Source organism: Ziziphus jujuba, chromosome 1, assembly GCF_031755915.1.
Source record: "Ziziphus jujuba cultivar Dongzao chromosome 1, ASM3175591v1".
Taxonomy (NCBI): domain Eukaryota; kingdom Viridiplantae; phylum Streptophyta; class Magnoliopsida; order Rosales; family Rhamnaceae; genus Ziziphus; species Ziziphus jujuba.
The window spans coordinates 31328528-31397896 of NC_083379.1; the positions used below are offsets into that span (position 1 = coordinate 31328528).

Sequence of the window (69369 nt, forward strand, 5' to 3'; positions counted from 1 at the left end):
TCGTGAGTTGCCATTGGATCGAGGGCAGGCAAGTTTGATATTGGCCATAAACCGCCCTCCTCCATGGCCGAATTGACGGTTTAAGCAGCGGCGCTGTCGGGATGCCAAAGTGGTCGTATGCAAGTTTCTCTCTTTAACTTCCCGTCAGATGGTGCTCGGGACGCTGGATTTCATAGGGCATCACGGGTATATAGTGTTGTGCGTCAAGTTATTTTCTCGATACGAATTTCAAACCAAGATGCTTTAAATTCGTATTTAAAATTAAACATATTTAAATTTATTTTATTGCTTATTTCAAACTAATATTTTCTAAAATATATTTATTCATGTTTTTACCAATTATTTTAAACTGCTGTTTTAGAATTTTATTTTACCATGTTGATATTATTTATTTAATTTTTAAGATTTTAACATGAATTTTATTTTATTCTTTTATTTATTTTAAATTAAGGTTTAAAATCTATTCCTTGATTATTTCATTGATTTAAACAATAAATTTTATAATTTATATACTGAGTTTATTTTTTGTTTTATGCCAAATTTCTTTAACACAAGTTTATTTACGATTTTATTTATTTTATCTAGTGATGTTTTATTCTAAATTTAATTATTGGATTTTTAAAATGTTTTCAATGTATATATTGAGTTCTAAATTAATATTTGTATTTATGTGCATTCTAAATTATTGCATTCCGTTTAATTTGATATTTCCTTGATTATTTTTTATGTAAATTTTATTGTGATTTTGCTTATTTTATTTATGACATTTTGTGTACAATTTAATAATTGTTATTAAAATTATTCTTATTTCTTATTATACATTCTAGATCTTTAATTTAATGTATTTTATTTATAATTTATTTAATTAATTATTCCTTATTTTTGGGGTACAATTATTGGGTTTTGTGAAAATGTTTTAAAAAGAAAACTTTTCCAACTGAGTGAACTGTAAAGGTTTTTGAGAGAAAACATTATTTCAAATATTTATTATAATTATTTATTTAATTGTTTGGGATTGATTAATTAAGTTTCTTTTATTGTTATATTATTAATATTATAATTGTGTAATAGATTGGGTCACTCACTGAAATGATTAGCATCTCATGTTTTTAAATTCCATTCCCCTAGGTCTAGGTTGGGAGACGTTGATCTTCCGGGGCGAGCTCGACGTCTCAGTTCATTGCCGAAAGTCCAAGAAGCATTTCTTTCCTTTTTCCTCTCCATCTTGTATTGCTTCATCTGTCATTGTATTAATTTCATATTTACTTGTATAATGCTCTGTATACGGATTGGACAAATATTTGTTTAATTGCTTACTGATTCCTTGTTATTATTTTGGAGTGCTGTAAATTTGTGGAAACAAATTGGAGTAAGGTGGGAGGAATAAGCGGATGTTTCTAAAAGTGTTTTTCGTGCAGGAAAATTTTATGGTAAGTCTAACCCTTAGGGGAGGTTCTGCCGGATTTTTCATTGGAGGGTCCAGTAGGATTTTCTTGGGATCAAGGCTTGTCTAGGGTTCCGGTAAGGAATTTTGGACGGATCCTGGCAACTTGCATATGAAAGCAAGTTAGAAGAATATAATTTTGCTCTTTCTATGAATATTGGTAACTCTCACTCAGCAAATATGATAAATTATGTTTCTAATACTGGTTTGAGTTCAACAAATATGGTTTAAAATCCTATTGATTTCTCTGTTACTTCATTGGGGCCAACAATTGCTTCTAATGTTCCTAGCTTTGATAATCAATATGTTCATTTAGTTCGTGAAAATATTGACACATCTGGGAGTAATTTTTAGTTTTATAGAAACAATGGCAATATTGGTCGTAATTACTATCCAGAGATAGGTTTGACAAAGGATATGTTGGCAACTATAATAATCCTAATGAGAGTTACAATGCTCGGGGAAAAGCTACCTTTGGTAGAGGCAAGGGAAATAACCCGTTTGTTAAGTGTGTAAAATGGTGGGATATGTTGGTGATGTTTGCTATTATAGGTATGCTCAACCATTTCAGCAAATCTTTCCGTAGCCGAGCTTTAATGCTGTAAGGACAAGTCCTAGGAATTTCTTTGCTAGTGTTTAGACGAATCTACAACCTGGTTTTCCTAATAACTTTTTGTGTAGTTATAATGTGAGACCAATTGTCACACTAGAACAATTTCCTGGGATTATTACTTCAAGTCTACTACCACATGTTCTACTTTTGGTTTGTCTAATCCTTTTAACTGTGGTGTCTCATCACAATCTAGTAATTTTAACAATCCCTCTGGTCAAGTGCAGTAGTAGCCTTCTGGGTTTTATGTTCAAAATGGTCAAAATCACTTTGGTGCTCACGTATCATCTTCAGTTGGACTAAATTCTATATGGTATCCTTTAATGCCTCAAATGTAAGCTAATATGAGCAATCTATCCATTTCTCCCAACTCTTTTGCTAATGTTGTGTCTGTAACAGTCGATAAAAATCCCTTCTGGTTCTTAGACAGTGGAGCTACTAACCATATAGCTGGAGATGGTGACAGTCTTCTTGGGCAAATTAAATATCAAGGAAATAACAAACTTGTTGTTGGCAATGAACAGAATGTGGATATTACCTGTATTGGTAACACATTTATACCTTCAATGTCTATGTTAATAAGACTCAACAATATTTTGATTGTGCTTTGTTTAGCTAAAAACTTGTTGAGTATTTCACAACTAACTAAAGATAATGGTTTAGTTGCTGAATTTACTGACAGCTATTGTTTTATCGAGGACAAAATGGGCAGACTTGAACTTAAAGGAGTTTTAGAAGATGGAGAACACAAGTAAATAAAGTTTTTACAAGTTTCTGTGTTGTTGGATCTAGTCAAGATTATAATAAGGATTATTGCTTGTCAAATGGTACTAGTAAACCTATTGTTGACACCTTTAATATTGTTGGTGGATCAATTTTCTCTCCTTTAGCATGTACCTCTTCATCTGATTGTTTTCTAGTTGTAAAAAGTGTTGTCTGCCACAACATTAATACTTCAGAGTTTGCATTGTTTCTTAACAGACTAGGACATCCAAATAACAAAATTACATTGGAAGTCCCCAAAAGTTGTAATAAGATATTTCTTAATAAAGATAAGTTCTTTTGAGATGCATGTCAACTTGGTAAAAATCATTAGTAAATTTTCTTATCTATACTTCTATAACATCGGCACCATTAGAAATCATATAAACAGATTCATGGGAGCCTGTCTCAGTTTTTTCCAAGGAAGTGTACAAGTATTATATACAGCTTTTGGATGATTTCTCAAGGTATGTCTAGATATATCCTTTAAGAACTAAGTCAGAAGCTTTGGCATTATTTTCCAAGTTTCATGTTATGGTTGGAAGGCAGTTTGATAGGAAAATCAAAGTTCTTCAGGCTGATTGGGGAGGAGAATTCAGATCTTTTCTCCTTTAGCTTTCAAAATTGGGTATTATCTTTAGCCACGCCATCCATATATTCATACACAAAATGGAAAAGTGGAAAGGAAGCACAGACATCTTGTTGAATTGGGATTCTGTCTCTTGGCTGAGGCTCATATGCCACTGATTTATTGGTGGGAAGCTTTTCACTGTGCTTCTTTCTTGATCAATCGACTGCCAACTCAGGTTCTTAATCAACTTTCTCCCTATGAAATATTATTTCACAAGAAACCCGATTATACTTTTCTTAAGGTCTTTGAATGTGCTTGTTTTCCAAATCTAAGATCTTATAACAAGTTTGAGTGTCATATAACCACGTGTTTGTTTATAGGACACTGATGCGAATCCACCCAAACCCGCACAACCGACAACCCGATGGCATGCCGACCCAATATGGATGAAGACTGGGCCGATCATTAGAGCTCAAGCCAAGAGGTTTAAGGACAACCTAGGAGCATTTATACAGGGAGTAGTTAATTCTCAAAAGAGCTGGTCCATACCCGAAGATAAAAAGCCTGTTCTAAGCATCTGAGTGGTGGAAGCCGATACGGACCCAAGTAGTTGTTTTCGTGCAAATTTGGATTCCAAGCCGCAAGGAATGGTTCCAAAACTTTATGAACTCAATGAATATCATTAAAAAGACATGGAATGTAGCCAAGGCAGAATCAAAAGCATCTAAAAAGGACTTGTTTGGACAGCATCTCAATTTGGCCAAAAATGTGTTGTTTAGCCGCTGGCTTTGACTTTTCTTCTTGTTTGATTTATTCCAATCAAGGAGCAACATGTGGGAATCATTATTAATCATATTTGGCATCCTAAATGGCATATGGAAGCTGATTTGGAGCCCAAAAAAGCTGGAGATTGGTCAAAGATGCTTTAGTAGTCAAACTAGTCAACTAGTTTTCTAATTTGATTTTGACTTTTTGTTTTACAAAATTAGTCTTTTATTTAATTTCTATTTATTTATATGCTGGAAAAATCAACTTATGAAATTTATTATTTTATTATTTTCATTTTAAATTAATTAATTCCTATTTGAAAATTAAGAAATTAATTAATCCAAATTAAATTAGGAAAGGAGGTGATTTTCGGCCATCATTAGGTTTCCTATTCTTTGGTGGCCGGTTTTACCTAGATAATTAGGATTTTATTTTGTAACTTTCTAGCCTATTTAAAGGCTTGTTTTATCAATAACATACAGTACATTATTCATGCAGAAAATTATTTGTGAGATTGAATTCTTTTTGTTCTCTTTGAACACCTAAAACACCATTAGTGAATGAGTGTTTTAGTTTGACCTATCAATAAGATATCCATCACCTATTGTGGCATCTTAATTATACTAACGTTTCTAATCACAGGTTGGTTAAGGATTAAGGTGACCATTAGAACTTGAACATAATTAGATTCAGGCTAATATAATACGGGTTTAGGAGCAGGTCATCGTAGGTTTGCATCATTTGGTATCAGAGCTAAATTTTGTTCAGGTTTGATCGATCTTTATTTTCTTTATTTTTTTTGTGTTAATATACAATTTTAGCATTAGGTTAAGGTTGCTTCTATCATCATACACATTCAGCATATAAAAAAAAAAATTCATTCCTAGTCAAATTAGGTTTTCTTTGTTCTATAGTATTTTTGTTTCCTAGTTTGTTGGTTGTCTTTCATTATTGTTCTTGGTAATTTAGTTTATTGTTGATTTTACTTTGCTGTTTTTGGTCTTAATTATTTGCATTCAGACATTCAAAAAAAAAAAAAGAGAGAGAGTGGTTTGCAGAATAAAAAAAAAAGTTACAAAATTTGGAAGTTGAACTTTGGTGGTCACCCATTTGTTGAGTTTTTGGTGTTGAAATTGCAATTTGATTGTTAATTCTTGCTACTGCAGTTGAGATTATATTTTTTGAGTAAAAAAATAAAAAGAAAAGAAAAAAATCTGAATTTAAAAAAAAAAAAAAGGCCAGTTTTGTTGAATTGGGTATTGAAATTTGTTTGCTGGAAATTTCTTTGGATTGCTGAATTGTTGACTATTTATTCAATATTTGTAGTTGTTGGAGATTTATTTTTGCTGCAGGATATTTGAAATTTTAGGCGCTAAAAATATTGGATTAAAATTAGTTAAAGGTTTTGATACAAAAACTTGCATTACAAGAAGAACAACAACACTATTCCTTAATTTTGTTCAAATTGATTCTTGTTCGTGTTTGAAATTCTTTTTATAAATTTTTATTCTTGAATCCTAAATTTCTTACCATCTGGTCCAGTTCTTATTGATTCTGAAATTTTCCTTGTTAATTTGCCTTATTTTGCCCAGCAAAGCCAAAAACTAGATTTGGTTAAATTCATCGGTATTGCTTGCTTTTTGCTACTGTTTTGTTGATAAGTTTAATTAAAACATACTTTAATTGCTGTTCAATGGGTGTTTTAATTAGAACTTTGAGTGAGAAAAGGCAAGATGAGCTTAAAAGAAGGTAAAAGCCGAAATTAGTGTGAAAACACGAGTGTCGAGACCTTGATTGAGTGAAACACGTAAGGGAGTGATTCTGGTGAGGTTCTATTTTATTTTTTGCTGTTCATACTAACATGGCAGATTCAAGGTTGAGAAGAGGAGATTACCCACTAAGGATTAATGAAGAAGAATCTGTAGGATTCCATGGTGATTCCCAAGCTACGGGGAGTGGTGAGCAAACGGACATAAGGGCTGTCTTGAAACAATTGCAGTGAATGAACACTCAATTTGACCATATAAATCAAAGGATGGACAGATTAGAAACATCCCACGGAATGCCAAATACAAGGTTTGATGCTCATGGAGGCCGAGGTCGAGGTTGAGGAGGCTGTGGACGACCTAGAGAGGAGTTCGAAAAGGGACATTTTGGAGATGATCTCAAGGAAGGAATGGATGAAACGTATGCTGTCCAAGACAGGAGGAAGATGATGATCTTGGACATATCAAGGTAAACATTCCACCTTTCATGGGAAAAAGTGACCCGGAAGCTTATTTGGAATGGGAGGAGCAAATGAAGATGATTTTTTATTGTCATAACTATTCGGAGGCCAAGAAAGTTAAATTGGCAGCAATGGAATTTGGACATTATGCACTCCAATGGTGGACAAATGAATAAAATACCCGAAGGAGAGTAGGTGATGAATTGATTACTACTTGGTGACAAATGAAAGGAGCCATGAGGAAGCGATTTTTACCGACTCACTACCATAGGTTGCTACATCAAAGGTTACAATCTTTGACACAAGAAAGTAGGTCCGTGGAAGATTATTACAAGGAGATGGAGATGCTTACGATGAGATTAAGCATGAATGAAGATAGAGAAGCAACCATGGCAAGGTTATTGGGTGGTTTGAATCATGATATAGCCAACCAAGTGGAGCTTCAACAATATGAAGAATTGGAGGAGATGCTTCATGTGGCCATCAAAATTGAAAATCAATTCACAAGGAAGGTAAGCTCATGGTTTGGAGGAGTTAGAAATAGTGGGAGGTTAAATCCAAGTGCTTGGAGAAGCAATCCCATCTATGATTCAAAGCTAATACCGAAGCAAGGTGAGGAGAGCTTCAATCGGCCAAAGAAGGAAGCCAAAACCAAATTTGTCCAAGCACACAAAAGTGAAGGTAAATCTTATCCTAAACCTTCAAGATCTTGAGAAATTGTTTATTTTAAATGCCAGGGATGAGGACACATTGTCAATCAATGCAAGAATAGAAGAATGAAAGGTAATGGTGAACTAGAATCCTAAAGTGAGGAAAGTGGGGGAGAGGCCGAATTGGATGATGAAGAACTTGGAGGGGACGAGCATGAGGAATCCAAAACACTCAAACCTTCAAGGGCTGACTTGAGCTTAGTTGCAAGGAGGGTCCTTACTGTATACAAAGATGAGGATCAAATTTAAAGAGAAAACATCTTCCATATCTTATGTGAAATTCAAGGTAACATATGTAGTATGATTATAGAATAGTGGGAGTTGTGCAGATGTAATTAGTAGCATGGTAGTTGATAAATTAGGCTTAATAACTATTAAACACCCAGAATCATATAGATTACAATGGCTTAATGATAGTGGAGAGATGAAAGTAAATAAATAAGTCAAAGTAAAATTCAGTATAGATAAATATATGGATGTTGTGTTGTATAATGTTATGCCTATGCATGCTAGTCATATATTATTGGGGAGGCCATAGAAATTTGATAAAGATGGAATACATTATGGGAGAGAAAACTCCATTGTTTTTAAGTTTAAAGGCAAGAAGGTTAAGCTGGAGTCATTGACCCCGAATGAGGTTTTTAGAGACTAATTACAAATGCAACAAAAGAGGGAAGCCCAGAGGCTCAAAGAGAAGGTTAATATGGCACCAACGGTTTCACCATCCATTCAAGAGGGAAAATGTGAGCTTGCTGTCCAAGGTAAGTCCTCTAAAACCCAGGTTGAGTGAGGAATTTGGTGCAAAAGCCGAGAGTGATGTAAAACCCATTGAATCCGTGAGTGAGAAAAGAAAAGAAAGAAAAGAGAGGAAAAATGAAAAATTTTATCTTAGTTTTGGGGATGTTAATAAAGCCATCTTCAGTAAAAAACCATCACTGGTCATGAATTATAAAAATGCTTATTTAAAAATGCTTTTGTTGTATAGAACTTTATCTACCTTGTTGAGAACTTTATTCTGTGGAAAGTTAAAAATTTGGAAGAGATTATTTGCTAACTTTAAAAAGTGTACTTTTTGTCATAATGAGCATGTATTTCTCTATTTTGCTGTGATAATGTTTGATCCATGAGATTTGGTTTGTTTGCACTTACGAAAGGAGAGGTTTCCAAAATAAAGAAAGTCAAAGCTTATGCCACGTGTGCATGGACCTTTTCAAGTTTTGGAGCGAATTAACAAGAATGCCTACAAACTTGATTTAACAGGTGAGTACAATGTTAGTGCCATTTAATATTGCTGATATCTCATTTTTCTGCAGGTGATGATCTTGATTTAAGGACAAATCATTTTCAAGAGGAGGGGAATGATGCGAATCCACCCGAACCAACACAACCGACAACCCACTGGGGTGCCGACACAATACGAATGAAGACCGGACCGATCACTAGAGCTCAATCCAAGAGGTTTAAGAAAAACCTGGGAGCATTTATATAGGAAGTAATTAATTCTCAAAAGAGCTTGTCCATACCCAAAGATACAAAGTCTGTTCTAAGCATCCGAGTGGTGGAAGCCGATACGAACCCGGGTAGTTGTTTTCGTGCAAATTTGGACTCCGAGTAGCAAGGAATGGTTCCAACACTTCATGAACTCAATGAATATCATTAAGAGGACATGTAATCTAGCCAAGGCAGAATCAAAAGCATCTAAAAAGGACTTGTTTGGACAGCATCTCAATTTGGCCAAAAATGTGTTGTTTAGCTGCTGGCTTTGACTTTTCTTCTTGTTTGACTTATTCCAATCAAGGGGCAACGTGTGAGAATCATTATTAATCATATTTGGCATCCTAAATGGCATATGGAAGCTAATTTGGAGCCCAAACAAGCTGGAGATTGGTCAAAGATGCTTTAGTAGTCAAACTAGTCAACTAGTTTTCTAATTTGATTTTGACTTTTTGTTTTACAAAATTAGTCTTTTATTTGATTTCTATTTATTTATTTGCTGGAAAAATCAACTTAGGAAATTTATTATTTTATTATTTTCATCGTAAATTAATTAATTCCTATTTGAAAATTAAGGAATTAATTAATCCAAATTAAATTAGGAAAGAGGTGATTTTCGACCATCATTAGGTTTCCTATTCTTAGGTGGTCGATTTTACCTAGATAATTAGGGTTTTATTTTGTAACTTTCCAGCCTATTTAAAGGCTTGTTTTATCAATAATATACAGTACATTTTTTATGCAGAAAATTATTTGTGAGATTGAATTCTCTTTGTTCTCTTTGAACACCTAAAATACCATTAGTGAATGAGTGTTTTAATTGACTTATCAATAGGATATCCATCACTTATTGTGGCATCTTTATTATACCAAGGTTTCTAATCACAGGTTGGTTATGGGTTAAGGTGACCATTAGAACTTGAACATAATTAGATGCAGACTAATATAATACGGGTTTAGTCGCAGGTTGTCCTAGATTCGTATCAGATACAGCCCTGATAATAAAGGTTATCGATGTTTACATCCATCTGGGAGGGTGTATATTACCAATAGTGTTATGTTCCATGAAATTGAGTTCCCCTTTCTTACTAGTTTTCCTTCAGTTTCTGATAACGAAATTGAAACCTTTTCTTCTTGTTTATCGTCTGATGCACCATTGTTTGTTATATATAAAAATGTTTCTTCTATTCCCTTGTCTGATCTTACTCAAATTACTACTTCTCTTCCAAATACATATTTACCAAATTTAGTTTCTCAAAATATTTCTTCTTTTGAACTAAATTCTTCTTCCAAAAATATTGTTTCTTCTTCTAAAATAAATCTTCATTTCATAACATTTCTTCCAAAATTTCTTCAGTTACTTGGTCTCCAAATAATTGCTCTCCACTATCTGATTGTTCTTCTTCTTCTTTTGATATTTCAAAATTAGCTTCTAGTATTGAACCCTCTATTAAACAAAATTCTTGATCTAATTCAGACCAACCAGTTTTATCTGGTTCACGCATAGATTTTCACTCTTTTAAATCCTTACCCAAAACTAAATTTTTCCATCCTATGATAACTACATCTAAGAATGGCATCCTTTACCTCCTACTTCTCTAAACACAATCATTGAACCAAAAATAGTCAAAGCTGCACTTCTTGATCCACAATGGAAATCTGCTATGGAGCTTGAGTATTCAACTTTAATGAAAAACAATACTTGGTAATTAGTTCCTTATACCTCTGAAATGAATGTTGTTAGAAATAAATGGGCATTCCGAGTGAAATATAATGCAGATGGTACTGTCCAAAGGTATAAAGCTAGATTAGTTGCTAATGGTTTTCTACAAGCACCAGGATTGGACTATTTTGAAACTTTCAGTCGGTGATTACGCCAACTACAATTAAATTGATTTTGACAATAGCTCTTTCAAAAAATTGTGTAATTCGTCAACTAGATTTTAATAATGCATTTTTTAATGGAGATCTCAATGAAACAATGTATATGTCACAGCCTGAGGGATTTGTTTCTTCATTAAATCTAGGATATGTTTACAAGTTACAAAAAGCTTTATATGATTTGAAATAAGCTCCACAAGCTTGGTTTGAAAAACTTAAAAGAGTGTTGCTTCAAAAAGGATACAAGAACTCACAAGCTAATACATCATTATTCTTGTTTAACACTGATACAACCTCTGCTATGATACTAGTGTATGTAAATGATATAATAGTCACAGGGAACAATTACGTTTTTATCAATCCGCTTATTAAAGATTTGAATGCAGAGTTTCCTCTCAAGGATCTTGGAGATTTACATTTCTTTCTTGGAGTTGAGGTTCATCGATTTGGAGGTATTATGCATTTAACTCAAATTAAATACATCAGAGATTTGTTACAGAAAACTAAAATGGATGGTGCAAAAGAAGTTTGTTCTCCTATATTAACTAGCAGGCAGTTGTCTTTATATGATGGTGAAATATTTGATAATCCTAAGTTATATTGAAGCACTATGGGAGCACTTCAGTACCTGACAATAATCAGGCCAGAAATTTCTTTTTCAGTGAACAAGTTAAGCCAGTTTCTCCATGCTTCTACAAGAGCACATTGGGAGGCTTGCAAGAGACTACTTAGATATCTAAAAAGTACTGTACATGTTGGTCTTCAGCTGCAAGCTTCAAATCAGTTAGTATTACATGCATTTGTATATTCAGATTAGGCTAGTATCCTGATGATAGAAAATCTACAAGTGGATACTGTATCTTTCTGGGAGCAAGTTTGATCTCATAGAGTTCTAAAAAGAAACACATAATTGCTAGATCAAGCACAGAAGCTAAATATAGAGTCTTGGCTCATGTTATAGCTTAATTATGTTGGCTAAAAAATCTTATTAAAGAATTGTAGTTTTTTTTTCAAAGGCCAATAATATGGAGTGATAATATTGATGCAGCATTATTAGCATCTAATCCAGTGCATCATGCTTGTGTTAAGCATATCGAGATTGATTTGCACTTTATTAGAGATAAGGTGTTAGACAAAGAAATTGAGATTCGTTATATGCCTTCAAAGGAGCAGGTTACTGATATTTTTACCAAACCATTGGGTACTTCATGTTTTCAGTTTCTAAGGAACAAATTAAAAGTGAGTGAAGTCCCCCCAGTCATGAAATCTGCAATGTTGTAGTTTTTTTTAGATAGCAGAGGTACCTTTAGCTTGAGGAGGCGTATTGTGGAGAAATGCCAGCTTAGCTCAGGTTCTGTTATCACATTGCCAGATCGTCACAATAGTTGAAGGAGGTCATGTGGCTTATCACGTGCTTGTAATTAGTTATTAGTTTGTTAGCTTTAGTCTTACATTGGGTAGTTTAACCTGGTTTAGCTTTGACTATAAATAGTGTAATATCAGACTTGTAAAATAAATAAATAAATAAATAGCTCCTGCAGAATTATCAAACAGAGAGTGCTCGAAACTCCTGGTCTTTCTCTCAAATTTTCTTATCTACTTTCTTGCTTTTTCTCTTCTTTTCTTGCATTCTCTTTCTTCATAGTTTTTCTCCAAGGGGAAGAGCTGCGGCGTCTAGCAAAGTTGGTTCATCATCAAGAAGTAGAGAATGTTAAAATAGTCAATTTCAAATCAGAAGACGAACAGAGAAAAATACATGAACGAAATCAAAGCTTGCTACACATCGGATTGGAGCTTTTGGACAGTGGTGAGCAAATAAAAAGGGATTATGAACAGGATGAAACTCGATCTCCCATTGCTCATAAGATCTTCTCCGGTGCGGAGTGGACTATCAACACTTCATTCCAATGCGTCTGCAACTGCATCCTGCAAAGAAACTGTCTCACCAAAGTCACTGAATATTCCAAAAGGCTCATCCATATACTGCACAACTTGGATCCTCAAGACACTTCAAGTGTTCTGAAACTATTCATTGATTGCCGATGCAAAGGAATACGAGAAAGCTATAGTAGAGTATGCCACCAAGCATTCAAATCCTGTTCTTTCCTATTTCTCCAACTGGATCGAGAACGAATACATCATCTTCAAGAGCTTACTTATAAGGTTGTTATATTAATTTTTTGTTTTTCAAATTAGGACTGATATATGTATTTATACAGGTTAATTACCTTATATATAAGTTGATACCAGTATGTTTTTTGTTAAAGCAGCTTTGATATACATACCACTTATCTCAGCATTGCTATGTTGAACCTATGCCCAACGACAAGGCTCTCGCTTATCAAATTGCTCATCAAAGGCAATTTAATTGAATACAAGTCTCTCAGGCACCCCAATCTCTCTCTACATCTGCTATATACTATATATCTATCCAATCTCTCTCTACATCTACTATACGAGATATATCTATATATATATGTTTATAAATGTATGGTATGGTGGTGGATACATGTATCCTATATATCAAATTTAAAATTAATGGTGTTAGAAAATAACTCAAAATCTTGGACCCGTTTCAGGCCCAGCTTTGTTTTCTCATATAAATACCCATTTATATCAATTGCTAGGGTATTCTAACGCATTGTGAGATTTGAATGACTGTATATATTAAGGTTTAAAGTTTTCTAAGAGTTTATTTTTCCACCAATCTTGTACCGTTCTTTTTTATAGTGGATTACAAATATTACCTTCTTCTGTGGGCACAGGCACATCACCAAACCACGTTTATCTTTCTGTCACTATTTTTCTTTCTCACTTTATTTCTTTGTTGTTTGATTATTCTTAAATAGATTTGTTCCGTAAATCCTAACAAACTGGTATCAGAGCCATACTAATCTATTTGGGAATTTCTATCATGGCGACAACAAATTCGACATCTAGAAGTTTGAGCATAAAACGAGTTTCTCCATGTGGCAAGTCAAGATGAAGGCGATTTTAACACAGAATGTGGATGTTGATGAGCGTGCCCTATCCACCATCCAGTTAAGCTTGTCCAATGAAGTTTTGAGAGAGGTCCTTGATCAGAAGACAGCAAAGGACTTGTAGGATAAGTTGGAATCTTTGTACATCACAAAGAATCTCATTATGAAACTGATTGAAAAGCATCATCTGTACACCCTTTCAATAGCTGAAGATACATCTATTAAGACGCACATAGATGAATTTTCTACTATTTTGTTAGATCTGGCAAACATGGACATTAAATATGATGATGAAGATCAAGCCGTAATATTACTGTGCTCCTTACCTCCATCGTATAAAAATTTTAGGAAAACTTTGATTTACAGTAATAAAATCTAAAATTTGAGGCTTTTTTATATTCTAAGGAGTTGTTTGATAAAGAGTTGACTAGCAGTTCTAACAATAATAATTTTGGGAGTTCCGAAGAGCATTTGGTTGTTAGAGGTAGAACATCATCTAAAGATCAAAATAATAATAATAACAATGGTGGTGGCCGGTCAAGATCGAAGTAAACCTTACTTATCACTACTATAAGAGAAAGGGGCATATCAAATTTAATAGACGATGAAAAACATCTACCAAATGCTTTATTCAATATGTGATCCTTTCTTCCACTGTATGATTTCAAAAATAGGTATTAGAGCACCTGTTGAATCAGTGTGTGATCGATTATTTATTAAATATATAACACCTAAAATTTTAATATTTATGTTATTTATAATTTTGGTATTATAAATGAATTGATTTTTTTTATTTTTTTTTTTTTTTTTTTTTTTGCAATTAATTCATGATAAATCCTTACCTGTATTTTTTCTTGCTTGATGTATTTATTTATTTATTCAATTTTAAAATTTTAATTATTTATTTCGTAATAAAATGGGATTTTTTAGAATATATGTAAATTTACCCTATAAAAACCATACACTTGTCACTGTTTGTCGTTTTTTGTACCTATCTAACCTACAATATGAGAGGAAACCACCATAGATGAATAATAGACGAAGACAACAAACACCAGAATGCCGTCATACTCATATGCGATTAATCAGACGCTCCCGAATGAGCCACTGGAAATTGCTGCAATTAACTCACTTTATTGTAAATGTCGTTTCACCCGCTCAATTTTATGAATTTCTATTTCACATAATTCATGAAAGAGATAATTTGTTAATGGGCCTTTTTATAATCCCTTTTGCACGCCACATCCAAGTTCCAAATGCATATTGTTAAATAGACAGCTAAGCATATAAAGCAATTTACTGAAGTTGATGCTTAAGTTGGTTGGAAACAAAGAAATCAAAATGTATCATTCTCTGGCCTTTTTCTCCAATTGAAAACGAATATATGGGGGACTAAAATGTTGATCCACCAATATCTCAATTTCTAAATTTTTCTACATAAATGCTACAAAACTGCATCATGAGAAAAGATTAGAAGATGCAGATTTCAGAAATTCAGATAGAAATGAATTTTTAAACATACATATTACAAAGAAAGAATAGGAAAAAATGAAAGAATAGGGAAAAATGATTACTATTTATATTAATATGCACAGTTTTGTCAAAACAAAAGGCATCTCAGAGTTGGATACAGAACACTCCAAGGAACCGTCATGAACATCTCCTCGACAAAGTGGACATACACTGAAAGAGCAGAGAGTGTAAAGAGTGAGAGGCATTGATCACATAATATTGCAAGGATTATTAGCATAAATCATAGGGTAAAGAAACACTAATGGATAAATGAATGTACCCATGTATCTCTTTAAGCCACTTATCCACACATGACATGTGATACTCGTGGTGGCAAGGAAGAACTCGAATTTTGTCCCCATCCTTGTACTCGGCAAGGCAAATATAACACCTATCAAAGCCAAACTTAGTGTGGTCATAAATAAAAGTAAAACAAATAATTTTTACTGTAACTAAAATCAATATAAAAAGACATCTAAAACCATATGCAACACATAAGAAAAACACACCACAATACTGACAAAAACAAAACAAAACCAAAAGAAAAAAAATAGGAATCGTCTAGCACCAACATACTTGGAGCCCACCTCCACAGACCAAGAACAAATGTACAGGAACATGTAAATTCAAATTTGCTAATGTGTTTGTGTTGTCTAGATATCAACATTTAGGCCCACTTCCTAACAACTTACTCTTTTAACTTGGACTCAAAGTCTGAATGTTCATCTTCCTATGTTAAAGTCTTGTAACTTTCTTATCTATTATTGCTTATTCTATGAATGTAATACTGCCATTCTTTTCCGTTTTCCAGTTATTGGAGAGGTATAAACATGAGGGACTGTCGGTGTGTGTTCGTCTCATCTTGTTCCATTTAATCTGGTCCACTTTCTAACAATTTATAGTTTTAGCGACTTAACAAATTTAATTGAATTCAACTAGTTCAACTTACTCTTTAACATCATCACTAGCCTCAGCTGCATCAACTTTCTTGTGACTCTTAGGTGGAAATGAGTCAACAATGTCAGTGCTATCAAATATAAACAGTTAAACATATCTTGTAGCGCTATAAACCCAAAATCTATACATATTCATAAAAAAACTGTTGGATATTTTATGTGAATTAGTCATAATCATGTAATTCATTTACAGGGCTTATTTATATCAGTAATGAAACTGGTTTATTATTGAATTTTTTAGTAAAGTCCTTGGCCACACACTTTCTGTAATATTTCAGTTAGCCTATTGGACTGAAAGATTTATTCTCTCTATAAGCTCAATTGACTTATTCCCTATTTTATTATTATTATTATTATATTATTATTCTTTTATTATTTTATTATTATTATTATTATTTTACTAATTATTTTGTATATATATATATATATATATAAATAAACAAGTTAGGAATAAGTCGTGTGTAATAATACAATTCATAACAATTGAGATTAGAGTTTTGAGGTATCTATGATATCTATTTGGTGAAAACCTGAGGAGAAAAAGTTAAAGAGTAGTGTATCCATTAGGCATTACTTTTATTACTACTGTGTTCTATTTTGTAAGTAGATTCTGATAAATCAATTGCTGCACTTAAAGGTTAGTAATTCAATTAAATACAGTTTTTATAATTATGTGTGTAAAGATCTTGGGATTACACTGATATGGTTGATGCAAAGTAAATTGTTCATATATGATAGCACTAACAAACAACAGATTTTGGGGCAGGACTTGAGACCATAGTCAGGGAAAGTGAGACAGACAGGTTGCCGATGAATTTCATCCAGAATATGCAGAACATAGATTATGCAATACTGAAAAATTCACACAAACATTCAAAATGAAATAAATAAATGACAATCAGTTAGATGGGCTTCAAATCTGAAACAAATCAATTTAATTGAGACCAATGAGGAACTGAAAACTGTTGTGTTGAAGGCCTTCATGAAAAAATTAAGAATTAAAAAGGATATAATTCATAGTGTTTTTTTAGTTATATTTTAATTTCCTTTAGGAAGTTATTTAAGGACGTATCTATGCAAAGAAGTAGGTCAGAGATGGGAGTTGTACACATTGTATATATTGCGTTTTAAGGTCAAAATACATGCAGGTCAATAGTGTCTTGTACCTTGAAAGACATGACTTCCTTCAAAAAAAAAATTTACAATATCAAATAAAAAACCTGAAACCGTTAGAGAGAGAGAGAGAGAGAGAGAGAGAGAGAAGTTCCAAAGTTGTGAATGGTCACATGAGATATGAATTATGGAACTCAAGAAATTTTGAGTTATAATTCAAGGAAAGAAAGAACTTTGTAATTTTTTTTCTTTCTAATATCTTCTCAGCATAATATTACCACAAGTAATATAAAAAGATATACATATAGCAACACCAGGAAAGTAAAGCATCCAAGAAGGGAAACAATTTACCACAAACAAAGCTTCAGCAAGCATGACAATTCTTGATATACTTGCACGAGTAGTGGACTCTTCAGTCATCAAGAACGACTCGCATGAGCATGAACCATCAGGGTGAAAACCTGATGGACAAAAAGCATTCCGTCGACTGCTCTCATCAAGGCCACCTCGAAGTCTTCCCAGACCTGCAAGGAATTATGCACATATGGTTCATAAAAACTATCCAGGGGCATAAAGTACAAATTACAACTTTTACTGATTAAACTTCCTATCAACAACATCCATGATCTAACTAAATTAACATAATACAACAAGAAAATATTCCAAGAAAGCATAGTTTTCTGGTTCAATATTCATAATTCCATTGCTAACTTTGAATTCTCTGGTTATCTTTTTAAGAAAGAGTTGGATGCTCATGTTTCTCTAGACCACCTTCTTCTTTGTCAAGAACTCCAGATGAAAAACCAATGCCGTGTTCGTTGGCTTCACGAGGGGAACAGAAATTCAGCTTTTCACCAGGCTCTGATTCGTTTTAGGAAGGTTAATAAGTCGATGGTTAGCATGTCCACTAATGGGGAGGTTACTTCAGGTCCCACTCTCATCCATTAGCATGTTATTGATTATTATCAAGATCTTATTTTTGGCCTCTTCTAGCTCAGTTTCTTTGGATCATGATTTAATCTCTAAGATTATTCCGTGTTTGGTTACTGAAGTGGAGAATGATTCTTTGATTGTTGTTCCTTCTCCCGAGGAAATTAGATCTGCTATTTTTGGCTTAAATCCATCTAGCACTCCTGGTCCGGATTGATTTCCAAATGTCTTTTCATCAGAAATGTTAGGACATTATTGGTGAACATGTCATTTCAGCAGTGCAATTTTTCTTTTCTCCAGGTTTCATCCAGCTTGTTTTGAACTCGAAGTTCATGGTGTTATTACTGAAGGTAGAAAATGCTAACAAAATTGACAAATTTCGTTCTGAATTATGAATTTCTACTTCACATAATTCAGAGAAAAGATGATTATAATTTGTTAATGGGCCTTTTTATAATCCCGTTTGCATACCACATTAAAGTTCCAAATGCATATTGTTAAATAGACAGCTAAGCATATAAAGCAGTTTACTGAAGTTAATGCTTCTGTTGATTGGAAACAAAGAAAACACATTCGGAGTTTTTTTTTTTTTTTTTTTCAATTGAAAACGAATATATGACACTAAAATATTGATCCACCAATATCTCATTCGCTAAAATTTTTCTACAAAAATACTACAAAACCGCATCACGAGAAAAGATGCTACAAGATGCAGATTTCAGAAATTCAGATACAAATGAATTTTTAAACATACATATTAGATAGAAAGAGAAGGAAAAAATTATTACTATTTACATTAATATGTACAACTCTGTCAAATAGAAGGTATCTCAGAGTTGGATACAGAACACTCCGAGGAACCATCACGAACATCTCCTCGACAAAGTGGACATACTCTGAAAGAGCAGAGAGAGTAAAGAGTAAGAGGAATTGATCACACAATGTTACAAGGATTATCAGTATAAATCATAGGGAAAGAAACACTAATAAATAAATGAATGAAAGCAGCGATGACGGTACCCATGTATCTCTTTAAGCCACTTATCCACACATGACATGTGATACTCGTGGCTGCAAGGAAGAACTCGAATTTTGTCCCCATCCTCATACTCGGCAAGGCAAATATAACACCTGTCAAAACCAAACTTAGTATGGTCATAAATAAAAGTAAAACAAATAATTTTACAGTAACTAAAATCAATATAATAAGATATCTAAAGTTACATGCAACACATAAGAAAAACACACCGCTATACTGACAACACCAACAACAACAACAACAAAAAACCCAAAAAAAAAAAAAAAAATACTAGGAATCACCTATCAGCAACATACTTGGAGCCCACCTCCACAGACCAACAACACAGGTATGGGAACATGTAACTTAATTCAAATTTGCTAATGTGTTTGTGTTATCTGGATATAAACATTTATGCACGCTTCCTAACAGCTTACTATTTTAACATGTAATCAAAGTCTTAATGTTTATTTTCCTATGTTAAAATCTTGTAACTTTCTTATCTATTATTGCTTATTCTATGAACATAATGCCACCGTTCTTTTCCATTTTCCAGTTATTGGAAGGGTATTAACATGAGGTGGAGCGTCGGTGTGTGTTCATATCATCTTGTTCTATTTAATTAGGTCCACTTACTAATTATATTTTTAGCAACTTTAACAAATTTATGAGAATTCAACTGGTTCAACTTACTCTTTAACATCATCACCAGCCTCAGCTGCATCAACCTTCTTGTGACTCTTGAGTGGAAATGAGTCAACAACAGATTCTGGGGCAGGACTTGAGACCATAGACAGGGAAAGTGAGACAGGTTGGCGATGAATTTCATCCAGAACCTGCAGAACATAGATTATGCAATACTAAAAAATTCACACAAACATTCAAAGATTCCATAACTTTATAATGAAATAAATAAATAGCAATAAGTTAGATGGGGTTCAAATCTGAAACAAATCAATTCAGTTGAGACCAATGAGGAAGTGAAGACTGTTGTGTTGAAAGGCCTCCATCAAAAAATTAAGAAGGATATGATTATAATTTCATAGTTTTTTTTTTTTTTTTCCCAGTTATATTGTAATTTCCCTTAGGAAGTTATTTAAGGACTTATCAATGCAAAGAAGTAGGTCAGAGATGGGATTTGTATACATTGGGTTGTAGTTGTATATATTGCGTTTTATAAGGTCAAAATACATGCAGGTCAAAAGTGTCTTCGAGTAATTTGAAAGACATGACTTCCTTCAAAAAAATTTTAGATATCAAATGAAAAACCTGAAACTGTTAGAGAGAGAGAGAGAGAGAGAGAGAGAGAGAGAGAGAGGTTCCAAAATTGTGAATAGTCACATGAGATATGAATTATGGAACTCAAAAAATTTTAAGTTATAATTCCAGGAAAGAAAGAACTTGTAATTTTTTTTCTTTCTAATATCTTCTCAGAATAATATTATCACAAATAATACAAAAAGATATCGATACGGCAATACCAGGAAAATAAAGCATCCAAGAAGGGAAACAATTTACCTCAAATAAAGCTTCAGCAAGCATGACAATTCTTGATATACTTGCACGAGTAGTGGACTCTTCAGTCATCAAGAATGACTCACATGAGCATGTACCATCAGGATGAAGACCTGATGGACAAAAAGCATTCCGTCGACTGCTCTCATCAAGGCCACCGCGAAGTCTTTCCCAGACCTGCAAGGAATTATGCACATATGTTTCATAAAAAACTATGCAGGAGGCATAAAGTACAAATTACAACTTTAACTGATTAAACTTCCAATCAACAACATCCATGGTCTAACTTAATTAACATAATACAACAGGAACATATTCCATGAAAGCATAATTTTCTAAAGTAGATTGACTAATAAATGAAAGACAAGCAAAAATTTCTCAATTTTGTAGATAATCACCTCAGATATTGAGTGCCTTCGTCTTTCAGTCAAATTTGGAATTCTACTTCCCAAACGTCCAGAATCAGCTATATTCCCATCATCAAAAAAGTCACCACTCAAACCAACTAGCCATCTCTCATGAGATCCTATGTCCTCAGCATCATCCGTTGAGAAAACAATGGTTGGAGAATCAATAAGCCTTCTAGAACTGCGTCTTGAAAATGCATCCCAAAACAATCTTCTACTATTCCTTCTGGCCTCATGATTGTTTGCATCAGGATTGCTATTAGGGAAAATGTTCGAAGAAATACTAACAACATCCACATGAAGTACACCACCGTCGACACGGCCTCGTTCCCTATTGGACACAAGGATTCCTAATTCTGAAGGTATTGCCTCTTGAAGAGGTTCATTTTCTAGCGATGGTAAATTTACCGGTGCATTGGAAACATGAACAGAATTAGTGTCAGAATCAGAGACTGCCATCACTTCGGACATGTGATTCTCAACAGGTGCTCCATCAGAACATAAATTGTCAAGTCCCTGAGAATTTGAACTGCTTGGATGCAAAACCTCGGAACAGGTCTTAGATACAACACTGTGGATCGTGTTTTCAACACCATTAACAGAACCTATGTTAGCCAAATCATTTGTAGAGACTTGGGCTGAAGATTCTTGCTCTTTAAACAAAGAAGTAGATGCAGCACTACTATCCCTACCAGAGCCAGCATGTTGATAATCAGCACTTACCTGATGAGGAGACATTAGCTCCTTACATTCAGACAAGAATACTTCATGGTTACTTGTTTCAACGTTTCTTAAACCACCTTCAAAAGAAGCATCCCCAACAGCTGCTAAAGTGCTTTCAGATCTGGAATCAACTTCAGTACTGGGGGTGGTAAATACTGTTTCCGTTCCGGTGAACAATGGAGATTCCAGTCCAGGGTCCTGAATTTCATGGATGTCTGAAGCACAACGATCTGCAGATTTAACCAGACACTCAGCTGGATGATTTTCCATCTACAGGAAAGGAAATTCAGCAATTCAGGCTCTACTTTAAGATCTAAAACTAACTAGGACAAAATTCATGTTAAAAGTACTAGAACTGGAGAATTTAAGTAAAGTTTACGATGTTGAAAATATTATTCATAAAATTATAATTAGGCATTCATTTTTTTCATGATTACTCAAGTCTAGTTGCCTGAAACGAAGGCTGAGTGTAGTCTTGCCGGTGGTCTACCTTCTGTTTTTTTCCTACTTACTTATATTCATGTTAAAAATATAGCCATACAACACTTCCATACATAGATTAACAGATATGCACCTGTAAAGCACCTTGAAACATGGCAGGAAACACTGACTGACTAGTACAACCATGGCACTCCGAGACCACCTTAATAATAAAATTGTTATGATCTTATTATGCATAGAAATATATAAAAAGAGCTAATCTCTAGGAAATTTATTTAAGATGTCTCTTGCTTAAATTTAGTTTCCAAATTCAACTAGGATATTGTTGTAACTGTCTTATGCATATTTATATATAGTCTGTACCAGGAATACTTATAGAAGTCAATTAATAGAAATTGAATTTTCTCCATTTCGTTTGTCATGGTATCAGAACCTAGTTAAATCTTAGGTATCTATCACTTGTTTTTACATCTTCTATCTTTCAAAGGCCCTCTGTGTAATCATGTTGGGAGGAGTGGGGCAGAATCATTCAGAAACAATTCTCCAAAGCCTCAGCAGTTGATTGAACAAGCTGTTCATGAAATTCCATCACTTCAAATAACAATACACAGGCTGAATGGGCAGAATTATTTGCAGTAGTCACAATCCATCAAGTGTTTGCTTATATAGGAGAGAAGAGAGCAGGAGGAATGTGATGATGGGAAGACAAGAAGTCTACCAGTCAGGGGAAAATTGTGCTATGAATTCAGCAATGTCAGAGAATGTCTTGATAAGTGGACAAAAAGCTTCCAAGATGGGGGAAGAAAGGAATGATAAAGTTTGGTCTGACTATTGCAACAAGCCGAAGCACACTAGGGAAACATGTTGGAAGCTTCATGGCAAGCCTGCAAATCTGAAGAACACAGAGTTTTCCAACAGAACTAATCGTGCTCTTCAGACAGCAAGTGATGGACAACAACCAGCTGAATTTGAAGGTGCAGATTCACAACCATTCATGAAGTAACAATTAGCAGACATATTCACAAAAGGACTACCAAAACAGGCATTTAAGTCTTCAACTATCAAGCTGGGTTTGATAACATCTTTGAACCAGCTGGGCTTGATCTGTCTGTTTTTCAAAGTTTTTCCATATATCTGAAGTGTCCAACAGCCATATCCATATCAGCGTCCAAGTTTCTGACATGGGTATGGTGGAACAAAGTGAAGGGTCCAAGTAACATAGCTAAAAATTTAGTGATTATATTGCTTTCCTTCAACTCAAAAGTAAAACAGGTAAAGTTATGTTGCCATTGCCCCTAAATAAAATGCATAGGCAAACAAGAATCTCCCAAAGCAAACTTCATCGAGAGTAAATACACAAGAACTTCCTAATCGTTTATATTACAGATTTACAGTAACTAGCAGCCAGGCTCAACTTCAGGGGTGAAAAAATTCAGCATCACCAAAGGCATAACAATTCCAAAATTCAATATTAATGGACCAAAATAAGTACACATTATACTAAAAAGACATAATAAAATTGTAGACAAATCCTTAGGCAGGTAAGAGACTAATACAATGAGCAAATAATTTAAATACAAAGCGTGTCAATCTATAACCAACACTAATCAACTGATTCACTTCTAGGCTAAAAGGGAGATGTCTATTTCACTGTTTCCCAGTCGAGTCTGCAATCAGTATCTTCAAGACTTCAACCAAGCAACTCACCTAGATACTACTTTCAGTGTCGAGGCTGGTTTCCAGCTTAAGAAGAGATGGCGGTAAAACTAGGATTACCAAGCTTTGTAGACCTTGTCTTGAGATTCAAATAACCAATATGAATCATTAAAGCAGCATTCTATAGAGGTCTTTTGGCCATTCATTAATGAGGCCAAATTTTTTATTACTGAATACTAAAAGCCAAGTGCAAAAGATTAAAAGCATAAATTGGGGCTAAATTCTTAAGCATTCAAGATTGCATATACCAAACTATAACCATTTTACTTCATTCATGCTTCATGTAACCAATCCTAAAAATGTATAGAGCAAACAAAATGGTAGAGCCCGCCTCAACTTTCTAAACCACGACCACATAACCACATAACCACATAACATAATTACTTCCATAATTAATTTAATTAATATATGTCTCGAATATATAGAACAAAACAAACTAACAAGAAATGAAAGATAACATGACAATCGAGAAACTACCAGTTAAGAGGCCGATCTTCTACACCAGTTTTCCAAATCCTCCAAATACCACATGAAACTAAAAAATTTTCCCTTTCAATTCAAATTGATGAAGCATATCCCCAAAAAGAAAAGGAAAAAAAAAAAAAAAAAAAAGAAGGTCGAAATTTCATTAAAAATTTTTGGTATTTTTTTCTTTTAAAAATTATAAAAATAAAAAAAAATTAGATATGGGACCGACTTTTAGCAATAAATGATTAAAACCCAAATCATCTAAAAGTTAAAAAATAAGAATTCTGGATCCATATTGATCAAAAGGATGAAAAATACGAAATGGGTATTGATAAATTGACTCAGGTAAAAGTTAGAAACAACGCAACGGAGATGATAGTACCTCATGGGTAGCGCGAGAAGCGGAGCCACCACCACCACAGATGGGAGAGGGGATAGTGGAGCGGTTGGTGTTGCGGTTGGTTCGGGGGCGAGAAATCCGCGACCCCATTCGACTACAGCTCGAACCCATTTGTGAGAGAGAGAGAGAGAGAGAGAGAGAGAGAGAGAGAGAGAGAGACTCAGAAGGAGAGGCTGAGAGATGAAGATGAAGATGAAGAAGAAGATGATGATGATAATGGAAGCATACCAACTCAAAAATGAGCTTCTTTCTGTCTTTCTTTCTTTCTTTTTCTTTCAAATTCAATTATTTTTGTGAACTTTCGTGTCTTTGGGGTTAGAGACTTTTTATTCTTTTATTTTTTTTAAATATTCCTTGTCTCTCTCTTTTTTCTATTTTTACCCTTCTGAGTTTTCTTGTTTCTTTTCTTATTTTCTATTTATTTTAAAATTTTATAATAAGGACAAGGCGAAAGGGTTAAATAATAACTATATAATAATATATGTTCAGCCCAAAAAAAAAAAAAAAACTATATAATAATATATATCAAAATAAATACATATCACATGTTTTCTTCTGGACATTTTCGTAATTACATTAGAACACTGAGGTTTTCTTTTTTTTTTTCTTTCCTTTCAATATTCTTTTCTTCCAAGAAGGTAAAAAAAAAAAATAAAGTGTTGATGATTAGAAAAATGTTAGTATAAAAACTTGGAAACTCATGGAGTTGTTAAAAGGGTTTTGTTTGTTGTGCTAAAGAAACAATGACTTTCCTTGATATTAATAAATAATCATTTTATCCCTGTTTACATGAATACCATTAAAAAAAAAAAAAAAGGTAAATAAATAATAAATCATAATTAACATAAAGAGCATTCATATTTTTCTTGTTTGTTTTGCTTATAAGCAAGCTAGTAGGTTTAAAGATTTCTTTACTTGATGGGTTTACCAGATAGGTATTGAACAACACCCTAAAATCCCAATTCTCTTTCAGCAACCCAAAAAAAAAAAAATCCTAAAATGTTAATTCTCATGATCAAATTGGGCTAAAATTTTGACCGCTTAATTTTGGGATCTTTTATTTTAAATCGCAAGCTTTATGAAGCAATGCTAATCCAACATTATGCCTTTTTGTTCTTGCAGGACGGTTTCGTGTAAATTTACTATTTCCTAGGATAATGACCTCAAATTTTAATCCCTAAACTCCAATATCACAAAAATAAATGCAGATAACCTTTGTGTCGCTCTGAGTTGAGAGAGGTAGGACACCTTCTGGGCTAAACTGTTTACATTTTATGGGCTTGAATCCTTCTGGGCTAAACTGTTTATTTTTCAATGGGCTTACATCACACTTGGGCCTTGAGTAAGCTTTCTTTTGGTGGAGTTACACACTTGGGCCTTGAGTATGCTTGCTTTTTTACAGTGCACTTTTATGGGCCCAAGCTTATCTCACAGGCAGCTTTCCTAGTTGGTGAGGGAAGCTTCTTCATTCCTATAGAAAAAAATAAAAATAAATTAAAGCCATTAAATTGCTTGTGTGTTTATTATTATTATTATTTAATTTTAAAGCAAGGAACAATCTAACCCAAAATCATAGTATATAAAAACATTAAAGACATTAGATTCAGTTGATTTTTATTTTATTTTTAATGAAAAATGATTCAGGTTTTTGTTGAAGCATCGTTCATTTTTCCATTAAAAATAACAAAAAATCCGAATCTAATGGTTTTAATTTTTTATACTTTGATTTTGAGTTAGATTATTCCTAGCTTTAAATTTTTATTTTTTTTTAAATATATATATGTATATATATATATATAAATGCAAAAGTATAAGGACTTCGAAGAAACACTAGGAATTCAGGATACATGTGGTTACAAGTGATTACAAATTTGCAGCATAATTAATCAGAAATTAATATGAAAAGAAGGACAGCAATTCCAAAATGAAGGATCAGTTGTTAGTATTTATTTCTAGAGATGTCCATGAATTGTAGGTATATAGTCAAAACATTCAGTCAAAACCTACCAAAAAACAATAAAAAAAAAAAAAAAAAAACCAACATATATAATATCTATGGGTTTGACTTGCAGATGAAGCAAATGTACAATTAACCATTAGTTGAATCACCAAGTAATGCATATGCAGCATCATTTAATTCAAGGACTTTCCTCGCTCTCTTCTCCACAAAGTCCAACAGAAAGAAGGATTTCCATCTAACATATCAGAGAGAAAATAAAATACAGAACACAAGGAGAAAGAAAACCACAGAGAGTTAACAGAGAAACAAGATGCCGAATCCTCCACCAAAGGAGCACCCGCACCACCCGCATCACCCGCCGGGCCATGCAGAGCCGCCGCCACCGGGTCCTCGACATCCTGAACCTCAGCCTCCTCCTCCAAAAGCTGATCCTCCTCCTCCAGGTCACCATGCACCTCCACCTCATGAACCACACAAGCCACATGATCCTCCTCACCACCACCACCCATGAATCTAAATATTGCTTTCACACATATGTGTATATATTTATACATATATGTGTGTAATAAGTACCTTTGTGTGTTGTACTAGCTAGCGAGAATATATATATCTATATGGCTTGTCTTTGTATCGCTGTACTATTTGTCCTTAATTAATATTAGTTTGGATGCATAAATAAACATACATATGTATGCATAATTACCAACTTGCTAAGGTAATATATGTATAATGAGCAGCATGTTATCATATGCATAAAGTATCTTTGATTTGGCTTAGTCATTAAAGTATGCAAATTTTGCAGCTGTTGTTGATAAATTTTGCAGCTATTGTTGATTTTTTTTTTTTTTTTTTTTTAAACCTTAACTGACCCCTCTATATGTTTATTTTTTGTTCTAAAATTTGTACATATACATCTAAAGTCTGAATCCTAGAGGAAATTAATGACTATCCAAATTATGAAAATTTAGTAGGTCTATAATCAGTTATCTTGCTATATATATATATATATATATATATATATATGTTGCCCCCCTCATAATTTTAAAATTTTAATTGTATTGTGAAACTAATTTCTAACTTTATTAATTTTATATATGAATTTCACTATAATTGGACGACAATGAAATAGAAAAATTAGGATTATATTAAAACTGTAAACAATTAAATATATATCAAACATAGCATTGTAAATTTAAAATCTACATATATGCATATATTATATTTTGATTATAATATACTAATCTTTTAAATGCAATCCTTGAATTAATATAAAAAATTTTAACCTCTAAAATAGATAACAAAATGACAAGAGCAATGCCTATAGACACACTGCTCATATACGTTTTAACATTTCTCTCTCAAGTTATCACCAAACAAGTATTATAGATGCTTAAAAATCATAATCTCTATTATATGTTTCGTATTAGTTTTACTAATGACTTATTCCTTAGTTTATAATTAATCAAATAATAATAATAATAATTAATATATAATGAATATAAGAACAATAATAATAATAATAATAATAATAATAATAATAATAATATAGAAAATAAACTAATCGGATTTTTAGAGAGAACATGTTCTTAAATTCAATGAATTAATTAAAATATTACAGAAAATATATGACTAAAGATTTTATTTGAAAATGTCAATACATAAACCAGTTATACAAATAAAACAAACCTTATAAATAAATTACACTATTATAGTTAGATCATACAAAATATCTAATAAAAATTTTATATATTATCCATGGAAACTTTAGCCTCCAACATTAATTCTGATGGTGAAGTGATGGGTTCGATACTTTAACAACTTCGAACCCATTTTAGATCTTGCACTGGAAATTTAATTGGATCATTCAGACTTTAATTTATACTTTTTCCTCTTCTTTTCATTTTGAAAACGAGGAAGAAGGAATCATTTTCACAAAAATCTATATCACTTGACTTTTATTTTTATTTTTTTTAAAAAGGTTAAAAATATATAATTGTCATTAAAAAAAAATATATATATATATATATATATATATCACTTTTTCTTTTTCGTTTTTCAGTTCTTTCTATCCAAACAAAAAAATTGTGGAAGCACTTTTAATTTCAACTTTTTTCTGCAGCACCTTTAACAGCCTCAAATGCACCGACAGCCACACCTAGTCATCATCTTGATCCATCTCAAATGAATTTGACACAATGACATACTGTAACTGATCCAAACCTAACATATAACCATTTTTTTTGTCTTTTTTTCTTTTTTTTTTTTCAACCAATTGCAATTAATTGCTTTTGCTATTTGTTTTCAAAGTGACAGATCACTGACTAGCACATAACCCAGTATCATGCTATCCCAAAGTATATGATACAAAGTATAAACTGTGCTGGAAATTCATTTGTCACTGTTCATTAACAATTCTATGTTCTCGCCCCTACCACATCTTTAAAAATAAATTTTTTTTTTTTTTTCCTTTTTGTTGAATAGATATATAAATGAAAACACATACCATCAAGACTTAGATTATATGGATCTCTCATTCAATGATATTTATCTTTTTGGTTTCAGCAAAAAATATATGTATATATTTATGTTTTTGGTTTTGTATTTTTCTTTTTTTTTTCTTTTTTTTTTTTTTGAGAGATACATATGAATGATAAACAACCATGTACTATGATACAAAAGAAAAATGTCTATCAAAATCAGTTTTATTTCATACACAGTTTGTTTTCTATGTAATATTTTTAGTTTTTATTTTTTAAATGTAAGTCTTCAAGTCTATGTCTAAAGGCAAGTAACATAATTATCAGTCAAATTTTAAACTGATTATGCACATAATTATTTGGTAACATGGTTAGATTTTAGTTTTAAATTTTTCCACGTAATTGTATATAAATTGCTTATATCAAATGTTAATTAACAGTAGTTATAATTTATTAAACTTTTAAAACAGCTTAAAATTTGAAAGGAAAAAAAAAAAATAAACAAACAAACAAAAACCAACACAATTTGAAGTTGTATTTCATTATGTATTTTTTTTTTCCTGTTATTTGTTAACTTTTTAGCTAACTTAAATACTTAACAAACTCTAACTACTCACAACTAATATTGAACATAAGCAAATTATATATAATTACATAAACAAAAATAAAAAAAATAAAACTAAAACTAGAAGCCAACTATGTTATCAAATAACGTGTTAACTGTGATAATATTTAATTAATTTATTTTTTTAATTAATTTATTTATTTAACAAATTTGATAAATATTTTGAGAAAAAAATATACATGCATAAACATTAGGGAATAAATATTAACATTCTAAATAAATCATCAAAAAAAGTGTTACCATTCCAAATAGCCGGTGATTTTCCCATAGATAACAAGGTAGTTATTTCCAATATATATTTGTTGTAGGCTTTATTTTTTTGGGTGAATTTGTTATAGGCTTTATTTAGTTGTTAGAAACTTAGGAAAAAAAAAAAAGATTGGCTACCGACATGTGATCCATATCCATCTTCCAGGACCCGTCTACCATTCAGAGCTACCATTCAGAGCTACCCTTCAGCAATGAAAGTGTAGATTAGCACGCATATAACATATTCATTATAAACCAAGAACATTAATTTCACTTTTTGATTTCTTTTGTCAAGTGACAGGACCATTTACAGATGTAGACCCATCGGCAGAGCTAGAACCATCGACATGTGGAAAACGAGATGATCCGAGAAACTGTCCATAACAAAGAAAAGCATAGCCACATACACAAAAATCCTTGTATAAAACAAACAACTTTAGATATATTCAGATATATATATATTTATATATATATATATATATTGGGAAAAGAGTGGAAATTATAGCATTATCCTTTTAGCTACGCTATAAATTCGGTGGTTTTGCTAAACATCTGGTGTAGACCAAAAACCGAGTAGGAAAATAAGAGAGAAAAGTAAGGGGAAGCAAAATGCATCATCCACCAGGACCAGGAGGACCTCCACCACCCCATGACCCTCCCCCTCCTCATGGACCTCCTCACCATGGACCTCCTCACCATGGACCTCCACCTCCACAAGCACCACCGCCGGGGCCACCTCATCACGGCCATCCTCCAGGTCCTGGGGATCCTCCTACTGGTCCCGGGGGACCTCCTCCTGGACCTCAAGGTGGTCCGGGAGGTCCAGGAGGTCCAGGTCCTCATCATCATGGTCCGGGGCATCGGTGCTAATCGCCACAAGTTACATGTTTATGGATACTAGTTTGTCTGAAGTTTGCTAATATAGATTAATTTGGTGTTATTAATATAAGCTACTTTGCTGCTGGGTTATGGCAAACTCTGTATGCGGTGCACTTCTTGTATAATTTGTGCATTTATTTGGTGGATATGACTATTTGGGAGTTTATCCATGTTAATGTATGCTATCTATCCTAATCCTAATATATTGATAAATATTAAGAGCCATGTACTGTCTACAAAGCTGCTTTTCTTCTTCTATTTTTGTTTGCATCAACTTATGGGATACATCTTTGTGTACAATTTTGGAATTCTACACATCACCAATAAGGGTGATTCAGTGTAAATCTGCAAAAAGATACGGAATCTACAAGACAGAAGCTGTTGGATACTTTGATTCAGCAATAATTTTTTGTGGCTTGATTTAAAAGTGTGTTAATTAATAGTATAGTTGACACATGGCCCTTCATTTGTTAAAATATAATTATCATTATTAGTTAAGTTGCAACCCAACTTGTGAAATAAATTACTAGCTGAGAAATTGACTTAGAAAAGTACTATATGTTACATCCATAACAAAATAGTAATAATATACCATAACTTGTCATAAATCATTTTATCTTAACAATACTTTGTGATTAAAAATTATTAAATGAATTATACCTTCTTTTTTTTTTTAAAGAACAAGTTATACCATTTTATCACTGTCAATATTCCTTGATTCAAAATTATAACCAAAATATACCAAATTGGTCATGATAAATCTAGGCCAATACCTTTTAGTCATTAGCTGTGAGTTAATGACTTTAAAATTATACTTAAAAGTCATTTCAAAGAAAGCATTGTGAAAAGTTTAAAATTGAAAAATTAAATAGTATGTACACAAAGAAAGAGGAATCAAACAAATTAAAATATGACAAATTACTTGATTTTCAAACTTTAATTATAACAATTGACAACATTAGTATTATTGTATAATAACAAAATATAAAATTCCTTTTATTTTGGGTGATGAAATTACAAATTTTCATATACCATCCATTTTAAACAACTTTATATTCTTATTCTTAAGTAACCTTACAAATATATTTTTGAAAGAAAGGTTAGTGAATTTGTATTCTTTTTCCTTTTTTTTTTTTTTTTAAAGAAAGGTAAATAATATCATGCCCCTGTCATTATAACATATTTTACAATTCACCCTTTAAATTAGAAAAACACTGGTATATACACTTAAATTATTATTTAAGTAATATTACATGTACCAATTAATTTACTAAATTAGTTAGTTAATATATTAATATAATTTATATATGGATAAATCAACCATTGAAAATATAAGTATAACTAAACATAAATCAACCAAATAATAACATATATACAATTAATAAATAACTTAAAACTACTTGGTGTCTCTAGTATTATTCCTATTATTTTATTTTGTTATCAAATTATCAATTACATTTATTGAAATTAGCTATACAACTTACAAATGTAAAATAAAAATATAAAAGAAAAGTTATTAAAAAATCGAATGTAAAAACTCGGAGATTAATTTGAATATAAATAAATACTTAAGGATTAATTTTGTTGGAGTTATGTCAAATTAGTCTTATCATTATTTTAACAAAAACAAAAAATAAAAAGGAGATCACCAGCTCATGTTCCGTCCGTACAATCAATAATCATATTTGTTAAATGAAATCACCTACACACCTGTAACAGCAAATAGATGGGTTAGAACAGTAATTAAAAGATATATATATATTATGAATCATGTATGGGTTGCGCTGGATATAAAAAAAATGGGCTAAGTGATGTCGGAACCCAACCTACAAAAAACGATAAATAAGGCCCATTAGACTATCATATCGGGTTTCTAAGTTGAAGGTTGAAGCACAGATTCAGAAAAACCCTCCCTCCATCCCTCTCAGTCTCAGCTAGGAGCTTCTCGTACTCTCTCACATCGTTCAGTACCTTCATTAGCGCGCTTTCATTCTCATACGAAGCTTTTACTCCCCTCAGGTAACGTTCTTTCTCTTTGCTTCGCCTTTTTCCATTTTTATTATGTGATTTTCGTTTTGCTATTCTGGAAAACTAAGAAATTAGAAGCACAAAGAAATGAACCCTTTATTTTTCCAGTTTTAAAGCATCCCAAAACTGCTGTAGACTTCGTATTTTTAAGATAAATGGAATATAACTGAGACCCAGGTGCTTGATTTGCTTCTTCAGGAAAACTAAGAAATAATGAGCAGAAACAAACCCTTCATTTTACTTTATAGAGCATCCCAAACTGCTGTAGGCTAAGAGGTTTTATGATAAATTGAATATAAGTCGGACCCGGGTGCTTGATTCGCTTATTTATTGAGTTATTTGAGGTTTTTGTCTTGGCGACAATTTGTATAACTTCAAATAATAGACATGGTTATTAGTATGTTGTTATTAAAGCGATCATCTTTATCTGGAACTCGAAGAAAAAGAAGTTCCAGTATTTGGCCCTTTGAATCTGAGAATAAGAAGAAATTGTGTGATGAAACTTCCGAGGAAAGTAGAGAATTTGCATCATATTCTAATTGAAAAACCCATTTAGTTACTGTTTTTATTTGGTTGGGTTTTAATTTAATACAACCTACTTGATGATTTAAGTTGCTATCTTCTTGGTGCACTAATCCCTGGTGGAAAATTGGCAGATTTAAAAATTATGGATGATAGTTTGTATGACGAGTTTGGAAACTATATTGGACCTGAGATTGAGTCTGACCAAGAGAGTGACAGAGATGAGGAAGATGAAGAGCTTCCTGATAGGCCTAGTGAAGAGGCAGCAGCATCAGATGGTGAGGACGCTGCAGCTTCTAATGGTTGGTTAACTGCTGCCAATGATGTTGATATGGATAATCAGATTGTCCTTGCTGAGGACAAAAAATACTATCCTACTGCTGAAGAGGTTTATGGTGAAGATGTTGAGACATTGGTTATGGATGAAGATGAGCAACCCCTTGAACAACCAATTATTAAACCTGTTAGAAATATTAAGTTTGAAGTTGGGGTAAAGGATTCTTCAACTTATGTATCTACTCAGTTCCTTGTTGGTCTCATGTCAAACCCTGCCTTGGTTCGGAATGTTGCCCTTGTTGGTCACTTGCAGCATGGGAAGACTGTCTTCATGGATATGCTAGTCGAGCAGACCCATCATATGTCTACATTTGACGTAAATAGTGAAAAGCACCTAAGGTACACGGATACAAGAATTGATGAACAAGAGAGAAGGATATCAATTAAAGCAGTTCCTATGACTCTTGTTCTTGAGGATGGCAATTCAAAATCCTACCTGTGTAATGTCATGGACACTCCTGGCCATGTCAATTTCTCTGATGAAATGACTGCTGCCCTCAGGCTTGCTGACGGTGCTGTATTGATAGTTGATGCTGCAGAAGGAGTAATGGTAAGTTAACTTCTTCTTCTTCTTCTTCTTCTTCTTTTTTTTTTTTTTTTAATTTTTTTTTGTTTTTTGAGGTTAAAAATAAATCCAAATGGTTAATACTTTGGTTCATATTAGCCTGGCATACCCTGTATTTTCATGGATGAAATTATAGTCCTTTTTTCTCTTTAATGATTAATTTAGAAATTGTTTGATTTGCAAATGAGGCTGAACTTCAGAATGGACGTGTTTTGAAAACTGGGAGATATCTGACTTTATAGCATGTAATTGAGAGAGTTAGAAAGAGCTATTAAGTTTGAAATCTTCAATGGAAGGAGTTGGGCTGACATGATAAACTGCTAGCTCATATGTAATAGAATTTATGCAAATTTGATGAATATATTCATGATATTTGTGTTTTAAACAATGTATATAGATGTATATATTCTTGATATAAAAATTATATGTATGGACGTATGCATATATGTGCATATATTTATGTGTATTGTTGTGATACACAGGTAAATACCGAAAGGGCTATACGCCATGCAATCCAAGAGCGGCTTCCTATTGTAGTTGTGATCAATAAGGTAAAACTTTCTTTTTAGCTTTTGACTCCTCTTTATCCGAGTTTTTTATGTCTTTTTTGTCAATTCATGGAACTCTCTAGTTATTTTATATAAAATTTTGTTTGAAGGTTGATAGGTTGATTACGGAACTTAAACTGCCCCCAAGGGATGCTTATTTCAAGCTGAGGCATACATTGGAAGTAATTAATAACCACATATCTGCTGCCTCATCAACTGCTGGAGATGTCCAGATTATTGATCCAGCTGCTGGCAATGTTTGCTTTGCAAGTGCTACTGCAGGATGGTCATTCACTTTGCACTCGTTTGCTAAACTATATGTTAAACTACATGGAATCCCTTTTGATGCTAATAAGTTTGCTTCTCGCCTTTGGGGGGATATGTATTATCATCCGGATACCAGGGTTTTTAAGAGGAAACCCCCTTCAAGTGGAGGAGAAAGGTCATTTGTCCAGTTTGTGCTCGAACCTCTGTACAAAATATATAGCCAGGTAATTGGAGAACATAAGAAGAGTGTGGAGGCAACACTTGCAGAACTTGGTGTTACTCTTAGCAATGCAGCATACAAATTGAATGTTAGACCTTTGTTGAGACTGGCATGTAGCTCAGTTTTTGGATCATCCTCAGGATTCACTGATATGCTGGTTCGGCATATTCCTTCCCCCAAAGATTCTGCGACAAGGAAGATTGATCACATATATACCGGGCCAAAAGATTCTGCCATATACAAGGCCATGAAAGATTGCGATCCTCATGGTCCTTTAATGGTTAATGTGACCAAACTCTATCCCAAGTCCGACTGTAGTGTGTTTGATGCATTTGGTAGGGTATATGGTGGCAAGATTCAGACAGGGCAGACTGTACGTGTATTGGGAGAAGGCTATTCACCAGATGATGAGGAGGACATGACAGTCAAAGAAGTTACAAAGTTATGGGTTTATCAAGCTCGAGACAGGATCCCCATAGCAGAGGCTCCTCCTGGTAGTTGGGTTCTCATTGAAGGTGTGGATGCTTCGATCATGAAAACTGCTACTCTCTGTAATGAGTATTATGATGAGGATGTTTATATATTCCGTCCTCTTCAGTTCAATACCCTTCCAGTAGTGAAAACAGCTACTGAGCCATTAAATCCAAGTGAGTTGCCAAAAATGGTTGAGGGTCTTAGGAAAATCAGCAAGAGCTATCCTCTGGCCATTACTAAAGTTGAGGAATCTGGAGAACACACTATTTTAGGTACAGGAGAGCTGTATTTGGATTCTATTATGAAGGACCTTAGAGAGCTTTATTCTGAAGTAGAAGTCAAGGTATATGTTTTTGCAGGCTTTATTCTCATATTTTTCCTTGCTTTGGAATTCTTTCCGTTTTATTTTCTGAGGGCATTTTTGTTCCTGTATTCTTTTTGACAAATACTTGTTTCTTATGCTTCACTTTAATTACATAGGTGGCAGATCCTGTTGTTTCCTTCTGTGAAACCGTGGTGGAGTCTTCATCAATGAAATGTTTTGCTGAAACACCCAACAAAAAGAATAAAATAACCATGGTATCTGGCTTTCATTTAGTCGAAGTGCTGTTAAGAACTATATCTTATTCTTTTTGTGCAAGCTATTGAACACTCCTAAAAAATTTTAGATTGCAGAGCCACTAGAAAGAGGACTTGCAGAGGACATAGAGAATGGTGTTGTAAGCCTTGATTGGCCTAGGAAGGATATTGGAAATTTCTTCCAGACAAGATATGAGTGGGATGTGCTTGCTGCACGGTCCATATGGGCGTTTGGCCCTGATAAGCAGGTAATACTTACAGGCATGCATCCATACAATCTATTCATGTTAGTGACGTTGATGGATATAAATGCTTTATGCAGGACTACTTTAGGTGATTTATTCATTCTACTATTCTTTGCAGATATATATATTCTTTTTAACTAGTTCTATTATGAACGTAGTGTTGTTAGTTTTGTTGCCATATAATCCCTTTTTCTAAAATTGAACATGGGTCCAAAAGCCCATAAAAATTTCAATATAATCTTTTACTTTAAGTCTTTATGACTATATGTGCTTTCACTTGACAAATGCTATACATGCAGGGGCCTAACATCTTACTGGATGACACACTTTCAACTGAAGTTGACAAGAGCTTGCTTAATGCTGTCAAGGATTCTATTGTTCAAGGGTAAAGAGACTTAATTTTTTTTAACCCCTCCCTTTATTGCATTTTTAATTTATTGCCCACTAATTATGGTCTGAGTCCGATTTATTTTGGTCAGATTTCAGTGGGGTGCTCGAGAAGGACCTCTATGTGATGAGCCCATCAGAAATGTTAAGTTCAAGATAGTTGATGCCAGGATTGCCCCTGAGCCATTGCATCGAGGGTCTGGTCAAATCATCCCCACAGCTCGACGAGTGGCATATTCATCTTTCCTCATGGCAACCCCTCGCCTTATGGAACCTGTATATTATGTGGAGGTAAATTATTTTGCTCCTATTATCTGAGCGAGATGGGATGTTAAAGGAATATTATATCAAATTAGTTGTTTTGTTTCAATGTAACAATTGACCAATATGGTGATTCATGTGAAATGTGAGCATGAAAGCTGAGAAAATGCTTTAACAATCAGTGCCCAATTCATTTGTTATTTCTTTGATTTGAAATTTAATTTCCAAAAGTAATTAAATGAACATGTTCGAAGTTGTACAGATCTTTAAGAAAGGCCAAAGTGAATACATCAAAACTCTAGTGGATACGTCAAAACTCTTGAACTTGATGCTTTTATTTTGATGTGATCATGTGAGATTGATTATGATGGTCTTGTTTCAGATACAAACACCCATTGACTGTGTCTCTGCAATCTACACGGTTCTATCTCGAAGGCGTGGACATGTGACAGCTGATGTTCCCCAACCAGGGACTCCGGCTTATATTGTCAAGGTTAGGTTTCTAATTTTGCTTATATCTTTTGCCCTGTTTGTGCTAACCAGCAGAGACATTAGTTTTCTGGTTCTTTGCTATTACCACAATTTTATTTGCTTGCATTTTTGTTCTTCCTTTATATCTTTTGTTCTCTTTTATGTTTCAGGCATTTTTACCAGTAATAGAGTCATTTGGGTTTGAAACTGACTTGAGATATCACACCCAAGGACAAGCGTTTTGCGCCTCTGTTTTCGATCATTGGGCGATAGTTCCTGGTGATCCCCTTGACAAGAGTATTGTTCTGCGACCACTTGAACCAGCCCCGGTTCAGCATCTCGCACGTGAATTCATGGTCAAGACGAGACGTAGGAAGGTATAGTCTTCTCTCTCTCTCTCTCTCTCTCTCTCTCTCTCTCTCTCTCTCTGGAACACTGAAATGCAATGATGCCAGGCTTTTATGTTTCTTCCTTACATAGATTTATAGTACTACTTCTAAATGTATTTGATAGATGCTTCAGAATGCTTCAGAATGCCTTTCAAAGTAAATGCATTGAGTGTAGATTTCTTTCAAAACGTCATAACTAACATTTATTTTAGTTTTCAAGCATACTGCATTGAGGTGATCTGACCTTTTTGGTTGTGCATTCAAGACTTCTCATATTTGGTTCGGTGATCTAGTTTCTCCATAATTTTTAAGCATGGCTCCACATGTCTAAGAAAGAAACTATAGATGCGTTAAAAATTTTGCAAATTCTCCATCAAACTATGGATGTATTGTATTTAACATTTGCTCTTCTTGTAATGACAACTGGCAGGGAATGAGTGAAGATGTGAGCATCAACAAATTCTTTGATGAGGCCATGATGGTGGAGCTGGCCCAGCAGGCAGCTGATCTTCATCAACAAATGATATGATAGTGGGGTTCATATTACATGCAGAAAGCTGAGGGATTATGTTGGAGGCAATTCTAACTATAGTATACAATCAGCAAATTTATGCAAACATTTTTGAGCTAAAGTTTTTGACACCCCCACTTAAGTTTTCTTACCCCAGTGGTAAACTTTAACATCTATCTTGTAAAAAAAGAAGAAGAAAAAAATTGTTGTAGAAATAGTGAATTAGCATGTTGAACTTCTTATTTATCCTAATCCTTGAGATTTACTTCAGGCTATGTCAAGTTATTTGCGATCGTTGAGGGGTTAATATCAAGTTTTTGTTCAAGATTTTTCTGCCTGTAAATGTTATAATATGAAGGTGGAGCAGGGTGAATTGGTAGTCAAAAAATCTAGCTACATTTTTAGATGATGGATATATCGGTGTTAGCTTCTATGTTATGTTCTGGTTCTCTTGCCAAGCTTGGATTGAAATTGAACATGTCATATATTATATATTCCCAAGAGTGCATAAGTTGGAGAATCAAAAAATGCAAAGTGCAAAACAACCGGTGTGGTTCTTTGCAGCAAGGACCTGGTAATTGCTTTATAAGCAAGAAGGCACAAACGTGCAAGGTATTATATATAAACTGTTACAATTCCTCTGGTTATTTATTTTTATTTTATGGACATCCTTTTCTCGTCTTGAAATTGTCAATTCTAATTTTACGGGTATAAACCAACCAAACCATATGGCGGCACATGATATTAAATCCTAATAAATATCAGCTATTTCTCAATTAATTTTTGCACTCTCAGCAGAAAAATAAAAAAATAAAAAAATAAAAAATGTCTGAATTATTGACCAAAAAAAAAAGGTCTGAATTTTTTTATTATTTATTACTATTTTGTTTGGTAGAACTGGGTTGGTAGAGCTAAACCAACTTTTACGGCATGTTTAGATAGAGTTAAAGTTAGTAAGAATCTAATTTTTTTAAAAAAGTGATAATTTTTTTTTATTTTGATGTTTATTGTAACGTGAAAAAGTATAGATTCAGGAAATTAGATTCCCATCAATGTAGGAAAATATATGGAAAAATTATTCCTATATATATAGGTGTCATTTTGAAAATCCTAGATAAATTAGTTTTGAAATTTTTTTAAAATACATATTTATTTTTAATTTATTATATAATTTTAAATTTAATTACTTGTAAATCCCAATTTTCTTATTACTTGTCAAATAAACCAAAAGAAAAATTAATTATCAAAAAATTAAATCCTAAAAAACTAAATTCCAACAATAATTTTTTCTCTCAATTTTGATACTTTCCAAATGGATCTTAAAGTTAAATGAGTTAATTATTATTATTATTATTATTTTATCTTTATTTTTATTTTTGAGGTTGATATTATTTCATTACCTTTCTTTGGGTTAGGCTTAAATTCAATTACACCTTGTTGGTTTCAAAAATATCGTTTTATCTCTCTCTCTAATAGTCTCTCTTAAGTTTTCAAAAGATTTTAACCTGCCTCTTCCATCGTTTCACTCATCCTTTAAATATAACATTGATATATTCGCACTCGAATAAATTTTAATAAATGCAAATCTCAGAGAGTTGGGAAGGAGTTATCCTTTATTTATATATATATTTTTATTTTTAATCACTCTTATATGTTAGGAGACTGGAGTAAACACAATATGAAATTAACTACAAATTGCTTTTTCTTTTCCAGCTCTAATCTAAGTTCATCATTCAAGAATTACATCTAATTGTCAATATTTCTAATAAATGCAATGAATTGAGACCAAAAATAAATTAATAAATAATAATAATAGAAGTGCTAAACATGCACCATGCCATACTGTGTTGATGATACCAATAATTAATCATAAAATTTAATATAAAGATCTCTTCTAATTTTGAGATTTGAACAGTTCTAATTTTTTGCAAGTTGTTTTTATTTTAAGACAGAGTGCAATCTTACCAAAATAAAAACTCAGGTCCTGATTTAAGAAAAATATATAAATATATATATATAACATATAATATTATTATTATTATATTTATTTTTGAATACTAATGGTCTACATTCTTCAGTCAACCTCAATTATGTTCGAAAGAAAATTTTTTTTTTTTTCCCCTTTTTTCCCATAATTCTCAAACAACAATTTTATTTTATTATTATTTTATATAAATATATTATTATATATAGATATACATGGAAAAATCTGTTGCGGGGAGATGGAGGGGAAAATTCAGGGCATGTCGGAAAAGCAAAGAAGAGAGCGTTAGACCCGGAAAGTGCAGTCCATTTGGAACACAAGATTTGCTGAGAAGGCAGTGAGACAAGCAAGCAACTCAACCCAACCCCATCTCAGTTCCTTGTATTCTCCTAAAATCCCGTTGTCCTCCTTATATATATATATATATATATATAGTTTGTAAATTTCTCCTCTTTTTTTCCTTTTTTATTGGTTTAGGGTTTCACTTGTATTACATGCATTAGATCTCTCACCAGGCCAACCTTCAAAAACCCTAACCCCACCTCCATTGTTGCAATCTGCAACATTTCTAGGGTTGGGGTTTTTGTACCATTTTGGTCTCTCTTTTTTTTTTTTTTAATTTTATAATATTATAATTACTGAATTCACAGAGCTACTAATTAAGGCCCTCATCCATCTTTGTCTTCTTCTTTGATCAATATATTTAGGGTTATATAAATTTTGAAGCTTTTTTTATGTCTAGGGGTTTCTATGTAGATTGCTGTATTGTTGTTGTTGTTGTTGTTATTATTATTTTGAAGTTGGATTACAATGTCATCCAAAAATCTAAACCCACCTCCAGGTCTCAATCTCTTCCCATCCCTCAAACCCCCACAAAAAACTTTAGCTTTCCACCAAATCTTAGTCCTAGTAATAACTTTCCTCGCCTATGCTTCCTTTCATGCCTCTAGAAAACCTCCAAGCATTGTTAAGAGTGTTCTTGGACCAAATGATCACTCAAACTCATCCCTAACCGAGACTAATTTGAACTCAACCTTATTGAATTCGAGCTCGATTGATGCTGGTTGGGCTCCTTTCAATGGTCCACGTGGAACACACCGGCTAGGCGAGCTAGATCTCGCATTTCTTTCTGTATATTCCATTGGAATGTATTTTTCCGGCCATGTCGGTGATCGGGTCCATTTGAGGTACTTTCTTGTGTTTGGTATGATAGGCAGTGGCATTTTTACAATAATGTTTGGCCTAGGGTATTGGTTGGGAGTTCATGTTTTGGGATTCTTTCTTGCTGTTCAAGTGGTTTGTGGATTGTTTCAGTCAGTTGGGTGGCCTTGTGTGGTGGCAATTGTGGGAAACTGGTCTGGGAAAGAAAAGAGGGGCTTGATAATGGGATTGTGGAATTCGCACACCTCTGTGGGAAACATTGTTGGATCAGTTTTAGCATCAGGTGTTTTAGAATTTGGGTGGGGATTTTCCTTTGTTTTGCCTGGAGTTTTGATGATTGTGGTTGGCATTGTAGTGTTTATGTTTCTCGTTGTTAGTCCGGATGATTTGGGGTTTGAGTCTCCCGGCAAGGAGATTGAAATGGATGCGGAAGTTGATAGTGTAAGGAGTTCAGAGGAGAAAGTGGAGTCAGAGAAAGCTGGTCTTCTTGAAACAGGGGACTCTGATTCTTTGGCCGCAATTGGATTCTTTGAGGCATGGAGGCTACCAGGTGTAGCACCATTTGCTTTCTGTCTCTTCTTTTCAAAGCTGGTGGCTTACACTTTTCTATACTGGTTGCCCTTCTACATAAGGCACACAGGTACTTGGTCAAATAGGATGAGTTTATATGAATATGCCATAAAAATTTTCCTATAGGTTGTGCTATGACTTTCCCTTCAGAGTTGGATTATATTTGTCTTCTTGTGGTTAGTGCTCTATAATGCATCATGAATTGGCAATGGCAAGATGAGAATCTTGTCTCTGTTTCTTTGTTATTATTGTTATTATTATTATTATTTACTCTTTTCTTTCATGAAGAATGATGAGCATAAGAAACTCTTTGGCATCTGTGAACATACAGCTAAATCTGCTTTGTTTTGGGACTGCCAATAGGTTTCTTTTTCTGTGTCTTTCCCCATAAAGATAAATATGCCTTTGGGTATTTAATTTTTATCATGAAATAATTAAAGACTGCTAAACGATCAAATCTGCTTAATTTTCATGGGCTCCCCTATGCATTTGAATGTGTTACAATTTACAAGGTTCTCTTATTTATGAATTCTGTTTGGCATTTTAGCTGTTGCGGGAGTGCATTTGTCACACAAAACTGCTGGGATCCTTTCAACTATATTTGATATGGGAGGAGTCCTTGGAGGAATTTTGGCGGGATTCATCTCTGATGTAATTGAAGCTCGTGCTGTTACATCAATTGTATTCTTGTTGCTATCAATTCCAGCCCTCCTTTTCTACAGGGTTTATGGAAGCATCTCCATGTTTGCCAATATTAGTTTGATGTTTCTTTCTGGATTGCTTGTAAATGGTCCATACTCACTCATTACAACGGCTGTTGCTACTGATCTTGGTACTCAGACCATGGTTGGAGGAAATTCTCGTGCATTAGCTACTGTAAGTGCAATTATAGATGGCACTGGTTCTGTTGGGGCAGCTTTAGGCCCACTATTGGCAGGGTATATTTCCACTAGGGGATGGAACAGTGTCTTCTTAATGCTAATTCTTTCTATTTTCCTTGCAAGTTTGTTCTTGATTCGTGTTGCCAGAACTGAGATTAAAGCGAAGTTGAATGAGGGAAAATGGTTTTGGAACAGCATAGGCGGTCATTGATGGATGGAGGATTTCTTCTAATGCTTCATTTATGCATGGGTTTTTTCTGGTCAGATTAGTTCATTTGGGGAAGAATACGGTCATGGATTAGTAACTTGAGCCATTATACATGTATGTATTTTGTATCTTATTCATTTTACACAGGTTAGTAGCTCTTATACATGTATAGAACCTATAAATTCCACAAGATATAAAATTTGTTCAACTTCTTTTTGGTTTCGGTATTTATCCCTAGTCCCTCTATCTGTTAAATCAGGTTTTTTCTGTTGTTTTATTCCTTTCATAACCAGGCATTGATAAATGTACCCTCTAATGAGTTTTATATTTTTGCTAGAAATTTTTGATGTTTTTAAGTTGACAATTCTTTTACATACCCTTTTTATCTGATATGCTTTTTCGTCGATGGAATGTACGATTCAACTCCTGGAGCTGTGCAGCGGTTTTAAAGAATTGAAGTATATGGTGCCATATCATAAAGGTAAGCCATAGCGGCTGAACCACTGGCTCTTTCCCTATAATAACCCCTCACCGTCCAGTAATATAATGGAAAGAATGATACATAAGTATCATCTGGTCGGTAAACACATTTAAACATATTTACCAACAATATACGTGTTATTTTTTAATTGGTTTATATCTTACTGTTTATTTTTTGAAGAGATTACTTTATCAATTCTTAGGTTATATTAATATATTAAGTAGTGATATATATATATATATATATGTGTGTGTGTGTGTGTGTACTTTGGGACACATGTTACAGATTAGATAATGCAAGTAATATTACTCCGATGTAAAAGTACCCTGCTCAGGATATTTCTTTGTATTTACTATTTAGACTCCAGAGAAGAGTATCAATGGCTATGATCCAGAAGGATAAGAACTTTAATGGGACAAAGATTTCGTTTTAAAAATAAAGATAGTATAAATAGTTGATTAAAATAAATTTCCTTATGTTAACAATTTTTCTTTTTGGGCCTTCGTCTAAAAACCTTTTTATATGAGATAAAAGCTCTTCTGAAGTCCAGAAGCGGCTTTTAAACGTCACTAATCAAAGTTAGCTTTTGTAAACCATGCTAAATAGGATACAAATTCTGGTCAGGAGGAAGGTTACTCCTGCTGTGGAAAGAAAAGGGTTGCGGATAATCAAAGTCATGGCTTGTTTAAATAATAAAAATAAATAAAAAATAAAAAAGAGGAAGAAAGAACGATAAACAATGTCATGGACACGTGCCTTGAAAAATTGATAGTTCATGGCTAGAAAAATTTATTTACAGATTAGATCTAGGGGGATATGGAAAAAAGTTTCTTCCTCAGATCAATCTCAGCCTTCATTGTTTTTTTTCCACATTTGCATGTTTATCCCAAACCCAAAATTTCACAATCTGTCATCCTATTTTCTTCCATCTTTTCACTCACAAACTGAATGAAGCCTCAGACAAACGAGGAAGCAGAGAAGGGAGTTAAGTTTCCCACATGAATTTATAAGTATACAAGCAGAACTCTGACAAGTCAGCCAGCTGGCAATCCCTTTGCCTGTTTGGTTAAAGATTTTACAAAAGATACAGTGTACTTCACTTTTCATTCTTCCAAGTGGTATTTGAGATTTTGAAGCCCCGTAGCTGATATGCTTCTTCTGACTCTTGTCCTTTCTACCACCACTTGCTCAGGTGGCTCCAAGTGGAAACTCACCATCACAACCGTCAAGTTGTCTATTGCTCCCCGTTTGATAGCCTCCTCAACCATTTGCTTGCAACACATTCTCAGATCGTTATGCTCCCGAAGTCTCCTTCGAGCAAAATCCACTGCGTTTTGGTTGCTGAACACATCCCATATACCATCACTGCCAATGATCAAAAACTCATCATCCTTGGTCAATGTCACCGATCTAAGTTCTGGTTCAGCACTCAATGGTCCTCCTCTCTCGCCCGTTTCCTTCATTCCTTCGAGGTGCCAATCACCTAATGCCCGTGTGACACCTAACTGACCATTCAAATAACCATCATCAACATATCCACCCAAGGACTCAATCCGGATCCTTTCTTTTAGGCAGCAAGGTCTGTGATCTTTTGACATTTCTATTGCCCGTCCTTGTCTTGACAATACTGCCCGGCAGTCCCCAGCATTTGCAACTAGCAAAGACCTGTAAAAGATAATGTCATTATTTGGGAGGAGGAAAAAACACAATGTAGCTATCAGCATGAATGCTCTACCATACTATAAGCTATGCAAGTCAAGATTATAGATGAGAGATAAAGCCACAGTTGTACAAATACATGTAACATCATCAACTCATGGGAGGTGTTGGTAAGATCACCTGAGCATTTCATAATCATAACCTGCATAGGATTGCATAGCATGGGGTTCCTTTCTATTATTATTATTATTATTATTTTGTAATTGTTCGTATCAGAGGTCATCTTTTTCTGTAATGTAATAAACAGACCAACTTATTTTCCTCTTATTTTGTTATATGATGGCCACAGCTTGCAGAAGCAGAATATCAAATACGATAACCTACAAAAATAGATGAGAGGTGCTTACCTCCCAAATATCATTGCAGTGAGTGCAGTTGTGCCAGAGGAGAGGGAAGACTCCAGAGAGCATCTTTTCGCAAATGCAGCATCAGTCTCCCTAAACGACCTTGTAACCACTTTCTCCAGCTCCAAGGGAAAGCCAGCATCCTCGACAATGACTCTAGGTAAATAGTCACGGGCAAATTGTGCTGCACCCTTTCCTCCATGTCCATCAAATACCTATTATTCAAACAAATTGCCATTTACATCTCAGTGTCCCAAAGATCATTTAAAACACTATGCATCTATTTGTTTCAAAGGCAATTTCATTATAATCCTGAGTTTCAATCAAGTACTTCACTGTTACTTTAAAGGCATTATTGCACGATTAAGAAGGTACATTACAATGACCGATGGCAAAAATTTTGAATAACAGCCCCCTCAATTTTCTGAACACACAAAGCACTAGTACAGTGAAGTCCCCCATGTGTTCTTAGATTGGCAATTTACTTCTCAGGAAATCGAAGGCTTGTTTTCATTAGAATAAATACCAGGCCTCAATACTTTTTTCCATTTTTTCAACGTCAAATAATTACTGTAAACAAAATATGCATATCACTAGCCATTTTATTACAATATATCTGGGATTAAAGGGATCCTAAATTAAATCAATGTGCTTAGCATTCCAAATATTATTTTCCAAAAGTTCATAGATTATGCGATTGGTATTTCGACTTGATAAGTTTAATGCATCTATGTAAGATATTGTATTTTCAGCAACAATGAAATGCTTGACAAGGACATATATGGTGTAAACTACACTCAAAACAATTTGCAGAAGATAATAGGCAAAAGAACTTACACCATAGAACGAGATAGCTTCCTTATTGAGTAAAGTACAGCCAAACTTCTCAGCTAAGTTAGTAATGCATATGTGAGTATCCTCCATAGAAGGTCGCCTCCCAATGTCAGACCACTCTCCTGACCGCAGGGCAGGAACAAAGCTTAACAGGCTATGCTTTTGTTCTACTGTATTCTCACAAATACTTTCCAACTAAAATGACCATAAAAATATGAACTAAAAATCAGATTATCAGGACTAGAAGTGAAGGGAAAAAAGGATATGCAAAACTCAGAGCTAAAAAAGTAAATAAACTAATCTTCAAAACTTATATGTTGATTACAATAATTGACGTTAAACAAAAGGCAGATTCAAATTCTGAAGCCCACGATCATAAAGATGAGCTCAGAAACATTAAGCAGGTAATGAACCTCCAAAGCATTCCAAAGATTAGATTAGCAAAAACCAAAATACTTGGTTCTATGCATTCTTGGCGAAAGTCTCCATAAGACTCAAAGACCAGATGATTCTAAGTTCTAACTAGATTTAAGCCATACTCGTGTCCACTCTTAATCGGACTCTAGTACTTGTACTGAGAGAACAAGACAAAAATCGTTAAACAAAGTCAAGATTAGCTAGAAATCTAGATATTATAAGTATCTCCAACCAACTTTGTTTGCCATCGATAAGCTTAGTTATTTCAAATAATTAGAGAGAAAGACCAAGGAGAGGGGAGAACTTTATTTCTCAAAAAGAGATAATCTTTGCAGAAAGATTTAATCAAAACGCTCTCTGGAAGAAAAATCGATTCTATTCAGACTTCTAAACAGAGAAACCAATAAGTTTATAACTGCAAAGCTCCTTGAATAAAATTCTTGTAGAAACCAACAATATATAAATTCCTACAATTCTTAACCAAGTCCAAAACCAGAAAGCAAACTAATGCTTCCCCACAAAAAGAAAGTCATCAGAAAACCTAAAAGAAAATGATCAGAGACAGAAATCAAGGGAGGCTGAAAAGAAGAGCGAGAGAGAGAGAGCAACAACCACCCACCAAAAAAAAGGAAAAAAAATCGTATCAATGGAGAATCATCTATGAAACCAAATTCTAACAAATGGGTCCTCCAAAAAAAAAAAAAAAAAATGGAAACTTGAGACAGACCCAAGAAAGCTAAACGGCCAAAGAACAATAAATCCTTACCGGAAAAGAATTTTCACGATCACCGGAGCTCAAGACCGGAGATTCTCCAACAGAATTTTCCATCTGGGGATGAACCACTTCACAATGTAAAGGCCACTGCTTCTTGTTGTTGGCGTTGGTTGTGTTGGTGTTGTTGTTGTTGTTGTTATGAAGGTTACCCTTGTCTTGGTCAACCTGTTCTGCTTCCCTACACATGATAAAAGAAGATGAACGATTATGAAAGATAGTGTGGTTATGGTGTGAGTTCTCAGCTTCTCAGCAACTTGTGTGGGAATCAAAGAAGTAACAGAAGCAAAATAAATAAATAAAATTTTTTTAAACAAAAAAGTAAAAATGGACTATAAATCTTGGAAAAGGAAGATTCTGAGAATATGTTGGAGAGAAATGGGGGGCCTCTGTTTATAGCAATGGAAGCTTAAGAAAGAAAAAAACAAAAAAAAAAAAAATAATAATAATAATAATAAAAACAGAAAATAAGAGAAAATGAGAGCCGTTTAATTCCAGATTTTTCTATGAAAGCGTGGCTGAAAATCAGTTGGTTGGGTTCATAATTATATGTTTTTTTGTTCTCTATAATTTTATTTATTTATTTTTTTAAAAAAATGTTTCGGTTTGGTGTCTTTGGTCGAGTTGGAAGTTTTCTACTATGAAATTACTCCAATGCCCCTTCTTTTTTTCTTTGCTGGGTGGTGGAGGGGGAAAATGTTATTTTAAATTCTAAAAATAGATAATATATAATATGTTGTTTTGAAGTTTCTCAAAATAATAAAATAGTAATCATCTTACAAATTGGAATTAGTCTTGTTTTGTTTGAATAATGATTGTCAACTTGCAAATTATTGCTTTTTTAGAATAATTTTTTCCTTAGTTGAATGATGATGATTTGCATCTTTTGCTAATAGAATATCTCGGATTGGAACCCAAAAATTTATTTCTGTCTTATAAAAGGTTGAGTGTCAATTATTTTGGAAATTTACCATTTAATTTTATCCGCATGATTTAATATTTAATAATGCATACAAATTTTTAGAAATGGACTTCATCAAGATTTTATGAACTTCCCTTCATTTTCCAAAGTTATTATATTCATTCAATTTTCTCTTTTTTTTTCTTTTTTTTTTTTTTTGTTTTTTGTTTTCAAAAAAAGGAAACCAGCCGTATCTTCCTTTTGGGTATATTATCAATAACTCACATCATTTAAATTTTGTAGTTCCATACCATACAATTTGATACTTTTATGCCAAAATCCTTAAGTATATAATTAGGGCATGTCCAAATAATTCCATTTTAGAATATTTTAAAGAACTCTCAATTTATTGATATACTATATTTTACCAAACGATGCCCACAATTTGATACAAGAAAATTATTGTATCATGGAAATCTTTTTTGTTTCACACAAAATTGGAGTAAGGGGCAGATATTTATCCTTTTTGGAAAAATCTTCCCACTCCTTTATTGTTATATACTAAATTATATCCATAAAAAAAGAAAGAAAACCCACAATCTTTTGCATCCTGTTTTCATCTCCAACTTTGATAATTAATGTATTTCCCCAAAAAAAATAAAAAATAAAAATCATAATTGATTTAAGATCTCAAGGCACTTTCACATGAATAGAGTGCTCATGAATTATGTGTTTATTAATATTTAATGAGGATTCAAAAGGTGCTTTTGTTAATGATGTATTCAGAAAAAAAAAAAATTATTAGTTGATTTGTTAGGTGCCCTCAAGGGGTAGATAAACATATACATATATATATATATATATATTTTAACAAGGTACACAAACATGTTTCACATGGACAAAATGTATAAGGTTGGGCAAACTTATTTCACATGGGCAAATTAAATATCAAGCAGTTTCAATCATATACAGATTCAGAAATATTATTAAGTTTCAATTAGTCAATAGAAATATTTGTCTTATCTTAAAAAAAAATAAAAATAAAAATAATATATATATATATATATATATAAATAGTGGGTCATTGCAGCAATGTTTACCACCTGTCCATTGGTTCAGAACTACACATCATCATTAAAATCTTTCAATGATGATTTTTCTAAAATTACCAAACCAGGTCGGTTATATACATACATTTATTTACTGCTTCTGTGAATTTTACGTACATACATACATATTTATATATATATAAACCCAATAAAATTGACCAATTGTTTTCAATTCTTTTTCATATTCTCTGTGAAATTGATTGGATAATTCACCATGAGAAAACCAGCAGAAAAAAATTCCAAGACTTTGATTAAAATAAGATGGTGTAAAATCAGAAAGACCTTGCTCACCTAATATGTCAAAGGACAAGTTGAATAAGAAAGGTTGTTTATATTAAAAATGGTAACAATTATGCCGAAAGATTTGAAAGTGAAGGTTACATATATGGAGTATTGGACTAATGATAGGCTGGTGTGAAACTAAAATCATGTATAGGGAAGATGATGCATGAAAAAGACATTAGATTTCTATTTTTCTTTTTACAAAAGGTAATGACTCACTAAAAGATATTTTTTTAGAAGAATAACAATGATAAAAATATCCTAATTTTCAGAGATCTGGGTGTTTCTGCTTTGATGGTAACAAGCCAAAAAGATGCTCTTTTTCTTTTTGCTATCATTGCTAATCCTTTGCCCACATCAAAGGTTAAGGAACACAAAAAATATATAAATATATATATATATATTTTAATAAAATGAATTTAAATTAAGGGGTTGATATAAGATCTAAGAGCATACAAAAATTATTCCTTTTAGGTAAAAATTAGGAGGAGTAAAACCTGTTTAAATTAACATAACACATGGCAATAAGTGAAGGAAGAAGAGAAATCATAATTGTTTTTCTCTTTCGGACAAAATAGATTGGAAATTGTTGCATGGTGGGTATTCAAATTCCAAAATATAAATGTGAGGCTCTTGGATTCCAACCTTTTTCTCTTTGCTGTCATGTATTCATTGAGCGCTTTATGCTGGCAAAGTCAAGCTCAAAAAGGAACTTTTTTCTTTATGTTTCAATTCAGAAGAGCCTCTTTGGTTGCCTAATACGTGGCAAAGTTTTTTGTGTCCACTATAAACCTCAAATTTTATTGTGGATTCAAAGGTGTTGATGAAAAAGGAAATTTAATTTTTGAATGATTTTGACAGGGAAAGCAACAATAACACTAATAATATTAATAATAATTTTTTTTTTTTTTGAAAAAAAATGATATTAGAGGGAATAAAGGGGCAGTGCTGCAAACCAGTGCTATAGCCTTTGGTGTTCAAAACAATCTTTTTGAAGAACCATTCAAACATGCTTAGTAAATAATACATGAAAAAGCATTCAGCAAAAATATTCATTCAGCAAAAATATTCATTCTTATCAAATTGTGGATGTGAAACTTTTATTTTATTTTTTTTTCCCTTTTTTTAATACTTCTCTTGGCTGTATTTGAAAATTGGACTATATGGGTAATAATTGGTCAATACATTTTTCCATTCAAGCTAAGCAAATAATAATAATCAAAAAGACAAAAACCAATGGATCACTATTTTTTTTTTTTTTTGGTTAATTAATAGATCACTACTGTTTGTTGAACCTTCCTTAGCTAACTCTCCAAACTCCTGTTTGTATGAATCAGAGGGATCTAATGAAGGAAATACAATCAATCCTTACTGGCTTCTACTGAATTTTTTTTTTTTTTTTTTGGTTGCATACCCTAAAATTGGTATAGAAATATAATATGTGCATGCCCAACTAAATTTGCATACAACAATTATACCATGCCCTCTCATACAACTGTCTACAATTATTTGTAGTATTAATTCCACAACCTATTATCATGTACAATTTTAGAATAAAAGTATCTGAAATCTAGAAATTATTTATTGTATTTGATTATAACAAATTCTGTTGAACCATATCATTTATATACTAGCTGTATATAAGATTCCGTTTGAAAAATATAAAATTTAAAAAGAAAATAGTTTTCAAAAATCAATTTCTTTACCATCAATTAATTTTTTACAGATTATATTTTAAAATATTTGATTGATATCAGTATATTTAGAATTTACGATAATTTGTTTTTAAAAATTTAAGATAAGATAATATTATTTTTAATAAAATATATAAAATAAATTTTCCAAGAAATTTTAAAAGGATGGTTTTATTCACATTACAAAATTTGATACTCATACTACATTCTATACACTATAATTTTTATTTTTATTTTTATTATTTACATCAATCATTTATACCTAATTTATCCTCAAATATAATTAAATACATAAGCCACATTTTATTACTTCTATTTTTTTTAAAAATTAAAATCCATACATTTCACTAGAGTCCTGATTCCCAACTCTCCAAATCCTCTTCATCTTCAACAATTTTTACTATATTTCTTTTTACGTGTAGCAGCCAAGGTTGTGTGAACCTATAATCACATTCGCTCATCAGCTTGCTTTTTTGTTCATCACCAGTCAATTTTCTTGCTTCTGTTTGTTTTTCTATTTCTCTTTTTTTTTTTTTTTTTTTGGTTCTTTCTTTCTTTATTTTTCTGAAAAAACAACAGTCAATTAAAATAAGAGAAAACTATTTGACTAGCATTTGTGTTTCTTATCTTTGACAATCTCTCGGATTAGTTCTTCTACAAAACATATTTTTTTATTTTCCCTTTTTCCCCTTAATTCTTTTTTTTTCTTTTTTTTTAATTTGTTACATAGTTCGATATATATAAACCGAATGGATATTGTTCATTTGGATTATGTATATCAGATGACCTAATTTCGTACGAATTACACAACTTATATATAATTGTGTCATTCAGTACATATAATCCAGACAAGTAATATTCATCCAGGTTATAAATATTGGATAGCTCCATGTATTTTTGTGTTTTTACTTAGGTTATATAACTTGGATATAATTAAAATAGTTCGGTATAATATAACTTGGATGTGTTTAATTAATTTGAGTTATGTATACAGTAATTAGACAACTTTATAAATTGTTCAAATAATTATTTTTTCCATTATACAGAATCCAGTTGTAATCAAACCATTCTAGGTAAATATACCAAACAACTGTAAAGTGTATAAGACTAAAACAATTAGTGAAAGAACAGATATAATAAAAGTTAAACAAAAATAAATCAAATTAAATAAAAAAGTATTAAAAAAGCTAAATGGTTATAATTTTAGAATTAAAAAGAATGATTTGTAAAATAATTTTAACTAATTTTTCCCTCTCGATCACTAAATTCATTGTCTCTATTCAAATTTATTTTCTCTATTTTTAGAATTTTATTTTTTAAACTCCATTGTCGCTAACTTTTTATGTACTTGACGGTATTTGTTTTTTTAATAAAGAATATTTTTGAAATATTAAAAAGTAACTAAAAATGTAATATGGATATCAAAACTTGTATTGTGAATAAAACCACCATTTCAAAATGACATTTTTTAGAAGTTTTATTTTCCACCATATCATCCAAACACAGAAAAATCCTGATTTTTCAAAGCATTTCGAATTCCCATTAACTTTTACACTTCTCAAATGAGGCTTATATTCCCCATCCCCCCCCCCCCCCCCCCCCCCCCCCCCCCAATCCATGGAGAAAAATGACGTTGATATGGAAAGGGGATTAAAAAGCACCAAAGGATGGATGAGTTTCATGTGGATAATTCCCAGCCATGTCCATTCACGAATAAATAGTCCAACCCACCACCGACCCAAGCTGGGAACATGCTAGAAATGGTGTGATCGTGTCGGTGCTTGTTCATGGTCTGTGTTCCCGTGAAGTAAATTTGTAAGCCCCACGTCGCATTTCAGGACATCATATTGACCTCCTCAATTCTTTCTTACAAATTGTATATTAAATTTTATTGTTATTGTATATCGATTGTACATTTGGACTCCTCTTCTCAACTAGACGATGTTTTCCTTGGTTGGTTGTCGCTTATGGATCAGGTTGGAAATTTGGAATCTGGGGTACTATTTTTTTGGTTTGTCAGTAATTGTCCTCAAAATATATTTGGCTGTCGAGAAAATAGGAAGGTAAAAAATCTGAAGCAAGACAAGCCATTGCTGTAAATTGCATGGAGGTTTAAAATTTTATAAGGTGCAGGTACAGTAATGCTGTCATGTTAACCGAGTTCGAAATCTAAAGGTTGAAAAAATGATGGTACGTTTTGAAAAAATTATTTGGTCCTTGTGCAATTTATCCTCCAAAATAATGTACAAATTTCTAATGAAGATTACCAAGTAAAGGGATTATTATGCAAATAAGTTGAAACATGACATAAGATATATGTATTTTTCAGCAGGGAATATCATATTTCATCAAAAGAACCACAAATAGCAAAAACTCGAACACAAATCTAACATATAAAAATTGATTGAACCCCTATTTAACCAAGGGAATCCTTGAAACTTCCAAATGTTGATCCATATTTCAAACGTCAAAACAAAAAGGCAGAAAATACAGTGCTGCCATAGTTTTTTATAGTCTCTGACATAATCATTTAACCCCAGTAACTTTATAACGATAGCCTACCACAAAATACCAAAATTCACACCTCATATTCCTGTAAATGCCTTCTTTCCACCAGCAGAAGCTCCAGCAGGAATCACCTTTAGCACATTGAACCGCACTGTCTTTGACAATGGCCTGAAACAAGGACAAACAAAATGAAAAATGGGAACTTAGAAGTGAGAAAGCCAATATGTGAAAATTGGATTCAGACAGAAAGCAGGCACTATCTTATACACGATGCATTTTATATAGAAATATAACCTGCACTGGCCGATGATAACATGATCTCCTTCTTTCACACGGAAGCATGGGGACATATGTGCAGGGATGTTCGAGTGCCTCTTTTCATACCTACTCCAAAAAAAAGAGGGAAAGGAAAAAACTTAAATTGATAAAGCGATAAAATTCTTCTACAAGTACCAGAAAACAGAAAATCAACCAAAATATCATACCTTTGATACTTCTTAACAAAGTGAAGGTAATTCCGGCGAACAATGATGGTCCTTACCATTTTAGCACTATGGCAAGTGCCAGCCAAGATACGGCCTCTGATAGAAACAGTCCCAGTGAAGGGGCATTTCTTATCAATATAAGTACCTGTTAGATGAAAGGATCAGATCAAAACAGCACACACCACAACCTTGATGTTGAGACAGTGATGGAAAAGTAAAACATACAATACTGTATACTCTCAGTAATGTATACTCGGGGAGGAGCACATGACATTAAGTAAAGTTGGGGAAAAAAATATGAACAACGAACCACAAATTAATCAAATATAAAGCAGATTTTTCCAAAACCCCATGCATTTTTTTTTCCGCTCTCTTACTTTTGAGTAGGGATGGTATTTGTTAAAATATGCCATTTATATCCCTACATATATCCATAACTATACTAGTATATTTTTTTCACTGATCCACAACTTTGAGGCTTTTCATTATCTAAGCATACTGAGTAATCCTACAATGCCATGCTCTCAAAACTACAACCAACACTCTGATACTGAGCTCTATACACAAACAACAGAGACAGAAATATAGCCTACCACGAAGTCATGCTTGAAATACAACCAACACAAAATATTTAGCTATATACACAAAAACAGAAACAGAAATGGAATAGCTGAGAAGCAAGAACCTTCAATGGCTTCCCTGGGGGTCTTGAAACCCAATCCAACGCTCTTCCAGAAACGGTTACCGCCCTTTCCGGGTTTCCTCCCCTTCACAGATTTTTTTGAACTGAAATTTGATATTTTTTTTTTATAATTTTCCGAAACAGAACATTAAAAAAAAAACACTAACTTTACATTTGGGTTTTCTTTCATTTACCTTAGAAACACTTTAGGCTGCTTCAGAAATGCCTTCTCAGTCTGAAACAAGAATAAGAGGAAACCAAAAAAAAAAAAAATGCGTTAGCAGATCCAAAAAAAAAAAAAAAAAAAAAAAAAAAAACTGAGCTTTTACGGTGAGAATACAGAGATTAATGCGTAGATCTGATAAAGCTACCTGTTCCGCCATGATTAGGATCTCTCAAGCTATTTCAGCGAAATTCGCAGAGGAGGCGTAGTGGGCAGTAAAACAGCTCGGCTGCTTCAAAAATCCCAAAACCCTAGGTCAGAGATAGGTGGGAGACGAAGACGGGCTTCTTTTTTTATACATGAGCGCAAATAGCATGAACTTGGGCCGAGTTGAAATAGTATCAGGCCCAATACTTTCAATGAAGAAACCCAGGCCCAAAACATAAACCCTCGCTGAGTCCCTGTTATTTCTTTTCCTTCTCCGTCTCCCTGGCTTTTGCTGCAAAGAGAGTTTGTGGTGCAGTAGGACGACAAAGTGGAGCTTTTACTTTGCTTTTGTGGGTCGTCAGGGGTGGGAGAGTGAGAGAGTTTGTTGAAGTTCAAGCTTTCAGAAAGCAAAGGAAGATAATGGCTTTTGCAGTGAAACTCCCAGCGAATACTATCAGCAATTGGCACACTAAAACAATCAAACCCAACCAAAGATGTTGTTCAGTTACCATCCCACATTCTTCACTTTCATCTTTCTCCAACTTCCCCATTATGGTATGCCTCCAAAAATTCGATTTTTTTTAAAAAAAATTTCTTGGTTTTGTTGTGTATTTATCTGCAGCCCATGTGCTACTTTTTTATGTTTGATTTGTATTGAACTGAAGAGGGAGGAACTCGTTTTCCTTTTTGGCCTTTTGATTCATTTCACCCTGTACTACCCATTTTTTGTGCTTCAAAATGGCACAAAATATAATTTATCTATCGTTTTGTAGATATTCAATATGGAGAAGAGGTGATGAGAGGGCAGTTTGTTTTGTGTCGTGGGGATTCAAAAAATCTCCGTTTTATGCATTCAAACCCACTGGTTAGTGGTGGCAAAACTATAAAAATGTTGTTCTGTTGGTAGAAAGACATAAGTCATTAAACATTTTTATAATGGTCCCTCAGCATTCAAGAAGAGATATTGGAAAACAACAATCACACCCCACAATTTCATTGTATACCCAAGTTCTTGTTTTCACTGTTTATCTGATGTCTGTTGTAAATGGGTAGAGCACTTTGCTGCTTTTGCAACTTGGTTCTTTTCTGATAATTTAATGCACATATCCATTAAGGATGTAATTTTCCTAATCTACTAACATGGTTAAAGGTATGTCATACATTTCTTGTTACTTCAGGTAAATAGTTGTACTGGCAAAATGGGAAAGGCTGTTATAAAAGAAGCAGATTCTACGGGACTTAATGTTGTTCCTGTATCATTTGGCAACGAAGAGGAGTCTGGGAAAACTGTTCAAGTATGTGGAAAGGATATCACTCTGTATGGTCCTTCTGAAAGAGAAAGCATCCTTGCATCTGTGTTTGATGAACATCCAAATCTGATTGTGGTGGATTACACCGTGCCTTCTGCAGTGAATGGTATTGCAATGGAAAATTAACTATATGAGGACAAGGACATTAGAAAACTTGAACTCGGTATAAATTTATTTGTGCCATAAGGAGGTTAAATTTTAATGAGGGAATTGCCATTTCCTATTTGATTTAACCTAAAAATATTTACATTGTGCAATGGAAATGAATAAAATTTATCATCCAATGGTCTCAAATACTAGTGGCAGACTCATGCAAAATGTATGCAGGGCCTGAGTTCAAAAACTTGGGAGAAATGGGAAGGGCTACTACTGTTGTGTGGCACAGCTCAACCAGAAAAAAGAATGTTTGACCTAGAATATGGATTATTTTGTCAAATTGTTTTCCTAGATATTATGAACTTGTTCATTGTTTTGTCTCCTTGACTTCACTTAGAAGATAGATATACAGAAAAATCTAGATCTATCTTGTCACACATTTTCATTTTTGGTGAAATAGTAGTACCCTAACATCAGATGTTCTCACTTATAGCTTAATGCTTGTATATAGATAATGCAGAGCTGTATTGCAAAGTTGGAGTGCCCTTTGTGATGGGAACCACTGGTGGGGACAGGCCCCGATTGTATAGGACTGTAGAAGACTCCAAGGTCCATGCATTGATATCTCCACAAATGGGAAAACAGGTGACCAGAATTCATTACATTATGAAGTCTTATGTAATTTTATATGCTGAGTTCTTGCATTCGGTATCCTAATACTTTGTTGGTTTGTTTAGGTCGTTGCATTTCTTGCAACCATGGAAATCATGGCTGAACAATTTCCTGGTGCTTTCTCTGGGTATACCCTTCAGGTAATTCTATTATGCTTCGTTTAAATATAATAATAGTGGTAACAATAATGGTGGTGATAATCACTATATTACTGATAATAAATTGTTATTTATCATTATTTGGTTGGTGAAAACAAATACTGCTATTCCATATCCGTTGTTTACAGTATCCTCTCTGATTTCTCAGTGGATATAGAAAATTGGTAATCAGTAAAAATAAAACAAAATTCTGTATGGTACTGGCTGTCACATGCTCTTTCTGCATGTCTGAAGAGTTTTCCCTTTCTCCCTAGCCAAAAAAAGGGTTAAAACCTAGTTTTGTACTGTAAGTTCAAAGATACTCTTTCTACATGGAGTGTCATTCAATTTCAACCTGGCATAGCTCATATGGTTTAAGATGATAAGGTCAATATCCTATATAATGAAATAAGTTTATATTAGCTTAAATTGTTGGGAGTTTAAGGCTAAACATGAGAGAAGAGTGTTGTTTTACCACATTAGTAGCATCTAACATTATTTTCAATTGAGATAATGTAATCATGATATTTATGTTATATTCTTCTTATTCTCTGAATAGTTATGCCCTCTGTCCATATTTATAAACATTTATGACAAATAACGGACAGTAAGAGACACTTTCTTTTTCTTTTCTCTTCATCTCATGGTAAATTTGGACTACAAATTTTATTTTATTTTCTTCTTTTCCACCCATATATTGCTCAAACTCAATAATCTTATCTCTTAATCGCTAACTTATATAAAACAATTAAGAGCCATAAACTCAAGGGTGCTTGTGTTTTATTGTTGCATTTGATACATATTGTAGATGGAGCTAATTGTTCTGATAAAAACTTCAGGTGATGGAGTCTCACCAAGCAAGCAAAGTAGACGCATCTGGAACTGCCAAGGCTGTCATTGGTTTCTTTGAGAAATTGGGGGTCTCTTTTGATATGGATCAGGTGTTTTTAAAGAACTATGGTTTGTTGTAGTATTGGATATTCTCCACATAATAAGTGATTATAGACATGCTAAATTGCTTCACTTTCTTTCTCTTTGTTTTAAGTGTTTGATCATGCTAGTTTCACTTTCTTAATATGAAACAAAGTTATTTGAAATCTAGTTGAGTGCATCAAAATCGATTCAGAATAGCTTCAATCCATACTCTTAAATAGCTCAGACAACTTTCTTTCCTTACGAGCAATTACTAAGCACTCTATCTCTATAATTTCATAATAATTGGCATTTTTTCTTTTTCTTACACACTTGTAGTGGTCATGCAGGAAGGAATAGAAAATCATTGTATTCATGTAGGAAAGGAACAGTATGATGTTGCAATGTATGAACTATGTAACTCTACTAAAGAATGTAAAGATCTTATAACTTTAAAGCTCAGTAACTCTTATCGTTCAGCAACTCTTATCGTTCAGCAACAATTTCTCAACCACTTCTTGTGTCTCATTGTGTTTATATTGTGGTGGAAGGGTTCTAGAATTTGATCTTACAAGTCTGATTGTCCACAAAATGTTATATAAATAAGAGAGAGAGAGAGAGAGAGAGAGAGAGAGAGAGTGTGTGTGTGTGTGCGCGCGCGCGCACGCGTATATATATATATATATATATAAATAAGCTTTCACTGCTGTAATGGTCAAATGCCATATTTTTCTTCTTGAAATTTATCATCTCTTCCTACATTCATTTTTTGTAATTTCATTTTGTTTTTATCTTTTGACACCAGATACAACTGATCCGGGACCCTAAGCAGCAGATAGAGTTGGTGGGAGTTCCAGAGGAGCATTTGTCTGGCCATGCATTCCATATGTATCATCTTACTTCACCTGATGGAACGTAAGAGGAAGCATCTTTTTTCAACCTTAAAGCTGCTCTTTTCTTTTACAAAACTGCATTGTCTCAACAAATTTTGAATCACTCCCTTTGCAGAGTTTCTTTTGAGTTTCAGCACAATGTCTGTGGTAGATCGATATATGCTCAGGGAACTATTGATGCTGCGCTTTTTCTTGCTAAGAAGGTACCAACACTTTACCACTGATGTTTGCGTTGGTGCTTTGGTTTGTATTTACTTTTTACCCCTTAATGGTTTAGTGTTAGACAATTTTTTAGGCTTTTTGTTTGAAAATTGTATATGAAAATATAGTCACAACTTTGGTTTTTTTTTTCCGCCCTTTAGTTCTGTTACCAGCCTATACTACTAGAGAGAATTAAACTCTACCTTCAGAAAAGAATTAAACCCATAATAGACTCAGCCTTTGCGCTTTTCACGAACAGTGATAATGTGATATTCATTCTTTCTTTCTTGATTAAGTGATGGCCTATCTTGTGTAAATTCAGGTTCATGAAAAAGCTGGAAAAAAGATATTCAATATGGTTGACGTCCTGCGAGAGGGTAACATGCGATGATAATTGGCTTTGCCTGCAGGCTGTTGTTTGAACATTAGCATTCTAGCGTCTCCACATATTTAGGTTGATTTTTGGTCAACAACTTTTCCCCCTTGTACTATTTGTTCCTGTTCTACATCATTTGTACATTGGCATTAGCTAAGTTTGAGAAATGCTTGAACTAGAATTTTCTATGCTGAATCTTTATACCCAAAGTTTAGAACTTTGTAGATCTCTGCTAAGTTAGGTTGTTCACTACCGGTGATTTGTTATGCTATACTTTTCGAGTAATATTACAGGCATAAAAATTTAGTTTTATCAAATTTTGGTTATCAAGGCATATGTAAAGCATGTAAGTTAGTAAAAATAAATTGGATCCGATGGAAGCCAATAAAATATTTTGATCTCGAGGCTAATACTTGGTACTATTTCCTTTTTATTGTAGGCACTGGTTTGTTTATGCATAACTTAATTTCATACACCATCTTTAGGGTTTGACTTAAATATAATTTAATTTTTTGCTTTTTAAATTATTATCAATTTTCTCCCAGGTTTTACAAGCCTAACATTTACCTTCTCTATTGTTTCATTTACATCTCCCATAATTAATTAATCTACTTCCTCTGTAGACATGCTAGTTGTAATTTTTTAAATTTGAGAGATTAAATTGTAATGAGCATACCTGAGAGGTAGAGGTGGCAATTCGTGTTCACGTGTTGTATTCGTATCGACCCGTTTAATAATTGTCTCAAAAATGCTCAATCCTAATCTGATCCATTTATTAATCGTGTCAGGTATCTAAAATACTAATCCGATCTGTTTATAAACAGGTCAATCCGATACGATCTATTTAACACGATTACTTTAACAGATTGTGTTGATCTGTTGATCTGTTAATCTATTAACTTGAATATTGATCTGTTAATCTAAAAATTAACTTATTTATTGAAAATTAACCTATTAAAAAAAATTACTTTTAATAATTTGTCTTTAAAAAATTAATAATAAAAAAATTACTTTTATAAAGTTTTTAAATTTATAATATTTTTTAATTGTTAAATAATATATTATGGCTAAAATTATAATTTAAAATTAAATTTAAATAAATCATAGCATCTCAATTTCGAGTTAAACGAATCAATCCGAAAATGACACGATTAATAATCGTGTTAAACAGATTGACCCGATTATGATCCAAATCCATTTATGATAAATTCAAACCCATTTATTTCGTGTCGTTTTCGAATCGTGTCGTCGTATCATGATCTAAATTGCCACCTCTACTGAAAGAGTATATTCTACAGGAATATATCCTTAAAACTAATTGGCAGATTAACAAATTTGGTTTCCTAATTGTACAGTCCCTATTATTTCATTATATGCAGCTCACCCGGCCCTTATAAATTTTATGCTTGCTTTGGCTCGGCTTTGCATTTAGCATTAAAGTGAAAAATATACCGTCCTTAGCTTGTTTTTAAAATTAGCAATAATTTTTCAATCAAAATTTATGTAAACATTTTTCCCAAATTATTTTTATAAAGTAATAAATGCTTATCTTTAATTTTTAAGATAATATATAATATAATGAGTTATAGCTGGTTGCAAACATGTTTCAAAGCAAGGTAAAAACATGCTTATATATCAAATGCTAAGGCTGTAAAACTAAGTTGGGTACATGACAACCCTTAAAACTTGCCATAAATTTCCAACATATCAAAATCCTATAAAATTTAATACTTCCCACAGGTTTCCTAACAGATCAAAATTCTATTTTTTCTTTTTTCCTTTTTTTTTAATTTTTAATTTTTAATTTTTTTTTTTGAAAACAAAATTTACATATTTTGTATGAAAATAAAATTTTCTTATGACAACAAAAACATAACAAGAACCATACATTTTGTCTCCAAAAAAAAGGCCCTATTATAAAAAGCATTCAAAACAAGAATCAACTATGTAATCCAAGGCTAGCTTTCTATGCAAATCCAGCAATAAAATCCATACAAACATTATAAGTCAGAGAAGAAACATGTATTTTGTCTCAAAAAAACGAATCGCAATATCTCAAGAAATTCCACACCATCGTGTTTGGGAAAAACCACAAAATATATAATACAAAGGCTCCGAGACATGCTATGCCAGCTATGAACCTCTAGATGAGGATATATGCCAATTTGATTGCAATTTCAGACCTCTTGAATTACCCCACAAAAGATTTCCTTCAAAGAGACCCTTAATATTAGTTACTCAATCTGCATCAACAAAGCCACAGTTCCATTTCACACCTTTATTTCAAAGCACAACCAAGGAATTAACAGAAAAACTAACAGGCATATCAACTTTATAGAATTACTTAAGAAATTTCAAAATGGCAAGTAGTTTCATTCAAAACTTCAATCCTCCAGCCAAAGCTAGTGGAGATCTTATAATTGTCATGCAAATTCTACAAGTTCTTGTATTTACCTAGATCTACCTTTATTATAAGAAGCTTTAGAGTATATCCTTATTCCTAAACTCTTCCAAATGTTCTTCATGCAATGTATATATATACATATATATATATATATATACAACTGCTGTTACATAAATATACTAAATAAGGATCCGTTTGGTATAGCTGATGAAAATAAAACTTTAGCCTGTAGAGTTTGTATAATACATCTTTTTGAAAAAGAATTATTATTAAAAAGTTAATAAGTGTTTGGCTGTAAATAAAAAGCCTATAATAAATGTTCAATAAGTTTCCATATAAACTAAAATAGCTGTATTAAATCTTCATTAAATTTCCATATAAACTACAAAAAAAAACTTTTCTAAAAAAAATAAAATTTAGGCTTCTTTAAAACAGCTTTTGTTTTTTTAATCAAGTGTTTGTTGACTTTTATTAAACACCCTTATTTTTTAACAAAAGAGTTTTTGACCTTCAAGTAGAGCTTTTGACCCAAAAAAAAAACTTTGCCAAACAGGCACTAAATCTTTTGCAATTCCAACGCCTTGACTCACATCCATCTGTTTGACTTTGTTCAAGTACAATGTATGCAACTCCATGGTGGCCATACACAATATACTCAATGTAACCTTTAATCCTTCTAATAAACTATGTAACTTGAAAATATAGTACTCCAGAGGGTTGGCATACAACGGAATCAAATAAGAAAGGAACGGTTATATGCAATCATATAACAGCACCTTATGAACCTAAGACCTATTATTATCCAACAAATAATGCTAGAGTAATCGAATTTGTTTACCAAATTTCATTTGTTTGTATTTGGTTCAACTTGCTTCTGTCGTTTACGTTTTGACATTAATAACATCATTTGGTATTTAAAATTTGTTAAAGCTGATTTGGAGCCTATAATATTACCCCAAAAATAAGATTAGTCAAGTCTATACTACACTTTTAGTACTGGTTTCTAAGAAGTTGCCATAGGATTCTATATAAGAAAAGCTTCAGCATATGACATCATATACTTCAATAAAAATGTGTGTGTGTGTGTGTGAGAGAGAGAGAGAGAGAGAATGGAGTCATCAAAGAAGCCCCAACCTTCTAGTTCATGTGGTAAAGTGGGTGAGTTTTGATCTCCCAGCTCACAGGTTCAAGAGAGGAGGTGGGCAAAAACAAACAACAACAAAGAATTAAAACTTTCACCCAGCTATACCTTTTGACGTTTTGAGCTTTGAGGGTTTGAATCATCGTCACTTGGTCGACGAGATGTCCCAGCATTAGAGTTCTCAGCCTGCAAACACATAATTTTAACTTCTCTTAACGACAAGACGTAGCCAGACATCCAGATTTGCAACAGTATGCTTAATTCCTTTTGTTAAGTTTATTCATCAGGGGGAAAGGATGAATTAGGGGTTAACAGAATTGAAAATCCAGGACTTGTTCTTATATGAGTCATAACAGAGATGTGAATAATAAATTGTAAACCACACTAACCTCGTTGGAAGAGTCTTGAGTCATTGTGCGCTCAGAAGCATTGATCTGCTCCGGAGGTACAACATCCTGCTCTGCACCAGCTTGTTGTGCAATGACAGGCATGATTTGATGAAGCAGATTAGACAAAAATATTCCTTCATCACTAACCCTTGGTTCTGCTTCTGGTGCCCGTGCAATGTCACTGGATGTCCTGGCTTGGTCAGGCTCAGAACCTGCGGGAGTGCCCTCCAAACCACCATCTTCTACATGGATTTCACCTCCTGGAAAGAGTGTCCTTAGAAATTGCATTACACTGCTAGGGATTTGTCTATCAGATTCATTGTTGTTTTGCATTCGACCAGCTGAAAGAATGTTAATATTGATACTACGAGTATTGGATGGCTCTGGCTGTCTCAAATCGGAAGTTGGTATTGATCCTGCAATAACAACAAAAGCGAATATTCAACTTCAGGAGCAACCTAAACAACCTTGTGCAACAAATTAAAAGGAGATAAAGCCATAGAACAAAATCATTGTTTCTAAAGGCAAGGCCTTGATGAGCCACAAACTAATAGACAATTAACCAACTCATTTTAAAGAACTGGCTAGTAGCCAACTATTTGGAAAATGAATCAAGATGGAAAAAGCTTAATCATAAGGCTTTCCTGTCCCTTACATCCGGGTGATGCATGAGCTAATATAAGCAGGCAGCGAAGATGGCAATATGTGATCATTAGTTCCATTAATTAGAATAATGTAGGATAGAACGTTTCAAATGTCTCACGACACACTGCAAACCAGTTAATGATACCTTCCAAATAATTCATATATAGATAAACAGTGGATATGACAATGAAAAGCAAGAATACTAGTTATAAAGAGAAGGCCACAGCAACAAAGAATGATTTGTCTTTATACCTCACGACCTATGCCACTAAAAGAAATCCATGACTAGAAATTGAAATTTTATGAAACTACTACTCATTATATTACCATCTTGTGCAAGATCATTAAGCCGTTGTACAGAAGCCTGCGCCATTTGCTGCTCTGTATGGACACTAGCAGGATTACGCTCACCAGATGCTTGGGATCCTCGGTCACTGCTTACATGTCCAGAAGCCACATGTTGGAGTCTTCCAAGGACAGGATAGTATAAACCTACTGAATTTCCAGATGAATCTGATGGTAGGCGACTAAAGGGACCAGGTACTGCTGCAACCATGGTCCTAATTGGCACTACCCTTACACCTGAGTCTCCAGCAAAAGTTGGACCCTCCGGGACCCTTGAAGCTGCTTGAGTAACAGGATTTTCACCACCAGAACTTGTTGTGGGGTCTCTTTGGCCTGAAGGCTGCTGTGTATCACCATGTTCCTCTCGATTGGCATCATGCGTGGCCGTTGATGAACCTATATGTTTAAAATTAATAATGCTTAAGAAATTAGAATATATCTAACATTTAAAACAGTATTACACATACACCCTGCATCTGAGAGTAATGTTAATCAATACTTTTAAAAACTATCAATGCAGCAATAAATCTCTTGAAATTTTTTTTTGTGTCGATGTAAGCCCTTACGTAAGCAAATGACCAATATGTAAAAACAATATCGCCATGACATCTCCCACTTCTAAAATCAGATTATGGAAAAATACGCATACTTCTACTATTATAATTCTTATTCTTCTTGCCTGTGTAATATAACTAAATTCATAAGAGATTAAAGAACAATATGAATACCATTAACTATATCATTGAATTTGTTCATATCGAATTTATTTGACAATATTCAGGTTATGAATGAAAACAAAGTAGTTTTAACAAACATAATTGCTTAATTTATACAATTCAGGAAAAGAAAAAAATGAAAAATGATATTTGCGAATAAAAAATTTAAGGTTGAAATCGACACTACCCTAAGGCACAAAGTAATATGTAATCAACCCTTCAAAAAACATGACTAGTAATAGAGTGAGAGAAAATGTCACAGCACCTCTCCTTATTTGTATGTCAATACGCCTAGGAAGAAACCCAGTCCCACGCCCATTAACCAGGCTGGAGCTAGGCTGCACAGCTCCCATGGGGATGGCACCAAAACTTGTAGCTACTTGAAAAGGAAGAGGCTGGACACATACGGTCGATCAGCAGAGTTGCATTAAAAAAATATATACATATATATATATATATATATATCTATAAGAACATGTTGAGAAAATAACCCGAACCATGATAGGATTAGGAGCCGATGGGGATATAAAGACTGAAGGTCCAGCATTAACTACCGCTTCAGACTGCATAAAAGATAAATCATAGTAAAGCATTTAGGTCAGCTAAAATCATAGTGACAAGATTCCACAGCAAGGATATCAGAATTTGGAAGAAACCTACAGGTGTTTGACCCAATCGCAATGTCATGATGGTTCGACCAAGTTCAAGTAAAAATGCACCCAGATCATTAAACAGTGCTCCAGTTCTGAATGCAGTAGATTGAATGTTCAACCTTGAGGAAGGATCTGTCACATTCACTTGATTCTCCAATTGCCTTGCTAGTTGCTGTCAACATGCAACATGAAAAATCAAGATTTCTTTTAAGTTTAGCATTACCAAGCAATGAATCAAAGAAATTAAAAGCTTTATAAGTACTATAAGGCCATGGCAATTAAGATGCTTGACCATTAAAATGACACATATTATGTTGCCTCCAAAAATCGGTTGCTATATTGAGAACCAAAAATATTACTGATATATAAAACCAGCAAACTTCAAGCCTAAATTACAACTATATCAGTATGGGAAAATGAAAACGAACATATAGACTTTCGGCAGTCTGTTCAATGAGCATTTGTCTTGTAGAAAGCATGACTTCTGCCAAAGATGCAGGTGTGGGAAATCCTTCAGGTCTTGTTCCTGAACTACTAGGTGCAGTTTTAGAACTCCTTGATTCAGTTGTGTGGGCAGCACCTGCTTGACCACTGGTTCCCGCATCTCTGCCTGTTAATATAATGTTGAAACAATTCACCAACAGTGTAGGAATAACTAGCATGTATAACTTAATAAAATCTTGTAATGTTGAAATCTAACCCATGGCATCAAATTCACTTCTTATACGTCTCAGATATTGGGATAAAGTTGTCAAAGAATCTGGAATTACCTGCAAAAACACGTAAAGCAGAAATAAACATAAAACACCTCTTATCAGAAATTGAGTAAATCCCAAGCCAAAGAAACAAAAATTAACCAAATCAAATATTTTCAAACTTACATTAGAAGACAGAGACCCCAAAGAAAATGCTGCTGAATGGCCAAAGGTACCATGTAATCTATCTGATGGAACCCTCATGCCAGCATGTTCAGGTTGTAGCTGTGTTGTGTCGAAAATTCCAGTAGCACCTGCTGTTCTTTCAGGCCTTTGCGAGCCATGTTCCTTTAACATCCAACCACCACAGCAAAAAGTAAATTAATTTAAGCTTAAAAATCTAATGATATTTTCACAACTACGTATACATGTATGGGTGCATTCTTGCATGTATCCTTCAAATCTGTTAAAAGTCAAAAGACAACCTCTTTTTTCTTCTTCGTCTTCTTTATATATATATATATATATATATCCATGAGTGAACCAACATTTCTTTTAAATTTTAAGTCAAGTCATGGCTTGATATTTCAATGTCACCAGTACTTTTGGGTTGTTTTTTTTTCTTTTCTTTTGATAGGATGGTTACTTTGGGCATGTACCTCTATATGGATCTGTGTTAGTGTTGACTTGAGAGAGAGAGAGAGAGAGAGAGAGAGAGGTCAGGCGAACATTACATTTCACACATGACATCAACAACACAAGCGACAGTAATTAGCTTCTGAAACTTACCCTGAAATCAAATGCTTCACTGCCACTTCCAACATGTGAAAGTCCTATTGACCCAAGAACAGCAGAGACAATCTGCTTTGAAGCAAAAACGAAGGAACATCATATCATGAGCCATGATTGTACCACACTTATCTTTAGACATAAACTAACCCGATTGATTTCTGGAGGAACTCCATCCCCTTGTACAGGTACACTGAAGGTTTCAATAACAACACCAGGGGCTACCTGATTACTATGCCCACGACTAGTGCTTGAAGCAGGATCAGTTGCTGCAAATGATTGATTTCACTCTTAGACCCCCAAGGATACTAATTAATATGCTTAATACATTAAATTCATAACCTAATAATGATTTGAGAAAAGTATGGAAAACAGGATATGAAGTACACATTTCAATATGAAAAAATGGGTCTCATTAGGTAAGAAATGAAGATGAGATAATTTGTTTTAAGTAGCACAATTGATGCAGAATCGCATAACAATATTTTACATTAGATATTTCTACAACTTTTCTCTTATTCATTATGTTTTTCTTTTAATTTGAGTTATTTATATGATTATGTAAAATTCACATAATTTTTCTCTCTGTCCTCACATTTCTCTCTCCTTTCTTCTTCCCTTTTTCTCTTTCCCAGGTCCTACGTTGGCTTTTTTCTAATTCCCAAGCCCATGTGGAGGCAATAACTGTAAACCAAATGTGGGTGTTGCATGTGCAGAAAAAGCAAAACTCGTATAGACTCCAAAAGCAGGCAAGCTCAGATATCATGATCAATAACCAAATCTACCAAAAACTAAAACATTAGCAAGTGTGCTAACATACATTAATAGATGAAACACCATGTAATACTTGCAAGTGTACAGATGACTATATTTAATCACATCAAACCTGGAAAATTTGATAAACCCTCGGAGGATGGTGGAATAGGCTGTCTGACGACCAAATGCAAGGTATG

General features: G+C 33.3%; 8 protein-coding genes and 1 long non-coding RNA gene across 14 annotated transcripts in view; 4 read left to right on the forward strand and 5 right to left on the reverse strand.

Annotated features, from left to right (window-relative positions):
* Nucleotides 1-14881: 14881 nt before the first annotated feature.
* LOC112490494 (receptor homology region, transmembrane domain- and RING domain-containing protein 2-like) lies at nt 14882-17785 on the reverse strand. The gene is made up of 7 exons (XM_060813713.1): nt 17671-17785; nt 17381-17553; nt 16686-16768; nt 15910-15987; nt 15241-15351; nt 15042-15131; nt 14882-14900 (listed from the first exon to the last, which is right to left on the reverse strand). The coding sequence occupies exons 1-7, from the start codon at nt 17783-17785 to the stop codon at nt 14882-14884; spliced, it is 669 nt and encodes a 222-aa protein (XP_060669696.1).
* Nucleotides 17786-18575: 790 nt separating this feature from the next.
* On the reverse strand, nt 18576-24925 carry LOC107427610 (uncharacterized). Of its 2 annotated transcripts, XM_025079008.3 has the most exons (7): nt 24630-24769; nt 24257-24314; nt 20891-21892; nt 20496-20669; nt 19671-19813; nt 18980-19090; nt 18576-18855 (listed from the first exon to the last, which is right to left on the reverse strand). In XM_025079008.3, exons 3-7 carry the CDS (start codon nt 21890-21892, stop codon nt 18774-18776), a joined length of 1512 nt encoding a protein of 503 aa, XP_024934776.3. In that variant the 5' UTR covers nt 24257-24314; nt 24630-24769; the 3' UTR covers nt 18576-18773. The 2 variants fall into 2 exon arrangements, with proteins under 2 accessions (XP_024934776.3, XP_015893482.3); XM_016037996.4 differs by lacking the exon at nt 24257-24314 and having other exon boundaries at nt 24630-24925.
* A 193-nt stretch (nt 24926-25118) lies between these two features.
* LOC125421321 (uncharacterized) lies at nt 25119-31062 on the forward strand. Its single transcript, XR_007239615.2, has 2 exons — nt 25119-28812; nt 30254-31062. It is a non-coding gene; the product is annotated as an uncharacterized LOC125421321 (long non-coding RNA).
* A 1633-nt stretch (nt 31063-32695) lies between these two features.
* On the forward strand, nt 32696-38969 carry LOC107427598 (110 kDa U5 small nuclear ribonucleoprotein component CLO). The gene is made up of 11 exons (XM_016037985.4): nt 32696-32856; nt 33522-34273; nt 34771-34839; nt 34947-36140; nt 36278-36376; nt 36466-36624; nt 36921-37006; nt 37101-37299; nt 37652-37762; nt 37911-38117; nt 38560-38969. The coding sequence occupies exons 2-11, from the start codon at nt 33533-33535 to the stop codon at nt 38656-38658; spliced, it is 2964 nt and encodes a 987-aa protein (XP_015893471.1). The 5' UTR covers nt 32696-32856; nt 33522-33532; the 3' UTR covers nt 38659-38969.
* Nucleotides 38970-40825: 1856 nt separating this feature from the next.
* On the forward strand, nt 40826-43675 carry LOC107427474 (putative glycerol-3-phosphate transporter 5). 2 transcript variants are annotated; one of them, XM_016037856.3, is made up of 3 exons: nt 40826-42425; nt 42903-43231; nt 43360-43675. In XM_016037856.3, exons 1-3 carry the CDS (start codon nt 41435-41437, stop codon nt 43387-43389), a joined length of 1350 nt encoding a protein of 449 aa, XP_015893342.1. In that variant the 5' UTR covers nt 40826-41434; the 3' UTR covers nt 43390-43675. The 2 variants fall into 2 exon arrangements, with proteins under 2 accessions (XP_015893342.1, XP_015893334.1); XM_016037848.3 differs by having other exon boundaries at nt 40827-42425; nt 42903-43675.
* A 1007-nt stretch (nt 43676-44682) lies between these two features.
* On the reverse strand, nt 44683-48438 carry LOC107427443 (probable protein phosphatase 2C 27). The gene is made up of 4 exons (XM_048473477.2): nt 48006-48438; nt 46826-47017; nt 45992-46203; nt 44683-45590 (listed from the first exon to the last, which is right to left on the reverse strand). Exons 1-4 carry the CDS (start codon nt 48198-48200, stop codon nt 45029-45031), a joined length of 1161 nt encoding a protein of 386 aa, XP_048329434.1. The 5' UTR covers nt 48201-48438; the 3' UTR covers nt 44683-45028.
* A 5923-nt stretch (nt 48439-54361) lies between these two features.
* Nucleotides 54362-56189, reverse strand: LOC107427579 (small ribosomal subunit protein uS17). The gene is made up of 6 exons (XM_016037969.4): nt 56044-56189; nt 55867-55907; nt 55676-55776; nt 54991-55135; nt 54800-54889; nt 54362-54673 (listed from the first exon to the last, which is right to left on the reverse strand). The coding sequence occupies exons 1-6, from the start codon at nt 56053-56055 to the stop codon at nt 54583-54585; spliced, it is 480 nt and encodes a 159-aa protein (XP_015893455.2). The 5' UTR covers nt 56056-56189; the 3' UTR covers nt 54362-54582.
* A 126-nt stretch (nt 56190-56315) lies between these two features.
* LOC107427569 (4-hydroxy-tetrahydrodipicolinate reductase 2, chloroplastic-like) lies at nt 56316-61037 on the forward strand. The gene is made up of 8 exons (XM_016037959.4): nt 56316-56597; nt 57221-57458; nt 57960-58093; nt 58186-58260; nt 59097-59198; nt 59975-60084; nt 60178-60265; nt 60586-61037. The coding sequence occupies exons 1-8, from the start codon at nt 56463-56465 to the stop codon at nt 60652-60654; spliced, it is 951 nt and encodes a 316-aa protein (XP_015893445.2). The 5' UTR covers nt 56316-56462; the 3' UTR covers nt 60655-61037.
* A 1550-nt stretch (nt 61038-62587) lies between these two features.
* LOC107427587 (ubiquitin-like domain-containing protein CIP73) overlaps nt 62588-69369 on the reverse strand; it is a 9605-nt gene continuing 2823 nt past the window's right edge. Inside the window, exons 4-16 of one of the 4 annotated variants that reach the window (XM_060819267.1) lie at nt 69303-69369; nt 68642-68685; nt 68417-68488; nt 67814-67975; nt 67633-67702; nt 67361-67542; nt 66940-67104; nt 66777-66842; nt 66545-66674; nt 65546-65959; nt 64574-64989; nt 64293-64370; nt 62588-62849 (exon numbers count right to left, since the gene is read on the reverse strand). The exon at nt 69303-69369 is cut by the window's right edge and continues 14 nt beyond it. In XM_060819267.1, the coding sequence (XP_060675250.1) occupies nt 62817-62849; nt 64293-64370; nt 64574-64989; nt 65546-65959; nt 66545-66674; nt 66777-66842; nt 66940-67104; nt 67361-67542; nt 67633-67702; nt 67814-67975; nt 68417-68488; nt 68642-68685; nt 69303-69369 (1899 nt within the window). In that variant the 3' untranslated portion in view covers nt 62588-62816. Of the gene's footprint in view, nt 62916-64292; nt 64371-64573; nt 64990-65545; nt 65960-66544; nt 66675-66776; nt 66843-66939; nt 67105-67360; nt 67543-67632; nt 67703-67813; nt 67976-68416; nt 68489-68566; nt 68686-69302 lie in introns of all 4 variants that reach the window. The other 3 variants (XM_048478853.2, XM_060819266.1, XM_060819265.1) reach the window with 3 other exon arrangements.

What these genes read in the sequence shown, in the direction of transcription:
- LOC112490494 (XM_060813713.1), bottom strand. Translation starts at nt 17,785, where the DNA reads ATGAGCATCCAACTCTTTCTTAAAAAGATAACCAGAGAATTCAAAGTT. An exon ending in ATATTTTCTTGTTGTATTAT is followed by an intron (nt 17,554 to 17,670) that starts GTTAATTTAGTT and finishes AATTCCTTGCAG; the next exon opens with GTCTGGGAAGACTTCGAGGT. An exon ending in TTCCCTGACTATGGTCTCAA is followed by an intron (nt 15,988 to 16,685) that starts GTCCTGCCCCAA and finishes TATATTTGATAG; the next exon opens with CACTGACATTGTTGACTCAT.
- LOC107427610 (XM_016037996.4), bottom strand. Translation starts at nt 24,758, where the DNA reads ATGGGTTCGAGCTGTAGTCGAATGGGGTCGCGGATTTCTCGCCCCCGA. An exon ending in CTTCTCGCGCTACCCATGAG is followed by an intron (nt 21,893 to 24,629) that starts GTACTATCATCT and finishes CCTTTCCTGTAG; the next exon opens with ATGGAAAATCATCCAGCTGA. An exon ending in TGGCTTAAAGAGATACATGG is followed by an intron (nt 18,856 to 18,979) that starts GTACCGTCATCG and finishes CTGCTCTTTCAG; the next exon opens with AGTATGTCCACTTTGTCGAG.
- LOC107427598 (XM_016037985.4), top strand. Translation starts at nt 33,533, where the DNA reads ATGGATGATAGTTTGTATGACGAGTTTGGAAACTATATTGGACCTGAG. An exon ending in AAGGATTCTATTGTTCAAGG is followed by an intron (nt 37,007 to 37,100) that starts GTAAAGAGACTT and finishes TATTTTGGTCAG; the next exon opens with ATTTCAGTGGGGTGCTCGAG. An exon ending in AACCTGTATATTATGTGGAG is followed by an intron (nt 37,300 to 37,651) that starts GTAAATTATTTT and finishes GTCTTGTTTCAG; the next exon opens with ATACAAACACCCATTGACTG.
- LOC107427474 (XM_016037848.3), top strand. Translation starts at nt 41,435, where the DNA reads ATGTCATCCAAAAATCTAAACCCACCTCCAGGTCTCAATCTCTTCCCA. An exon ending in CTTCTACATAAGGCACACAG is followed by an intron (nt 42,426 to 42,902) that starts GTACTTGGTCAA and finishes TTGGCATTTTAG; the next exon opens with CTGTTGCGGGAGTGCATTTG.
- LOC107427443 (XM_048473477.2), bottom strand. Translation starts at nt 48,200, where the DNA reads ATGTGTAGGGAAGCAGAACAGGTTGACCAAGACAAGGGTAACCTTCAT. An exon ending in ATCGTGAAAATTCTTTTCCG is followed by an intron (nt 47,018 to 48,005) that starts GTAAGGATTTAT and finishes TGGTCATTTTAG; the next exon opens with TTGGAAAGTATTTGTGAGAA. An exon ending in ACTGCAATGATATTTGGGAG is followed by an intron (nt 45,591 to 45,991) that starts GTAAGCACCTCT and finishes TATCTTTTACAG; the next exon opens with GTCTTTGCTAGTTGCAAATG.
- LOC107427579 (XM_016037969.4), bottom strand. An exon ending in CAGCCTAAAGTGTTTCTAAG is followed by an intron (nt 55,777 to 55,866) that starts GTAAATGAAAGA and finishes ATCAAATTTCAG; the next exon opens with TTCAAAAAAATCTGTGAAGG. An exon ending in CCCCAGGGAAGCCATTGAAG is followed by an intron (nt 55,136 to 55,675) that starts GTTCTTGCTTCT and finishes TTCATCTAACAG; the next exon opens with GTACTTATATTGATAAGAAA.
- LOC107427569 (XM_016037959.4), top strand. Translation starts at nt 56,463, where the DNA reads ATGGCTTTTGCAGTGAAACTCCCAGCGAATACTATCAGCAATTGGCAC. An exon ending in TCTCCAACTTCCCCATTATG is followed by an intron (nt 56,598 to 57,220) that starts GTATGCCTCCAA and finishes TTGTTACTTCAG; the next exon opens with GTAAATAGTTGTACTGGCAA. An exon ending in CTTACTTCACCTGATGGAAC is followed by an intron (nt 60,085 to 60,177) that starts GTAAGAGGAAGC and finishes CTCCCTTTGCAG; the next exon opens with AGTTTCTTTTGAGTTTCAGC.